Raw genomic sequence first — 69804 nt, 5'->3', positions numbered from 1 at the left:
CCTTAAATTCTGTTAACTAACTATAATATAACAGGAACTACACCCTACTTTATACAGCAGCTGTGTAACTGTCAAGATGTGGTGTGTAATACAGCTAAAAGAGAACAGAACCTCAATTATTCAGTACTCTGCTGGATAATAGAATCTTATACCAGTGGTATACAAAAGGTTACACAAACTCTTGAGTAACAGGTCTATTTATGATGACTATTCAGCTTTAAGAAATAAAATCGGCAAATTACAGAACTAACTCAGCTAATAGCATTATCATAACAAAAAACAACTTTAATACAGAACTTGGCAATACACACAGCTTCTATACATATATAATAAAGCTTAACCCTGCATAAGACTAAATTGTTGGCCAGTTATATGACTTGTGTGCTGCCTGGGTTGCCACCCAGAGCTCTTTTTACGTGCGTTGATAGGTTCAAATTTCATTGAAAACGGTGAATAAAATACTTTTCTTTTGTCTGATTTCATAAATAAACGCAAATAAATAGGACTTTTACAATAAAACTATTTCTAAGCTTAAACTATTTCTTACGGAAGTAAATAAGTATTTACTATTTATATGGTGATGCTACGCCCGGACGGTAAGCCCGAACACCAGGCATCTCGGCAGAGTGAACTTATAAGGAAGTTTTACACGCCCCGACACCACGGGCCTCCTAAATCCTAACCACGAGAATATACCCCGAACAGAACTGTCACTCATTCTTAGCTTAGCTTATAATGCCTGCCTACTCAGGCTGCATTAGGAGACAGGACTCATGAGTTAGGTTATATAAACCACCGAAATGTACCTACTCAAGGCACAATGAATTAACCTACCCTACCTATTTAACTAATACTAAGTAATAAGCTGTGACATCTTTTACAGATGATTGAAGTAGCGTCACTGCGACACTTGCGCTCCTATACTTTCTTCCAGGTCGTGATTCGTGATCACTTTGATGAATGTTCGATCAGAAAAATTTGGTCAGATTTAATTTTCAATAAACTTACGTTTTCGGTTATGAGGTCTCGACTCTCGAGGGATCGAATTTCCGTAGTGCTTGTGCAGGGCGAGGCTACAATAGAAAGATCTCTTAGCTCAGTGTTATGCCTGGACACCGAAGTCCGAAGGAAAAGCGACGGAAATTGTATTTATCTATGCGTCCCAGTTGTGAAACTTCGATGGCGCGGTCCAGGATCTTGGAGTTTTTATATTTGCTCACTAGATGGCGGTAGGTTAGGTATAGCCACAGAATAAGTAATAAGTACTACCGTACAGAAGGGACTCTATCGAACAAAAGTCAAGTTTAGGTATAAATCGTTACCTACTCTTACGACTTGCAAAATGCACGGAGCCGCGGGGAAAAGCTAGTACATATGTATATTAATTATATTTAACTTCATAAGTAATATCATTTATTTATTACATATCACATTACAAATATGGATCGAATCTACATACCATACCACAAACATATTTTAAAATGCTATAAATAATACGTGTCAAGTTACAAAATTAAAATGAAATTAAACTAGATTAAATTAATTAAGTAATAAAATTAAATAATAATAATTAACACAAAAAAAAACAATTATACAATATATTAATTATGTTATATTAATCAATTATCTATCTGCCTGGTACAGTGACCTGCATTACTATCTGTCACAGCGGAGCCTGCAATAATACCTGCCACGTCCTACTGCCCCCAGAAATAGTCGCATCAGATAATTTATGCACAATTTGCTGTGTCAGATATTGGTGCGCGTGACTGTACGTAGGTAGTTACCTGCCTACTCGTATCCATATTTAGTAGTTACTCAAGCTTTGCTCAGTTTGGGACTGAGTCAATTATGTAGTGTTTTTGTCCGCTGATGTTTATATTTCATTTTTTTATTTTCTTATTTGGTAATAATATTCAATGAATTTGCCTATAATATTCAATGAAGTTCCAACTCTGTTCCGTGTTTGCTCTCATATATTATACGCTCCGAGCCGTGCCGAGGAAATCGCTCAAACTGTAAGGCTGTTTGATTCTCGCAATATTTTCCTACAAAGTAGCGGTTGCTTCTGTAAGAAACTGCAAGCATACTTACCTACAAGCATAATAAATACAGTTACTTGAGGAGAGCCTTCTTTACTCGAATATTCATTCACCTACCGACTATAGCGCCTCCGTTTGCGTTAACCATTGTTGAATTAAAATTTCGAAATTTTATTAAGCTCCCGAAAAAAAATTAATTTATAAACCTTTTTGGTTCTAGGCCTAATTGCCTTAGACGAATATTTTACTGTATGAACTAGACTAGAGCATTAATAGTAGATTATACAATGAAATTCAAGATTAGACAAAGAAAGACAATACTAGCATGTGATGTAACACACAAGTAGCGCCATACCTACTTGCTGCATAGAGAAAAGCGTGTAAGAAAGAGACCGATTTACGTTTTCTCTTCGCTATACCCATATTTTCATGACACATGGCAAATTCAGGAATTGTAAAATGTACCGTATTCTCTTGCCTGCTAGGTAAGCGTTAGGTGCTCACACTCTTCTTTAGCAAGTGTATATAAAATGCAATGATTGAGCAATTTTCGCTCAGAAAATGATCCCAATCAGATCAGTAGTCCGTTAATATTATCACAAACTGGACTCGAGAAGTGTCAGTGTGAGATTCAACAACTATCAATCTTTATCACAAGACTCACTTATCATACTCGCTGCAGATTCGAAGGGGTCGGGGTCGGAATTTGCAACGTCAGTAGCGCCTTATTCTCGTAGAATAAGTACTTCAGTATTTCTTCCCTATATACGTTTAGATACATACCCTGTTTGCTTATGTCGGCGGTTAAATATTGAAAACCAGAAAGTGGTTTGCTTAGAATCGAGAGTACAATCGATTACACTGTGTTTCATATATCTAATGTTGTATATTTTGTGCTTTAAGGTACATCCCTCTTTTATTGAACTGTAAAATAAATGTTTACGAATACAAACGCCGATTAAGATTTTTTAGCGAGGTTGCATACAATTTAGATAATTTTACACTGGCAGTTTCGCTTTCAGTTAAGTTTTCTTCTAAAAAAAGTGCTAGAAAAATATTTTCAAGGGTTTTATAGTCGGTTCCATTTTTTGTTACTTTTTATTTTTTTCGGGCCGGTTTTACTTTTTTGTTATTTCTCACTTTTTAGTGATTTGTAGCCAAAGTACATATCACAACGATTCCATGAAGCCCAAACACGGCTTAGTTACGTTGTTTTATAACAGAACAGAGTTCCGTTGCCTACCTTCCGGCTTCAGCATCAGATCAGTTCGAAAGAATCATTAACTTAAAGCTCCTTCTTAGTCGCTTATCTAGGTATATTAATAATGATAGTTTATAGACGAGCGAGCCTTACTTAACTTTGACGAGTTCCATTGGTCATCTACGGTCTTCTTCATCAGGTCCTGTTTACCAAATGACACTTTCTGAATGTAAATGCTTATCTTAATGCTATAAATGCCAAAATCGCTATAGGTGCGCCTATAAAATTTGAGGTTTGCCCTCGTGTTTCCTAGGATCCCATCATCAGATCTTGAATTGGCGGCAATGGGACCACCTCAGAAGAGTACCCTTTCGAATAAAAAAAATTTTTTTGAAAATCGGTCCACAATTGACTGAGTAATCGACGAACATACATAAAAAAAATAAAAAAAAATCAAACATTGGAACATAGAACCTCCTCCTTTTTTTGAAGTCGGTTAAAAACGGCGAACGGCGCGATGCAACTGACAAATTATAAATTACGAGTTTATATTTAGTAAAATTACTGAATTAGCAAAACACACTAATATATTTTGGAAATTTGGAATACCTAATGAAGGTTGTCGCGCTTAGCGGTTAGCGGGTCAGCTAGTAGGAGAGAAAGTAAACAATGAATTATCTGAAGTCGATTTATTCAGTTGCTTAATGTTGCGAATGAATACTCCGCTAGAGGCGCTAGTGTAGCGTGAGGTCTCCGAAATGTCAAATCTCATAGTTTTTGGGTGAGCTACGCGGGTTTATTTATAATTAGAATAATTTTGTGAATATTTTGCATTACCTCAAATTAATTATGGCAATTATGCGTTACGGGGCAATGAATGTCTGTGTTTTGAGACAGTTTTGTCTTTCGGAAACTTTTGTCCTCCCTTTTTTCCGAACAAAACGGGACTAAGCAACACCGTTGTTTGCTGGATATTTTTATGGTACGGTTTTAAGGTGTATTAAATATGATTTTAATCTAAACTTTGTTTTCACGCCCGTAATAACAGACTCTAAAAGCCACACTTAAAAACCTCACGCAACAGTGCGCCATCTAGTGAGACAAAAAACGATAGCCCTCATTAGGCTCTCCTACAGAACGCGGCATGAGATTTCAGGGCGAAGGTTCGTACAAGTGGTTGGTTCAGGAATTACAGGCAGGCACTTCCCCTGGCCCGGGTGTTCAGGTGGTGCAGGTGGAGTAGCGGCTGGACGTGCTGGTCGGAAGCCTCTTGAGCAGCCGGTGCGCTGGCCAGGTGGTTACTGGAGGTGCAGACGTTGAGAGGACCTCGGAGAGTTCTACTCCGTAGGGAGTCGCCTTGAGTTCGGCGATATGAAGATATTAAGTAAATTAAATAGATAATAAATAATTAATCAGCTTAGGGCTTTTTATTACTGGATGCTGCTCTTAGATGTGCTCGAAGAAAGTGAAGCTTTCAGCTGTCCGAATCAGCTGATCGACAACACGCCGTAAGACGGCGAGAGTGTAATTTTTTAATAAGCTATAAATACTCAGGAAATTAGCTGTTTTCATTCAGGCCCCTTTTAGAGTACCTATTTATTTTTAATAATAAAATTAAGCTACCATTCGTGTGAATATTTACGCTTTTAAAACAGCGTCCTCTAACGGTGAGTAGCAGAAGTAAACACAGCTTTCATTAGGCTGTCAGCAAAAGATGTTAGGGCTACCGCGTATACCGCGGTATTCGAAATTAAATCATTTTTTGGGATGTCTGAGGTTTTCAGTTATTTAATTCAAGTAATGGTAGGTACGCGTACAATATACAGCTGAAGCTTCCAGGAAAAATAATGAAACGGTGTAAATTACACCTACCCACTGCATGGTTACTCGGCTTAACAGGCTGTCCTGTACCTACATATCTTGATTGTAATCGATACAACTGAATATGCATTGCCGAATCCACACAATGCATATAAATATAAATAAAGGAAAATATACGCGAGCGCTCGTTTTTTTAAAGTTAATTTTGTTTTTTTGGAGAAGATACATAATTATGTATTTAATAAGATTTTTCTAGCTAATCGTGATTTTAACCCTAGTACCTACAATCTCTAAACTTTCAGTATATGTATAAAGTACTCTGTGCATAGCATAGCTACCTAATGTGTTGCACTTTTTAACTTCAACATGCAGCCCCGGGCGGCACATTTAGGGGGCGGCAAAATACCATTAAAATTTTATCCGAAGTTCCCAATCCGCACTGGGCCCTCGTGGGAACTACGGCCCAAGTATTCTCATGCTGAGAGGAGGCCTGTGCCAAGCAGTGGGACGTGTATAGGCTGGGATGATGACGATAATTCCATAACAAAAAAAAATGTCGCACCTACGATTCGGGCCGATTATAATTAGTACTCTAAATAAGAGAGCAAATTTTTTTCCGCCCCGGGCGGCTGATACGCGCGCTACACCACTGTATCTGACGTTTCTGACAAAGAATTATTGAACCACATTTCCTTCGGTTTGAAGTCCAACACGGCTAACCCCACGCTACAGAGTTATCAAGGAGTTATCTTATCATCGAAATGACTATTAGCGACATCTAACGGATCCTCACTAAACTAATTCGACGCAAGAACTACAACAACATATGTACCATCAGCCAAATAAGTGGTCTATCAATTTTTAAACAAGTTCCTATCAAATGAATATGTCGCTAAAGTCGAACTTTCAAGTTGACAGACACGTCTATTGGCATTGTTTTATGACAAGCAAACCAAGGGCGGATCCAGCTTTGGCACCAGGGGGTCGTAGTCAAGTGAAAAGAAGTTATAATTTAACTTAGTATTATTATCCTACTAATATTATAAATGTGAAAGTTTGTGACTGAGTGAGTATGTTTGTTACTTCTTCACGCTGATATGGCTGGACGAATTTGGATGAAATTTGGCAAAAAAAATTGTAACCTGGATTAAAACATAGAAAAACATTTGTTCCGGCTCTTTTCAAATTTCGACATTTTTCATACTTGAAAATATGGGGATGAAAGTTCGTAAGGAATTCCAAACAAATTGACTATAAGTATATTTATCGGAAATATTTGTAGCTATGCTTAGTAAGAATGCCGTCTTTATTATAATCCTACCCTCCTAACTTACAATAAAGGACGTAAGATGTCAAGACTCAAGAGCTCACCCATATTAGTAATCTGTAGAGCTCACTATGAAGAATTAGTCCTTTTGTGTTGGCAAGGTAGAATACACGTAGTATTGCTAAAATGTGGCTACCCGCAAAATATTTATGTTTTACCAAAGAATGGAAGAAAATACATTAGTTTAGATATAAAGCAATGTATTAAAATAGGTTATATTCAGTAAACCGTACTTATAAGTTTCTATGTGCTATTATTGGCAGAATAGTTACCCTAAATAAATTTAATACTTTCCAAAGTTACTATTCCACGCGGACGAAGTCGCGGGCAAAAGCTAGTATATAATAAAGAGTTGTTGAAACCCCCAAAACTTTAAATTGTACGTTGGCATCTTTAGGAAAAAGTGGGAACTATCCTTTTTCTAGTAGTTGCAACAGCTTTAGAGATATCTGAAGATTACATGCAAAGATGTCATTAATTTGACGTAAACTAATTAAGTCCTTAAAGGTGCAGTCTTCATTTGATATAAAGGGGTGTTCAGAAAAAAATGTACCCGTTTGCCTTAATTATACTTAATTTTCCATACAAAATGTATTAGTCAGTTTGGTGACGGTCCATACAACATGTATGGTTAACTGCGTCACAACACAAAAGTGACAATTAAAAGTGGGACACTTTTTTTATTGCTTAAAAGGATAGTGCTCGTGATTCTGAGTAGAAATAACCCAAAATTTGTTGGGTTTAAAAAAAAGTACAGGGTACTTTTTCTGAAAACGCCCTAGAACGTCACTTAATAAATACGATGATTGATGGAAGATGGCCAGTGCTCGGAAATCGTCGTGAACAGCCAATCGAAGACCGCGATGTGAATGCGAGTTTGTGTGTGTGTGTGTGTGTGTGTGTGTTTGTATATATTTGTTACTCTACGCTAAATCGGCGGGACGGATTTGGATGCAAATTGGTATGTAGATAGCTGGATGTCTGGAACAAAGTATAGGCTACTTTTTATCCCGATATACCCACGGGATAAGGATAAAATCTCGAAATAAAAACCATTTGACAAAAAATAAATTCTATTCTATTCTATTCATTGGTGCATGAAATTTGGCATGGTTGTTTTTAATGCAACGTCAATGAAAACCACAATGTACTTTCATGACAGACACATTTAATACAGGTACTGAACTAAATTGTTTTACCTCCTTCCAGTGGCTGGAATGAATGAAAATTTCAGAAATGTCAGAAGTTGTAAAAATAATTTATTGGTTTCTAAGCTCGTTCGTAGACAGTCAGTAGACGGATATCTAAAACTTAGCTAGCTTTATCCGACTTATTAATAATGTTGCTACAATAAATAAAAGACTAATTGATAACACTAGAGAGAACCTCATTTAATCGTAAAATTAAATACACCATTGTGCCAATGTTATTTTTTTACATACTCTTACATCCTTCAATCTCAGATCATAATAAATCTGTCACTCTCTGTGCACCAGCACATAAATTGCCAGGCACGCCAACACCGCAAACTGGAAAAGAAGAAACATTAAGTTAATGAATTAATAGGGCTCAATCTCAATTAACAATAAATCCAAGACACAACATACTAAAAACCAGATAATGTTCAATGAACTGCAAACATAATTTTTGGTCCTTTAAAAGAAATAAACAGATTGAGTTAGTTAGGTCATTACTTGGATTTCCATACAAAATCTATGGGAGAATCTAAACATGCGGTAGCGACTGTACAAAACTATCCAAGCTAATCCCTTGTGGACACCCTGGTTTCACTCTGCTAACCAACCTAACCAGAAAAGAATAATCTCGGCTTTTAGAATTTATTTCAGATATATCCCTACCAAGGTTTTTATATAATGAAGATTATACTAAAACTGCATATATCTTTTCTAAAGTGGCAATGTTTACTTATTTTTAGGTGGTTCATTCATATTCTTTCACTTACCTTAAACTTAGGATACTCATTCATATAAATTGTGACCATCCCAACATATGGCAAGAATCCTCTAGCACGGCCCACTACATCTTTTTTCGTGAGCCACAACTGCCCTTGAGCATATAAGCCCCGATCATCCACGCTGTTGTTGTCTCCTTTTGTTAAAAACTTAACAGTACCATTGTTCCTGGAATTAGATAAAAGGATTTTTTTTATTGTGGAGAGCCTTGGGGGAGGCCTATGTCCAGCAGTGGACGTCTTTCGGCTGACATGATGACGATGATGATGATTTTTTTTAATCAAGAAAGACAACACATTTTTCTACCAATGAGATGTGGAAATAAATCTAAAATTGACTGTGACAATGTACAGTATCGAAACTACAAAATACATTATTTATAGTCTAATTTAAAGTTTTATACATTTGATTCGCTTATGAATGGCACAATTTAAAAAAAAACTAAAATTTGCAGATCCAATACTGTATGTTGCGGCAGTCGAAATAACCTAACCATAAATTTCATTTTTAATACAAGCTTTTTATGCTCACTGTACTTTTTGTTGACTGTACTTGCATTGTCACCCAAACTGCATTTGCATACCAAATTTCAAGTCGATGCTATTAACCGTTGAAGAGTTCTGTCCTGCGGAAACAATCCTGGCTGGACTACGCAGGATGTCACTACTATATTATTGTATTGTCACGCGATTTACATAAGTATTCCAATTTTCAAGTCAATCTAATTACTGGAAGTTTATCAAATTTAACTTGCAAGATTTGACTACAGACAGACAACGGGAAAGGTGAAACTAAAGAAAAGCTTGTAAAAACCAGCTAAGTGCAATCTTAGTCACCATGGATTTAGTAAAATTTTATAAATTAATGGAAATCAGTAATTTTCTCACCAAATTTCATAATTCTGTCCATAAGTATTTTCCATTGAAATACACACACATGGGGTACTCCGTATAGTGTTTACAATAGACGTAGGCATACATGTATGCATACAGGCTGACAATGAAGTGTTTCCAGTAACGATTCAGTGTTTTTAACTTCCCAGATCTGATAATTTAACCCATTTCCAAGCCCCGCGAATTTAGATATCCTACCACAAAATAGATCACAGTTTTATATAGTTATCCTATGAGGGATTCATTTAAAAACAAATAATATTTTTGACAACTTGAAATGATTTTATATCATATAGTAAATTTAGCAAGGTCGAAGATTTGTGTACATTTATGTGGTCACTATATGCACTATGCCTGGAAAAGGGTTAAAATTACAAATATTTGAGATAACCTTTGTTTGGCTGTGCCAAAAACATCTGCATACACATGTTTATTTATTGACAGGTGTTTTTTTAGTCTTTGCAAGTTTTAAGTTAGTATTTGTTGCGTCAAGTGTTAATGATGAAACAAGAAACTTACTTTTCATGAAGCTTCAACACCCTATGTACAATTGGAATGTCGCGGCCTTCAACCTTGAACACGACAATTTCTCCTACGCGGACCGGCTCTTCAGGGTAGTTAGTGAGGAACAACAGATCGCCTCTGTGGAAAGCAGGCTCCATACTACCGGACAGGACCACCACGATGGGGCTTTCGCTGCCGGTGACTACCATTAAACCTTTCCATATCATCAGCGCAGAAGACACTATCATACCAAAGCTCAACACTTGGTAGATAAACTGAAAATCAATGAGTATTCACATGAATAACAGCAGACGCACCGCTCGCAGCATCTCCCGGGAAATATTCACTGAAAATATACCTGTCGCTTGTTCATGCGCTTCACATCGTCAAATAAACTGTCCAACATGATTGTATTATTTTAAATTATGGGATTATAAACGTATTTTAAAGAGCTATTTGGTTATACGGAATCACTTTCCTACGGCCCTTTTTGTCGACATCGACAGAATCACAGAAAGAAACAACCACGTCAGAATTGTCAAAAATCAGAAAACCACAGAATCCACAGATAAGATAAGTACGCGATCACTCAAACCAAGTCATGAGCGTTTTTATTAGTAATCCGAACAGTTAATCTAAGCCATGTACACATTTTTCAATATTTGTTTCTCATTATCACAGACTTGAAATACTAGAAATACTTGAAATATTATATTTCAAATCTGTGCTCATTATTATTCAAACAAAACAGACTTTGCAAACAGGCCGAACTTTTTTTTTTATTTTTTATTTGACTGGATGGCAAACGAGCAAATGGGTCTCCTGATGGTAAGAGATCACCACCGCCCATAAACATCTGCAACAGACTTAGGGGAGGGATGGGCAACCGGGGCCTCTACAAAAGAGGGGCCCCACAATATACTCCGGATTTTTGTTTTTAAATTCCGACGAGTAATCACTAGTAAACAAACAACTATTCATCTATACTTGTTCACTTCAATCAGGCAATCAGTAAAATATCAAAAACTCAAATCGCCCTCATTTTATTTGGAACATTTATTTCACTCCTTTGTTGCCCCAAAGCCTCCAGACCTCTAAATCCGGTCGTAGGGGCTACTACGAAATTCGAAGTTCGTATCACACCGGGACGCAAATATTATTTCATACGAGAGTGAGGGACGGTACGATACGAACTTCGATTTTCAAATTTCATAGTAGCCCAAAGAGTAAAGTAATTAGTAGCCTTACTGTCTACAAAACTGGAATATACATTAATAAACTAATTAAAACATTATTACTTATGTTGACGGTATTTTTTCGCTAAAATAGAGTCAAGACTTTAAACGTAAGTTTTTCTTCCTAATATAGATGTCGATGACTAAAGAATCTATATTATAGATTGTTTAGTTATTATATAGTAAGTACTGTTATATATTCTGTGCTATACATAGTTTGGGAACTACGGCCCAAGCCCTCTCAATCTGAGAAGAGGCCTGTGCCCAGCAGTGGGACGTACCTATATAAGCTGGCGTGATGATTATGATAGTGAAGGGTAAGCATAATTTTTTAACTAGATAAGCATACTTAGTACGACCCGTGGGTACGACGCAGACATTTTATGTACGCAGTGATTGAAATTACGCATGGGGAAAGCTATACAGCGGGGACAGCAACGAAATTCGAAGTTCGTGTCGTTCCGCCCTTCTCACACTCGTATTAAATAATATAAGCGTCAGCGGGACGGCAAGACACGAATTTCGAATTTTGCACTTCGTAGTAAATCGTAGTAGATCGGCGAGACCTAGTGAGACCACGGGCGAAACGGCAACATCGACTTATTCGGTCTAGAATTGGAATAAATTCCCTTCATCGTTATGCGGGGTAGCTGAACTACGGGGAAAGAAGATTTTTTATGATAAAATTACATTGTTGAAAAGTTATGATTTTTTCTATTTTTCTATAAAAATAAAATGTAGGTACCTATTACGAAAAAATGGGCAATGACAAAGATTAGCCTTTATTTATTTTTTTAAACGAACATTACGAAGGCATATCAACATCCAAATTTTCAATAACATTCAACTTAATCGTAATAGTGTTAGGAGTTGTAACATCAGCCACCAGAATTTCAGCTCCATTGTATAGCCCTAAATCTGTTATTTTCTTCTTTAAATTATCTCTTGTCCTTTCCTCTATGCTTTTGATCGAAGACATGTAGAGTGTTTTATTCCGACCATTGATAATTGTTGTAATACCTGGGAAAAAAAAGTCCAAATTAAACATTGTGCTGTGAGTCATAAAATGTTTCCTGTAGTAATTTGGAGTATTAGTTGCAAAAGTCTGCCAATAAAAAAATACCTAATATGTTTTTCAAGCCAACTCTTAGGATTTCACTGTCATACCTGGACTCTTCATCATAAACAGTTGATCTTCACAAAGCTTGGTATAAATTGTTTGCAATGTCGCGTCAGATTCCAGTGCCATCACCTTTGTTGAGTTACTGCAAGCAACACAGTCAGCACGCCTCTCAGCGCTAAATGTGTATGTGTACACACCATCAGCAATGTTCAGTACCATATAATTATTCATGTTGACGCAGCATGATGATGCCAGTTTAAAAACCTGGAAAGAAATTATAATTCGGGAGTCTGTTTTTTAGCATGGTGCAGCTAGCATTATTATAACAACAACAGTACAACTTGCAAAGCTGAACCAGGCTGAACCCAAATGGTCACATACAGAAGCTATTGGCTCTGTGCACGACATCAGCGCCACCTAGCGTCCGCAACTTTTTTGGCTCTGATGCTCTGACGTTTTGAAATTTCATCGCAACATTGTGACAAAAATCAAACCTATAACATATTAATTTATAATACAAAATTACTGTGATACCGTGATTTGGGTGGAAAAAAGGTTGTGAATTAATTTTTGGTCATTAAAATTAAATGAGGTGAGTAAAATTTATTCAAAAAGTGTGTTTTATTTTCGTTATGACAGGGTTTGTTTACTTCATGTTTAGTTGTACTTTTACTGTAAAACGAAAAGATAAAGCTATCTTATTGGTTTCTTTGAATAATAGTAAAATTATATAATTGTTCTTATATCGCTAGTAATAAATTAAATATTGTTTTCAGATCAAAATGAGTACTTATCATTTTGAAGACTGGTTTTGTGAGTATCACTCAATATAAAATTTTGACCACAAACCGTTTCATAAGGAAAATTATTGCTGGACATGTCCGAGATGAAGAGGAATTAAGAACAAAACAGGGACAGTGTTCAATAATTCAAGCTTGCATCATAACACAAACATCTATTACTAAAATTAGGTAGTTAAAGTTTATATACAAATTGCTTTGTTAATGACAGATTCATATCAGTATGACAGATGACAGAGCCTAGATTATTTCTACTTTTGGCCACTATGAGCGCTGCAATAGATTTCATTACCCCCACCTAGTACTTCGCACCCTTCAAATAACAATAAGAGAAAAATTCTCAAAACTATTTGTATTATTAGCAGTTAATAACTTGGATATAATAACATATCTTGGCCATCCTTAACTGTTGCCCATGATTCCGTCTGCAAGGAATTTGTTTACTGCCATTCGGCAGAAACTATGCAATTTTCCACAGTAGAACTATCCATCCTACCTGGTATTAGTAAGGATATGGATGTTTTGTCTGATGATGATAGCATATGATGTGATAATGATATAACTCTTAACCAACCTCAGTAGCGCAAGCAGCAGCTATAACGGCATTTGTACTGGCAACTGCAGGAATAATGTTCTTCAGAACACCCTGAGTCAACCTGTATGTCACTCCGGAGATGCCATGCTTCATGGCTCGCTCTTGAGCTTTCTCCAGGACCCAAGCCACATGATGTGGATCATCACCATCCAATGGAATGGTGTTGCCCCAAGGGTTTTCCTTAGACCATTGTAAAACTTTCACATATTCAATACAGTGTTCTGGTAACCTGAAATAAAAAAGTATGCAACAATTTACTTTTATTCCATCAATTCAATTCTCTGCTAACATTTATTAATGCAGCTTAGGAGAAAAAAAAAGTAATCCTTGTAGTGGCTCTGAATTTATGAGTAAAACTAGAAAGTTTATCATTATTTGTGATGCAGTACCTATTTTGCAATTAAATCAAAAAATTAAACTCGTTATAATTTTACAAACTAAGACATTTTGCAGTTGATTTAATTTCTGTCATGAGATTAAAAAAAAATGCCTCATTAAACTGAGGATATAAAAATAAAAAAACATATATTTTGCACCATGTAATATTTAGCTACATTTGATGTCTTCACATTCAGAAGCTACGAAATTACTAGTTAATATTGCTTACCTTGGTGTGTTAGCAATAGTGCACAACGGGAATGTAATTTGTGGGGGGTATAAATCCAGGGTACATTCAATGCAGGCGCTCATGCCGGGCAGGATGACCCTGGCATTGCCCTTGAAACCCTCGGTGCCCCCGTCAACCAGGGGAATCACACTGCTCTGATCCAAACTTCCTAAATAAATAGTGTAATTACAACTCATGTTAAATCAAAGATAATATGAAAAAAATAGATGAGAGAATGGTTGTAAAATGCAATTTTCAATAGAAGTGGCAGAGAAAGATGTTTTCTATGTTTGCCATAGTTTTTCATAGAAATTCTTATAACTCTTGCCTTGCCAGAAACTACTTTGTAGTAAGCAACAAGTACTATGATGCACTCTGTATGTAGGTTATAAATTCCAAAAAGAAGTACATCATGGTATATTTGTTATGGGGTTAAAATAATGACAATTCTATTGGGATACTTATCTTGTTTGGAGTATGAAATGCCAAATCACAGAATAATTAAAAAAATATTAACTTTTAAATCCCTTTATGAGGTTATTTATAAAAGTTAACAAGCTTAGCAGAAATTGGGGTAACAAAGTATGTTTTTACTTATACAGTGCTAGACCAAACATTGATTTTATTTACCATCATCATTATATTGCAGCAGTGATGCAAGCATGCCATTAAGCCAGCGCCTTGCCACTATGGAATCTAAGCCGCAGACCACAATGTGGAATTGTCTGTAGAAACCATCATCCATGTCTTGTATAGCGCAATGATGTGCTGTTGCTTCACAGCCAGGTACTCTGAATGTTAAAAAGTTGCTAAACAAAAGCTCCAACAAAAACAATTAAATATAACCTTCCAAAAACAAAATGTTACCTTTTATTTACAAATTCAACAGCACATTTGGCTTTTGATAATCCAATATCATTTTTCCTGAACAAAAACTGCCTGTTCAGATTAGACAATTCTATGGTATCCATATCTATTATGTGGATTTTTTTGAAACCCATCAATGCTAAGTCTTTCAGCAGTTCACAGCCTAGACCACCAGCTCCAACTATCAGTATTTTGCAGGAGTTCATAGTGAAATCCAATATTTCTGCGGACGGTTCAAAATCAGGATGGCAGAAGGGACCAGATCTTTCTAATAATTTTCGTATATTTAGCCATCTTCTTTGCAAATATTCCGCAGTCTGAACCTCGCCAGAAGACATTCTACTGTATAAAATAAAACAATAATAAGTAAGCAAGAGAATTATTTAACACGCTAAAAAACAAAGCAAAACTGTTGGACCGGCAAGTGGGATTCAAGCTCGCAAGCTCAATTTACAAGTTTAGCTGTTAAATTTTGATAATACACCACACCAGCAGTTTTCTCTGAGCTCAGTTTAAGATGAAACCCAAAATAAATTACAAACTATGATGAAAATTTTGCTTCACCTCTTCTTCTCACCAAGTTTATGCAAATCAGAATCAGAATCGAGAGAATCAATTTGATAATCGAGAGAGAGAGGAGACAATAAATTGAGAGGAACGAAACGAAACGAACGATCATTCAGCAAATTCTTGGCAAATTCACAAAACGCAACGCACGCACGTCAAATAAATAAATAAACGTCAAATCAAACTAATGAAAGAAATGCCAAAAAAAATCGGGTGACACTTCCCCGGCCCGGATAATACCGGGATGGAAATACCGACCCTATTTTTCGTGAACACGCCCATAGAAGCTCCTGTCAGTTTCTATGGACGTGTACACAAAAAACAGGGCTGGTATTTCCATGTCGGTGTTATCCGGGCCGGGAAAGAGTGTCACCCAAAAAACCAAATTTAATAAATGTAAGTAAGTGTTGCCCAGTATATTTCCAAGGCAAGGCATTCCCTATGATTTATTATTAAATTAATTTATTGTTAACTTAAATACAAATAATATTAATGATTTACTATAACATAACTTATTGTGTTATAAAGGCTTTAAAGTTAAACCTTTTTGAACAATGTACTCAAAAACAAATGTTACATTCTATAACTGAATAGATGGCATTACGTTCTATTGGCCTGGTATTCATTTGTTGAAAATGGAGGCGTGAAGGAAGACTAGTTGTCGGAAAACCCGAATTTTCATGTTAGCGGATGTGAGGATTTCCATGTGAGTAGAACCATTTGAATACTTGCCTAGTTTTCAGTACCTCATAAAAGGTAAGTCGTCAACGTTAAAATATAATAACTACGTATGTTATCTTTGAAATTTAAGGGAGAGACTTGTGAACATCTTGGTAGGTAAGTACGTGATTAAAACCATGCTGATTCTAAAAAACGGTTATGCCATGGTTTTTAAGTAAACAAATTGCGATGAATTATTTACTACGAAAACATTGTGAAAAGCCCTTCACAACATGTTAGGTAAGTATCTAAAATAACAACATGCGTACCTAGGTAGGTTCGTAGATCACTTCATTGTCATTATTTTGTTGGTCGACATTATTCCTTATAATGCCGATCAAATAATACAATACGAATTTGGCATTTAATTTATTATAGCAGCCTTATCTACAATATGGACCATTTGTATTATTATAAATATGTATTTGTTTTGTTTATAGGGTTCAAAATGGCTGGGGCTAAAATTAATACTAAGTCCAAAGGGAAAGATGACAAGAGCAAAGGAAACAAGAACTTAAGCAGCAACAATGAAGAAAATGAAGAGTATGATTGTTCTTTGCTTAGGAAACCAGTACTTACAAGTATTACAGGGTTTGCTCAGGCAAGAAAAGTATTTGATTTGGCTACTGAGGAAGTGAGTATCAAAAAAACCTTTCATGTAGAAACAACTAAACCTGAATTAAATAAAATTAAATAAACTAAATAAAATTAAATATTACAACAAATTTGATTAACCTATTTATATATTTTTCAGTTGAAAAGTCTGCTGGCTAATGAATGTGACTTACTGTATGAGTGTAAAGTATGTCGAAATATATTTAGAAGCTTGGCGAATTTTATTTCTCACAAGCGTTTTTATTGTAAAGAGAAATTTAGTTCTTCAGTTCACAGTCATTTTGTAAAGAATACCTCAGTAGTAAGTATCTGCCGTTAAATAATTTTGCTACTGCTGATTAAAAAATATTTTACTATCACTTATATCCTTGTTTAACTGCAGGCAAGTGAAATGATAAAAATAAGACAAATGGAAGAAGCATTGAAACTTACAGAAGCAATTCCTACTGAAAGCAATGACCGTATACCCCTAACTAAAGATATAACAGGAATAGTTGAGAAACTGGCCAAAATTAAGGGTCGATACAATTTTGATGAGCAGCAAGTGACTCTACAGAAAATACCAAACAGCTCCATAGCAGTCTTCCAGAGTCATAGTGCAGAGAAAAGAAGTGATAACATGCAGGCTCAGGTATTTAAAGCAATCTTAACCTACAAACCTTTTTGCTATGCATCTTGTGTTACTTCTAACATAAATATCAAAAGCCTTGAGGAAAATAGGTGGCAAGTGCCAGAATAATATTCAACCATTAAGATAACTTACTTTACAGATTTTGATAGATGTTTAAAGATTCATCCAATTTTAAGTAAAAATAAAAAAAATGGTAATGAGACATGTTTTTATGAGGGTTGTATTTATTAATAAAACATAACAAAGTACAAATCAAAATAATGGTAACTAAAACTACCTACATACAAACTAGTTATAAATAAAAAATTTGCCCAAAATCGCTGCCAGGTGGTAAGGTGCCCTGAAAGCTGGCAGCACTACCATGCTGTATGGCAATGCTTATTCTTTGTGCTAAGAAAAAGCCAGCCCTCTGGTCACCCGAAACTGTAATTCATTTGTTTTTATTACTTTGCCCAATAGGGGGATAGACATTATATATACTTAATGCCCGGGAAATGTAATTAATTGAATAGTTTTTATCAAATTGTATCTCATATTGGTAATTTTTCATAATGAAAAATTACCGATTTATCACTTGGTCCACAACATATATACTCTCTGTAAGTAATTTGTAAATTTGTACTACCACTAGTAATTAATTAGTTTATTTTAAAGTCAGTATGGGGGGTCCATATTGGCTCAAATAAAAAAAAAACGATTATTTATAAATAAAAATACCGCGTTGTAATCATAATCATCATTTCTCCGAAAATTGTTTGTTATATATTTTTAAAATAATTATTTTTTACTACATACCTAAATTGTTCATAATGATAAATATTTCGATTTTTTTTTACTCATGATGTCATTGCCGAAATTTTATCTGTACCCATAATGTTATTTGGGATTTTTTTATTTATAAACTTATTTCATATAGTCATCGCAGTTCTAACCTACCCTAACCCACTTTTCTGGCAGGATTTCAGTTCTGTGAGGGTCGCAGTTCTAACCTAACCTAACCCATTTTTTGGCAGCATTTAGGTTTTGTGAAGGTCACAGTTCTAACCTAACTGCCTTTTCTGGCTTTTTTGTTTTTTTTTAGCTTCTTAATTTGAATTTATTTGCATTTGTTTGTATGTAGGATAGATTATGAATAAACAAAGGTATATTGTAAAATATATATAATAGGTTAGGTACCAAATGTCATTGCCTGAAATTGATATGTTGAATAGTGATATACTTATACGTAAATTGTAGTAAAGAGTTATTTATGTTGAATGAAAATATAAGTATAATAAATTCGGAGTTCCAATGATTATTGTCTAAAATAAAATAAAAAATATAATGATCATTAGGATGTAAAATTTTACGAGATACATTTTCTATGTTTCAATAATCGAGTTTGCAATTTTATATGAACTTTGGCGCACCCGTCAGTAAGAACTAAACATTAGCATTTTATGTATTCCATGTTTATAATAAATTTCAGGTGCAGGAATTGGACAGTATACTATCACAAGACAGAGCCGTTCTCCAAAAAGATGGGTCATTCAATGTGCAGAGTTCATTGAATGCTATCAAGAATGGCGACTCTGATAATGATAATGTCATTCAAATTAGTGATGACGACGACAGTGATGACGGCAGAGTACCTAAGTGCAAGATATGTAAGAAATATGATATTCCATTTCTTTAATTTCTGGGTCATGAAAACTTAATATTTTATGAAGACACCTCATACTTGCTCGTTTGCAATATGGATGCCAGTTGGAACAGATTCTCAAACACCGTATTGTCACTAAAGCTACGAAAGCAGTGCTTGCACTGTTGTGTTTCGGCGTGGAGAGCAAGACAGCCGGTGAAATTACTGGCACTTGAGGTATCCCATCTTAGGCCTTTAGGTTGGCAACGCATCTGCAATCCCCCTGGTGTTGCGAGTGTCTATGGGCAGTGGTGATCTCTTACCATCAGGAGACCCACTCGCTCGTTTGCCATCCAGTCGAATAAAAAAAAAAAAAAAAAAAAAACAGAAAATAATTTCGTGTTCCAATCGCCTTCTCACAGCACACTTCGTTACTCTATCTAATTCTATGCCCATTACTTTAGTTGAGAGACTATAAATACTTAGATTGCCAATCAATATTACCAATGGGTGGACATTGCATGCTATTATGCTCTTATTACGCGTTCTAACATGAGCAGAGCACGATTACATAAACTCCATTCCAATAGAATCTGACAATCCTGTAAACACTTCCAGCCAACTAATATGATCACCGGGTTGCCTAGGTCTTGTGACTATTATTCTTTTTTGATTCTTTCCAGACTAAGTATAATCACATCAACAGGGACATACATAATAAGGTGTGGCCACGTTAGGGTTTCTTAAATGTCTAGAAAATTGTCAGATTCTAATATAGTATAATTGCAAACGTGTCTCGCACGACTAGCGGTCATCGAAATTTACTCTATCGTCGCATTCATCGATTGGTGGTTATCTGGAGTCAACTTATGGGTACTTGGCGGCGGGTGTCGCAATTTTGTACGTAACAGGGTACTAACAGATATTTTGTGCTTACATCTGTAATGCATCTGTATTGAATATCGTTTTTCATCACACTTGCTCGTAAACAGTGTCGTAACATGCAGGCTACCTTGGTTGCAACCCCCTAAATAAAACCCTCGACCTTAATGTGCTTGTTACTGCATGGCGCGCTGCTGCTCCGTGCGCGCGCTGCACACGCACGCCATGCACATGCTGCGGGGGGGGAGGGGGGGAGGGCGGCGGAGAGCTGGCGCTGCCAAGAGCGCTATCAGCGGTATCGGCAATTTTTGAAAAAATATTAGTTTTTCTTTTACAAATACACAATTTTACTGGCAAATGTGATGAAAAACATTATTTGTCGCTCGGGCGGTACTAGAATTACGAACATCGACTCATTAAAGTCCTCAGTCTTCGACTTCGGGCTTCTAATGGACTCTCGTTCGTAATTCCTTATTTACCGCTTATTTAATAGTTCGTTTTTATCTTGCTTTCTCAACTAGCTTACTGAAGCTTACTATTTAAACCTAATTGAGATAGCAAGATAAATACGCCCTTATCCGACAACATACGATAGAAAAACACTATTCACTAGATCTGTATATACGTAACGTACCTAAGTGAGTTTAAGTTTGCAGGTGGTAGGACCTTGTGCAAGGTCCGCCCGGATTGCTACCACCATCTTGCTCGCTAATCCTGCCGTGAAGCAGCAGTGCTTGCACTGTTGTGTTTCGGCGTGGAGAGTAAGACAGCCGGTGAAATTACTGGCACTTGAGGTATCCCATCTTAGACCTCTAGGTTGGCAACGCATCTGCATTATCCCTGGTGTTGCAGATGTTTATGGGCGGTGGTGATCTCTTACCATCAGGAGAGCCATGCACTTGCTCGTTTTCCATCCAGTCGAATAAAAAAAAAGTGACCGCAGCAAAAACGCAACGTGCAATGCATAAACATACTCATTTCATGTCCACCCTTCCATTTAGCATTGCCATTGTTGGATAAAATAAAAACCGTTAGCTTGGTGGTTTGACCTATGTTAGGAGAAAGATTTTTTCAGAATTCGTGTGCGAAATTTTGCTTAAATTTAACCATGTGCTTTTCGGTGAAGGAAAACATCGTGAGAAAACCTGCGTACCTACACCTGCGAAGCAATTCAATTGTTTTCGTAAAATTCCCAATCCGCTCTGCGTGGGAACTAAAGTTTAAGTCCTCTCGCTCCCGGAGGAGGCCTGTGAGAATGTCGATGAATAATACTTACCTATTACAGTTTCTAGACTGGTCAAAATATTTATGTACCAAATTGTTGATCATCAGGCGACATGCAGTTCTCCACTCAGAAGACGTTTAAGTTCCACATGAAGTACAAACACCTGGAAAGCCGGCTGGTGTACCCTTGCCCTGATTGTTTTGAGATATTCTCCACTTCCTGGAGCGTGTACCGACATCTATTCAAAGTGCACAGGTACTATATAATATAAACTACCTGACTCGTCGCTTTAAGACAGGTGTTTTTTATGCTCCGGATTTTCTAACGAAAATTTTCACAATACGCCACTGCTGGATAAATTTAGCGTTTTTGCTGCGTTTTTTTTTCATCATTACCGTTTCGTCAAGTATTATTAAAAGAGATGATGCTCAGGGTTATTTTTTATGAAAACTAAACACAATATCGACGCTAAATCTAGCGTTACAAAATTCTTGCGATTTGTTCTTCCGTTGTGCTTTTAGGGATGTTTTGGTAAGCGTAAGTAACTTATTCACGCTCAAACCGCTGAACCGATTAAGATGCATTTTAGTATGGAGATAGTTTGAGACGCTGGAAAGGACAGATAGTTTTATTCCGGAAAAATGCTTAGTTTCCGCGAGATAGCGATAAACGAATTCGCATTTTTACACATGCAGACGCCAACAGGTAAAACTTCACAGCCAGTGATTGAATAACAATATATTTTTACTGACAGAAAATCGGCAGCACAAATAAGAAGGCTGAGAGAAGCTATACAAGCTAAGGCTTTTAAAATGAACAATCCTCCAGCTTTCTATGAGAAGAAGAAAAATATGAAAGCAGCTGCTCCGCAAAAGATCACTGAAGAGGAGAGACTAGATCAAGAGAATCAGGTATACTTTTATACTTTAATATTTATAATTTAAGGATGCAGGACCCTGACCCCACTTGTTTTTTCTGTCTTTACGACTTTTCTTAGGCGCTTCACAGCTTGCAAAAATAAACACCAAAAACGTGGTTCTGTGACTGGTTTCATCCGTCACATTACTATTTCTGGTGAGGGAGTGAGATGCCTCCTCGCTTCATGGGTGCTGGAAAGGTTATAAGTGCATACGCCTTATTTTGCAGACGCAAACGATAGTTAAAGTTAACGCGCTCAAACGAGATTAACCCCCTGTTTCACCATCCATTGATTAAATTTATCTGAGACATAAATGTGATGCCGTCTCTGTTTGTTTTGTTCGAATAGACGGAGGCGGCATCACATTTATCCTTCAAATAAAATTAAACAATGGGTGGTCCCCCTTAGTCTGTACTACTACTGAGGATGTTGCACACTATAAAAAAATAAACTCCTGTCGTCTGCGTCTATAAACGTTTGACGCCCCCTCTGGATCCGGGCTGAATATTACGTTCATCTAACAGAATAATGAATGTATTGTTTTGTATGAACAATACAAATGTTTGTTCTCGGGTCTTGGATGTTTAATATGTATTTTTATTTATATAAGTATGTTTATCCATTGCCTAGTATCCATAGCTTTGCTTTGTTTGGGACTAGGTCAATTGGTGTCAAGTGTCCCATGATATTTATTATTTATTTATTTACTTTATTGTCACAATTTCTTTATGAAAATTAAACAAGAAATTGATTTAAAGATATCAAACCGTAAATTTGAGGTTGCAAAGTCAAAACACAAGTTTTAGTTTTTGTAAATATGCCATCATTCTATTTGATGAGCGATTAGTAGGATTTTAATTGAATTTGAATTCCTAATGCCGCAATCTTGATGTTCAGGCGTGGATGGACAACATGGAGAGTGACGGCGAGCTGCCTCGCTGCGGCGGCTGCGGGCGCACGTTCGAGCGTCGCGCCGCGCTCGCTGCGCACACGCACACGTGCCAGCCGCGCTCGCGCGCCCTCGCCCGCCGCCCGCCCGCCACAGAGAGCAAGAAGATTGAGATACAGATACGGAAGGATTACAAGAAGGGACCGCCCAGCTTGAACCTGATGCCTAAAGCTGACATTGGTAAGTACGGCTTGTTGGATTGGGGCTCCATACCAGAAAGGTGATGTAACTCTGTGAAACACGCAGAACAAGATCGAGACAAAGATACGGAAAATCTGCAATAAGGGACCACCCAACGTGATACCTAAAGCTGAAACTGGTGAGTTCATTTTTTAGGGCTCCGTAACCGAAGGGTATGGAACTCAAATAAGCACACAGAATAAGGTCGAAACACAGATACGGAAAGTCTGCATTTAGGGACCGCCCAGTTTGAATCTGATGCCTAAAGCGGGCATTGGTGAGTTGATTTGTTAGAGCTCCGTAACCGAAGGATATGAAACTCTAATAAGCACACAGAACAAGATCGAGACACAGATACACGGAAGGACTGCAACAAGAGACCGCCTAGCTTGAACTTGACTTGAATCTATGATCTATGACTGGTAAAATACAAAATACAAATCATTTCAACGCATCTGCAATCCCCCTGGTGTTGCAGGTGTCTATGGGCGGTGGTGATCTCTTACCATCAGGCGACCCACTTGCTCGTTTACCATCTAGTCGAATAAAAAAAAAATACTGAAAATAGGCCGCAATGGGCATTTTTACACCTCATTTTTTAAACTACCAGCGCTTTCGGAAAGACCATCATTGCCAAGAAGAATGCGCCACAAGAAACTTGGTAGAAAGTAATTTTTTCATAATAAAATAATTACAAGTAAAATACTTAAAAAGTAAGTAAGTTCGATTGATGGGGGGTACCGTATCTGAAGGGTACTTATAAGTATTTCTGCTGCAAGTTAAAAAATTGTAATCCTAGGTATTAAGGTTAGCCTAGCCACCCCTGACCGTAATTCTTAGAGACTGTTTTTTTCTTTTTGCCCATTTAATATTATTTTTGCTTTTCAGAAAGCAAACCAGTCACCGATGAAGCTCAAACTGCGAGTAAAGCAAAGGCTGAGAAAATCGCTGAAACTGCTGAGAATACAGAGCAGAGCATCCAAACAGATCCGCCTGAGAAAGAAGTTCAACCTGTTAAGAAAACAAATGAATCCGCTGAAAAAGATGAAGAAGTAATGGAGACTAGTCAAGAAGCTGCCGAAAAAGACTCTGAAACAACAGAGAATGTACTCGAAGAAGCCACTATGGATATAATTGACGATAAATCCAGCGACAGTGCCGAATCCCCCCAAAAACATCTGCTAGTCAAACAGCGAGCTGATAAGCATCCAATTTCGAGATTGCCGTTCGCGCTCCAAATTGAGAAAAACAATTTTGCCGCATTCAAAAAAAGAATTCAGCAAGACGTGGACTTGGAGAAGTTGTTATGTAAAAAGTGTGACTCGAATTATACTAGTATACAGGACCTTCACGACCACATGGCCGAGCACTACAAATGGATGCGGTACGCTTGCAAACTGTGCAATTTTAAACACTACGATTTTGTGAAAGTGCCTGAGCATGTTAAAATAGTACACAAGCTGAAAGGCGATTCCGATTTCTACTTCAGTACTGTGAAAGCTATCGATGGTGCTGAAGCGCTAGAATTGGCAGAACCCGTAGAGTTGTGTGATGGAAACGATGAGAGTTCGGAGTCGCGGCGACCGAGCCGCTGCTCCAGCGACTCCAGTCGTTTGTCAGACGACAGCTCCTCTAGCAGTGTCAGAGTCGAAACTGGCGCACGAAAACGAAAGATGTATCACAACAGGAATTCTAATAAACGAAAGAAGGAAACAATCGTAAATGGTATGTTGGCTCTTATATTTAGAAAGTCTCGCCCTATTGTCACTATATTGTAAATTCTTAACAACTTTGCTAACTTTGTTTCAGATGAAACTGATGACGTCAAGGAAGGTGATGCTTCTGTGGATAAAACCATCAACAATGCAGGCGATATTGAATCATCTCCAACTACCAAAATGTTTGAAGAAAATTCATCAGATGTGGAAGAATTAGAAGACAAACTTTCTAAGCGACACATAGCTAAACAAATCCCGTCCGTTGTTTCACGAAGACCAGTTCGAAAGAAGACAAAACCGAAAAATGAGGATTTTGAATATGATCTTTCGAATCTATTAAAAATGGAAGCACAAGGCTACCGAGATTCACAGACAGTAACCACCGCACCTAAGATAACCCAAACTAAGAAACGGATTCAACAAGAGTTTCAAAATAACTATGACAACATTAACAAAGAATATATTGGAGCTTTATTACTTATGTCTAATAAAGCCGTTGATAAAGCTGCAGCTGAATTGAAAACCACTAATTTCAGTGCTCCAATATTTAGCATTCAGAAAGAACAGCGACCCCCAAATGTATTCGCCAAGCCAATGTTGCCCAAACCTTCTAGAGCCGAAAAAATGTCGCCGAAAAAGGATAACCTGGAAGAGGCTAAAGATAGCTCCAGTTCGAGTAAAATTTCGAAAATTCAGGACGCTAGTCCAATTAACGATACACAAATTGACAGGCTTGCCACAGACGAAAATGGAACTAAATTTGACAAAGATAATTTATCTTTAACAAAAGGAGATATAAAGGAAAAAGAATGCGTTGTAAAAGAGCAAAGCACAAATACCGGACCAAGTGAATCAGTTAAACCAAAAGTGAAGATACCATCAATAGTCCCCATAAAATTCCGACGTCAAAGTTTGGAACTGATGAAAAATCCGATTATAAATAAAAACATTACAGACTTTTCTAAAGCAGGAATGAAAACTAAAATTCTTCTTATTAAACCAATAAATAGAAATAAAGATGGTGTATCAAGTAATACTCCTCTGAAATTCCAGACAATAAAGTTAAAGGAAACTAATAAGGGCTTAACAACCAATGAAGACAAACCTAATGACCAAATAGTTGTAGTTAAAGTTCCTAAAGTTAATCGAGCTGTTGCACGAACTGTACCAGATAACAACGCGAATATTAACCGGTTAGTTCCACTGACTAAAACAGAGAATATCAATGAAGCTGTAGAGAACAAAATTGATACAAAAAGCTATCCAATTGTTGTAGATGAAAATAACACTGAAAAATCAGATGAAGATAGCGTCGATATTAGAGGTAATGAGTCTGAACAAAATAGTGTTGATAGTAATAATGTATCTAATGTAAGTCAGTCTGGTACTCCGGACTTAGTTGATAAAACTGGTTGTGGTAATGAAATAAGTAGTATAGCTTCCGAAGCCTCTAACGAAGTTCCTGAACCTATGGACATTGAAGAGTTAGGTACAATAGGTTCAGAAATCCTTGAAACTGTAAGTGACCATAAATCTGTTTCTGCAAAATCGATAGCTACGCTAATGGAATCTACCAATGCTAAATCTGTTCTAAGTATTCCAGAATTAGCAGTTAACTCTATTATACACGAACCGCTTTATCTTGAAACTGTGGATAAAACAGTAAGTACTAATAATGAAGAAACGTGTTGTAATGTTACGAATGCTATTCGTGAATCAACTAAACAGGATTCTGAACCAAATACAGTCACAAATGGTGACATTTCTTCGTCATAACTGTCGTTGTCTATTTTAATAAAGTAATACAGCCACATGGATTTTAATTTCAAGGAAATTTTATTTAGTTTATTTGTACAGTTTGTTAGTTTTACGTTGCTTAGTTGTAATAATATTGCAATATAAGATATGACAGTCTTTTATTTAACAACTCCGTTGTATTAATACCTAAGTAGTAATATTAATAATTATAAAGAGAGAAAATGTATAATTTAATTACTATATTTATTGGGCAGGTGGAGAAACTGGAGATGATGACAAGCCACTACGTGATACATTTAACTATCGCTTACGCTCAGTGCCGCTGAAACGCAGTCATTTAAAAACAACACACCTTTTTTTGTAATTTAATAAAACAAACGCACAGGCATGGGTCTTTAAAACCAACTAAACCGTTGTGAACTCTTGCATTACATTAGTTTCTCATCTTTTTTGACGCCTCCCACCACTAAACCACCATCAAAATGCAACAGAGTGAATCTGACCAACGCATCCATGGATTCTACTAGTTGAACTTGGTACTTAGCACTAAAACTTATGAAACTGCATCCGAATATACGGTCTGACAATAATATTGCAAAAATTGGTGAAAATTTGGAATCAGCCTGCAGCGTCAGTATTTCCGGACCGATACAACTTGGGGATCTTCATAAAACGAGGCTAGGTGGTTATTTCTCAAAGGGCCGTCAAAACATCTGAACCTCTTATTTTATGGATGTCCATAGGCGGCGGTGATTGCGGTCCATCAGGTGACCCGCCTGCTCGTTTTCCCCTTAACATATAATAGTACATTATTGTCGTGGCCTGGAAGTAGGCAATTGCTGGCTGAGTACGAGTAATAAACTAATACAAGCTATGCATTGCTATTACAACCGAGACTAATATAAAGCTTTTCTCAAAAATGGTGAGTAATTCTGAAATAGAATAAAAAAAATCTCAAAATATATTATAACATTTAATTTTATTCCAAGTTTATTCCAATGTTTTTCTTATGCTTTCCCGCCTTTTGTTCATTAAAAATAAACTGCAGGTGTATTTTTCCACCGAAAACACAAGTTGTTTCAGACCCAATAGATAAAGTGGAGTTCCATTCCAACAAAATATCTGATACCGGCCTTACTTGGCTGTACACGACTTGTGCCAACATTTCCAAGGCCTGTTTAACTTTTAAAAAAATTGTCTCGACAATAATAAATTACTTTCGAGCTAGCGCGCCTGCAATCTTTTTAACTTTTTAATTTTTCGCTGACCATGAACTATGCACCACCTTCTGATATGTAAAGAATAATGTCAACTTTTACGGACATTTTTGGGAAAAAAAGATTTCGCTACCCTTAACTTAGAATCAATAGTAAATCAACCCCTAATATACTGACCGGCACAATTTTTTTTGGCCCCACTACATACAAAATGACCTATTATTAGTTACAGTCGAGTGCTTCATTTTTTGCCGCTCAGTATAAATTTTTAAATTTGCTAACTTTCGTTCCAAAATCCAGTGTAGGGTAAGCCTTATCAGAGACTTTTCTTGACTGCCGATTTTTTCGCCCTAGAGGTGATGTGACGAGATAACCCTAGTCAGTAGGATTTTTAGGCTGACCGTGGCGTGGACAAGAGAATTAATCTTACTGGATGGAGGGAATTCCCTACAAATGCAGCTATTCCAAAATTTCACTAATCACCAATACCGTCTATCTACCATCTTTTAGCATGATGGTTAGCTCTACAAAGAGCTGAATAACCCTCCCTACAGCATTTCTTACTCTCCATCATGTAAGAGGAATATCGTCACCAATTACGTAATGAGCAGTTAGATCATTCATAATGTAAAACTGAAATGCGCCCAATAATAATTATACGGACTTTTCGTATTATTAGATAAATTACAACTACTACCACGGAGTAAACTGCTGTGAACGACACAACAATACACGTTGATGATGTGATGATACAGTCTACATCAGATATTTCGGAGCGGCCAAGGTGGTCATAAATATCGGCAAATGCACTATTATTAAGGTATTAGAGTTCATGTATCTATATTTTTGACCACCTTGGCCGCTCCGAAATATTTATCTGATGGCGACTGTGCGTACTCACATCTTAATAATAGTAATAATAGAGGGTTTAATAAAACCAAATAAGTGGTTTTAATAACTATGTTTAATTAGAAATATCATTACAACATCATCCATCCACATAATCAATTGAACAGGTTAAGCGTTCTTAGCGAGCGTCTCGGCCTTGGCTGCAACTTCCTCGATGGGGCCGACCATGTAGAAGGCGACCTCGGGCAGGTGGTCGTACTCGCCGCCCAGGATCTTGGAGAAGCCCTTGATGGTCTCCGCGAGCGGCACCAGCTTGCCAGGGTGGCCCGTGAACACCTCAGCCACCTGGAAGGGCTGCGACAGGAAGCGCTGGATCTTGCGCGCGCGCGACACGGTCAGCTTGTCCTCCTCAGACAGCTCGTCCATGCCCAGGATGGCGATGATGTCTTGCAGCGATTTGTAGTCCTGGAGGATCTTCTGCACGCCGCGCGCCACGTTGTAGTGCTCGGCGCCGATTACGTTGGGGTCCATGATGCGCGAGGTGGAGTCGAGCGGGTCCACGGCCGGGTAGATGCCCAGCTCGGCGATGGCACGCGACAGCACCGTGGTGGCGTCCAAGTGGGCAAAGGTGGTTGCGGGCGCGGGGTCGGTTAAGTCGTCCGCGGGCACGTAGATGGCCTGCACCGACGTGATGGAGCCCTTGCGCGTGGTGGTGATGCGCTCCTGCATGGTACCCATGTCTGTGGCCAGCGTGGGCTGGTACCCTACGGCGGAGGGGATACGGCCCAGCAGCGCAGACACCTCTGAGCCAGCCTGTGTGAAACGGAAGATGTTGTCAATGAACAGCAGCACATCCTGACCCTCCTGGTCACGGAAGTATTCAGCCACGGTGAGCCCAGTCAGCGCCACACGCGCGCGCGCGCCTGGAGGCTCGTTCATCTGGCCGTACACCAGCGACACCTTAGAGGTCTTGTCCTTGAGCGAGATGACGCCTGACTCGATCATCTCCTGGTACAAGTCGTTGCCCTCGCGCGTGCGCTCGCCCACGCCCGCGAACACGGAGTACCCGCCGTGCGCCTTGGCCACATTGTTGATCAGCTCCATGATGAGCACGGTCTTGCCGACGCCGGCTCCGCCGAACAGCCCGATCTTGCCGCCCTTGACGTAAGGCGCCAGCAGGTCCACCACCTTGATGCCGGTCACCAGGATCTCCTGCTCCACGGACATCTCCACGAACTCCGGCGCCTCGGCGTGGATGGCGGCCCTCTTGTCGGTGGGGATGGGGCCGCGCTCGTCGATGGGCTCGCCGATCACGTTGATGATGCGCCCGAGGGTCTCCGCGCCCACGGGGATGCGGATGGGCGAGCCCGAGTCCAGCACGGCCTGGCCGCGCACCAGCCCCTCCGTGCCGTCCATGGCGATCGTGCGCACCGTGTTCTCGCCCAAGTGCTGCGCCACTTCCAGCACCAGCCGCGGCTGACGGTTCTGCACCTCCAGCGCGTTCAGGATGGACGGCAGGTTGTCATCGAACTGGACGTCCACCACGGCACCGATTACGGCCACAACCTTACCTTGCCCCTTGCCTGCTGCGGCTTTTGCTGCATAATCCCTCTTGTTGACGGCAGAAACGGCTACGACTTTTCCACATTCTGTGACGGCTTTCTCAGCCACGGACTTCGCAGCTAAAAAGCCGCTTCCAACCCTACTTACTGCCCCCAACATTTTTCGAATAGAAGGAGCACTTGGATGAAGAAAAATCGGCGGCCGGAATTATGTAACGTGAACACGACCGATGGCAGACAATTTCGGTCATAGACAAAATTGAATATCGTTATCTAACCTAACATCACCCACTTCCGCCAATCAATGTAAAAGTGTTTTCGAACAGCCAGCCAAAAGTTATAAATATTACAAGTTCAATTTCAAAGTAATCTAAAAAACTAGTATGAAAATTCTAATGGGTAGTAAGTTCTAAAAAAAGAATACTTTTGATATTTGGGAGCCGAAATCATGATTTTGTTTGATCTAGAATTCAACAATATGCCATTGTCTTTATATCTATGGTTAGTTGTGTGATCTTTTTATACTGTATTTGTCAGCTGTGTTTATTGTCAGGACCTGTCAGTGTCATTCTGTCTGTCAATATGTCAATTTACTTCACGCTCAGTCGCATTCGCATTGGTATATTTTTGGATGTAGAAAATGAGGATTTATAATTTACTCTAAACGCCATTACATTTCCGCGATCGTACAAAACATGTACAGAAGTCGTATGATAACTCGGGTAACTTTTAAAATTCTCAAACGATACGACAGTTAAGTGATAGAATATCAATTTAATATCTTATTTATTATTTTAACTTTAGGTCCTGTGGCGGCAGAGAAATCACATTAAACTTGATTATGCAAGGCACATCATATATACTCCAATCAGAATCCCGCCAATACGAGAGCAAAACACACTGACGGTGAATGATAGCTATGTGAAGAAATTTATGAAAGCTGTTGGTTGGATGGACCAATCTAGAGCAGTAGGTTTTTTATACGTACGATAAGTAGAAATAACCAAAAGAAATATTATGTTACCATATTTTGAACATGAAACTAGCGTGAAGCTCACTCATATGTTACCATGTTTTTTGTGTGAAAGCTTTTTTATATTTAACTACATTTAAAATAAGTTTTATGACACAATTGTTTGCTTTAAACTTTACTTAGAATTATTTTTTTTCTAGCGCCTTAAACTCACTGGATACTTCCTTTATGAAAGTGTACCAGACAGAGTGGAGTACATGGAATGGGTTAATGAATTAAATTTGCCAGACACATTTGCTTCGTGGTTCACAATAACGGAGCTGCATGTCTGGCTGCTTCTAGTTCGATACATGGCTGAAGACATCATACCTAGTGTTGAAGATAAAAATAAATATGTAAAGGGTGATGGACATTTTGTCAGAAACTGTATTATAGAGGCCCTGTGGGCAGATGTGGGGAATAGAATAAAGTTGTTAGAGGTAATTTATTTATTCAACATATTTAATTGTTTGGAACACAAACAGACATACATAGCTTATGAACAAATAATAATATAGGGTTAAACATTGATAAAACAGTGTGGGTTATATTATAATTTAGATTAACCGTTTGTTTTGAAAGGAAATAAATAATACTTATTTTTAATGATTGAAATTGGGCTTAAATTATTGTACGGAGCGATGGCAAGCGCCCTGACGGAATGTCGTTGATACCCTGGAAGACTGGCCGTGCGCTGGTGTGGGACGCTACCTGTACAGATACCCTGGCGGCATCCTACCTACCAGCAACTACCAAATGTGCGGGGGCGGCGGCAGACGCCCGGGAACGCCTTAAGGTCACAAAATATAGCTGTCTCGGCGCCCAATATCATTTCTTTGCTTTCGGCGTCGACTCTAGGTCCTTGGGGTAAGGGTGCGCTGGAGCTACACAGGGAGCTCAGCAATAGGTTAAGGGAGGCAACAGGCAACCCTCGCGCCGGCAGCTTTCTCGCGCAAAGAATTTCAATCGCAGTTCAACGCGGGAATGCTGCCTGCGTGATGGGCACCATGCCAAGAGGCCCACCTCTCTTTTTTAATTAAAGTTTTAGTTTTAGTTATTTTAATTTAATAGTTGTTTTAGTCCTATGGATATTTTGTATTTTCATGATTACTATTATAATTATATATTTTTTATTTTACCCATGCTTATTCACTCTAAAATTCTCCTTTCTGTTATAGTCTAATTTAAATAATTTGTTTTTTTAGGATGACATGGACTTCAAATTATTCACATTGTTAACTTATTTATATTTCCATATTCCAGGGAGCAAATCCAGCTATTGCTAGAAAACAGGTGTCGGAGTTGTCGGAACAATTCCAAGCAGCTCTAGTGGGGTATGATGAAGGAATTTCTGATGATCGTATCTTGGCAGCAGCAGTGTGGAGACGATTCTACTCCATGTCTGAAAATGCTAATATTGAACATGTTGAGAGGATTGTTCATTTTATTAGACATCAAGTAAAGTATTTTTCTTAATTAGTACCAGGGCTTGTTAATGTTACCAAATTCACATTATAAGTAATGTTACATAACGGTAAAATCGTAAAAATACCTTGTACTGGTATTTAGTACATTGTGTCTTAGGGTGGTAAACAAGGAATTACGAACGAGAGTCTTAGAAGCCCGAAGTCGAAGACTGAGGGCTTTAATGACTCGATGTTCGTAATTCTAGTACCGCCCGTGCGACATACAATGTTTTTCATCACATTTGCGAGTAAAATTGTATATTTGTAAAAGAAAAACTAAGATTTTTCCAAAAATTGCCGATACCGCTGACTACGCTTTTGGCAGCGCCAGCCTCCGCGCCACCCCACCCCACGTAGCATGCGCCCGACTTGCGCGCGCCGCGCTGCAGCACACCATGCAGTATCACACTCATTTACCGACCTTGGGCTTCATGACATGAAAATTAGTACGGGCAATGACTCATTTACCGACCACGGGCTTCATGACAAGCACATTAAGGTCGAGGGTTTTATTTGGGGGGTTGCAACCAAGGTAGCCTGCATGTTACAACACTGTTTACGAGCAAGTGTGATGAAAAAATTATAACGTTACTTGATAACGGTAAATTTTCTTTACGTAGTAGCTAATAGTAGGGCTTGTTAACGTTACCCAATTCACATTATTATAATGTTAAAAAAGTAACATTACTTCAATCGGTAATTTTTCTTTTTAGTTTTTCCGTGACCATGAGACTTGAAATGGACTCAAAACGTCGTGATCAAAATTATAATAGTGAATGCATAATATAATCCGTAAAAAATAGCAACTTAATTATTTTTTGATACGAATTATGTGTTTGTTTGTGCATGCAAAATTAATGGAGTTTAAGAATATGTTTACATAAATTCTTATTTCCTGAGGCATTCTTTTACACACGTAATTAGTTATTTATTATGTTACCTCACTCATCAATTAACTCTAAATTGTGTTGTATGAAGCATATTTATGAAAATACTAGTATAGGTAGTGCCACAAGTTGTAGTGAATGATTACCTACACACACAGCTAAATACACGAATAACTGACAGCATAAAAGGAGAATGAATGTAAATGTCAAAATCCTGCTGTCATTACGTGACATGTTCTTGTGTGTATGGCTTCAATTCTGGTGGCACTACCTATACCCTTAATATTCCATAATATAGAATAATATTTTCTTTATTTTTATGAGAAAAGTAATTTTCTTCACTGTAAGAATAACTGATGACTATCTTTCATAAATAATATGTAACAAGTTCAAACAGTATGTTTTCAAATCTGTATTTTTCTTTTCAGATCAAAGTGCTAGACAAAATACCAAGTGAAGATTTAAAGTGGAAACCTGAAATAAACTGGTTAAGTATACTTAAACATTAATGACAAATTGAAAGTTTGTTAATCATTTGTAAAATAAATATGTAGTTATGTAAAAATTAAAAATTAGTTAATTGTTAATAAAATCACATATATTTATTAAAGCTTTTATATAGGTACTTAATTTACTGAAAAAGGCATTAATATTACTTTGTGAGGGTGGATCCATATCAAAGAATTAAAATCAATCACCTTGTCAAAAATATTTCGCATACTTAAAAGTGGAAGTATGAGGTGGTAGAGGAACATATTTATTGCTATAAATAAATATCATAAATATCATGGGACACTTGACACCAATTGACCTAGTCCCAAACTAAGCAAAGCTTGTATTATGCACACTAGGCAACGGATAAACATACTTATATAGATAAATACATATTAAACATCCAAGACCCGAGAACAAACATTCGTATTATTCATACAAATATCTGCAGCGGCCGGGATTCGAACCCGGAACCTCAAGCTTCGTAGTCAGGTTCTCTAACCACTTAGCCATCCGGTCGTCAAAATGTATTGCTATTTTCACCTACTAGCTTACACACTTACCACAAACGGTGGATAAATATATTTCTTGTGTGCATGATACTGTGTAAAACATCCCATTCTAAAACTGTTTATTTATTTCAGCTCTGCAGGGTTATTTGTAATTCGCCGGAACCCTTCTCAACCTATCACATAGAGACAGTTTTTTATTGTACGTTTTTTTTAATTAACCATAAATTTTCCCATACAAATAAACGTGCACAATAATAATAATAATATTTATAAACGCACACATGTGTGTATGTCTGTAACTCCTCCACGCTAAAACGGCTGGACGGATTTTGATAAAATTTGGTGTGTACCTAGTCGAACACTTGGAATAACACGTAGGCTACGCTCACAACGTTAATGAAATTGTAATTTTTGGAAATTCCCGTAGGAATATACTTAGTAAAGTTTCGGAATTTCAATTCAACTGCTGTACGTTTGTTTAAGTGATAGGAATTCAGGGTTAAAAGGATGCCGATGAATTACAAATAACCTTATACATATACTCGTATCTAGTCAGAAATGTCTTCGATTGTTGCTAGGTACAATTTCCTCAACTCGTCGCATTTTTGCCTTTGCCATAAGACTGTAATGACTGTTTTACATAAATGATCCATTTTGCATTCGATATCGCAATTTTGCCAGTTGACGTGACTTTTTTTCGAAAAATATTCCACGTATAAGTCTAAGAGTTCCGGGTTAGTTGTCGCCATGCTAGTGACAAGGTTATCCATAGATGCAGGCGATAAGTCGGGAAGTTTGAACTTCTGCTTAAAATCGTAGAGTTTAAACCAATGAGGTCTCTTGTTAGGCGTGAGGTTCGCTTTAGTTAGGTTGTAAACGTAGTTATTGATATTTATCGGTTCCTGAAAGGAATACATTTTAAAACTCTGAGCGTTAACACACTGGTAATTTGTGGGCGAAAGTGAAGCGAGCGCGCAACGATTTCGCTGCGAGTGCACAATGGGTATTATGGGGCGTCCTAAATGTAATACGCATTGCAGCTAACTCACTGCGCGCTCGCTTCGCTTTCAAACTAGCCCACAAATCGCCAGTGTGATAATAATAACGCTCTCTTTATCAATCTTTAAATCCGTTTAGCCAGTTTCAATAGGCATAGGATAGGAACTCACGTATGTGGCAGCGTCCAAAGTAACTATTTTATAGTTCAAGTTGTTATTTGCGTAAGGGGTAATGCCACCGGCGCCCCACGCGACGCAGACCGGAGTCCCGTCTGGGCTGTAGAAAATTTTAAACTCGTCCGAGTGCGTGTGCCCGTTGAATTCACCGGATATAGTTGAAGCAAATCTAAAACTCAATTAGGAATGCTACAGGGGAGTTTGTATCCTATCCTATCTAAAAGTTCCGGAATCAAACACAGAAATCAGCATATCAGACATTGACTGATACGCGCAAAAATATATGATATATGGTATAAAGCACACATTGACTGGTAGAGATCGATACACAGGTTGCTTTAAGTCCTGAGGCCTTATAGTCTAACGCACTTGGAATCACGGTAGTTTTTAACCCCGACGCAAAAAAGAGGGGTGTTATAAGTTTGACCGCTATGTGTGTCTGTGTGTCTGTCTGTGGCTCCGTAGCTCTTAAACGGGTGGACCGATTCGAATACGGTTTTTTTTTCATTTGAAATAAGGTTTTCTAACGATGGTTCTTAGACATGTTTCATCAAAATCGGTTTAGCCCTTTTTGAGATAATTAACTTTGAAGTGACAAAGTCGGGGGTTTTCCAACTTATTTTACCACTTGTTTCTGTCACACGGTGTGAGATGAGGGCAGAAATAGATGGTGAATGCGACGCAAAATTACTGGTTAAAACCTACCTACCTACTTGATAGCGTGTTACACCCAAAGAAGCAGGACTTAAAAGTTGTTGCTTGATAAGATATTTGCGCTGCTCGTTTACATTTTACAATGCAATTATTACCTGTTTATGATTCTGTTGTATTCTCTAGTCCATGTTAGTGTGAGATCGGACAAGCCTGACGGTATATGCGTCACAATATGGACCTTTTCTCCCGCCAATTCGGCTTGGTGCAATTCCTCCACCAACCATTGTAAATGCTTCTTGGCGTCAAGGGGATCGTAGACAAGCCACCTAAAAAAAATTACAATCCCTTTCTATCGAGCACCGCACTGTAAGTAGAAAGTAGTAACATTTATATGAACTTACCAATTAAACCTAAAAACAACATTGTTGTTTAACGTAATGACCCTCAATCCTGGCTTGGCCAGCACAGAGTATTCCCCGCGCTCTAGCACGCTGGTCATCGCTGCGTCAGGAAGATAGAAATCCCACTTATCAGCCCACGCTTTGTAGAGCCAGGTGGAATTTAGATTTTCTCCTGTCACATTTGCCGGTGCAAACCTGTGGATAAAATATCCTGAAATGGGCCGAGTTTTGTAGTTTTGAGAAATATTTTCTGAAGAAGATAAGAGTTAACACTGTATTTTGAAGTGTTCAGTTTTCGGAATCATACCTACATAGGTAACAACATTTTTAGGGTTCCGGAGCCAAAATGGCAAAAACGAAACCCTTATAGTTTCACCATGTCTGTCTGTCCGTCCACGGCTTTGCTCAGGGGCTATCAATGCTAGAAATCTGTAATTTTGCATTTTTTTTTTTTTTTATTTTTGTTTTTTTTTTATATATATATATCTATATAATTATATATATAAACTATGCCGACAAAATGGTAATAAAAAATTTTAAAAAAAATTTTTAGGGTTCCTCTCATAGTCGTAAAGTGGGGGTGTTTTTTTTTTCTACCTTATAGTGTGGTTTATCGTTGGATAGGTATTTTAAAACGATTAGGGGTTTGCTAAGACGATTTTTCAATTCAGTGATTTGTTTGCGAAATATTCAACTTTAAAGTGCAAATTTTCATTAAAATCGGGCGGGCATCTAAACCGGTGGGTGGAAAAATTTGAACTCTATTTTCTTCGGCGTGTCCGACACGCTCTTTGCCGGTTTTTAGGTAAAATTTGTAACGATAAAACATGCTATTCCTTTCACAATATAGCATACCCACTTTGATTGACAAGGACGAAATGCTTTGTGTTAGCCACAAAACCTAATTTCATTATTTCAATAAAATATGCTTACATATTCGTAGGTTGAGAGTCGTGGTTACCAATTACAGGTATTACTAAAACTTCGTCGCCGAAACTATTTTTCAATTTATCAACCACGTGACGAGTCATGTTGTTTACCAGTTCGTGTGTTGTCTCCCAAACAAAGTGATCGATGGTGTCGCCAATGTAGTAGACTATATCAATGTTCTGAAATGTATCAACCAACCAGTCATTTAGAAAGATCTTTCTTCTTAATATGTGGATGATGCTCGACCTCCGCTCAGTATGGGCTTCAGTCAATAGGTTTTTGTTCCGCAAGACATTATTTTTACTTTTAGCTCAGCTGTAAGATTACGTTCTACGTTGGCTACTTGTTTTTTGAAACTTTATTGCAGTTTCAGTTAGTTAGTAAGAAAGGTACTAAAGGTTAAGGGGGGCAACTGTTACTCGCGTCCGCAGGATTTACCTACCACAGCCCTGCACGTGTCCCCTGGGTGGTGCTAAAGAGTGACAAAACTTAAGGCGAATTGAACGTTCTTATAAATAGAGAAACGCATAATTATGAGCGGTATCCACATGAAAGGAAATGTTTGTTCTGGGAATCCTGTTCGGGAACCCTTGACTAGAGATGTTGGACCATCAGTTCGCATCCTGCAAATCAATATTGAAGGCATTAGCTCAGCCAAAAGTGACTACCTGCAAAGGCTCCTGCATGAGATGAACATTGACGTAGTCCACATTCAGGAAACCCACACGAAGGATGACTCTGATCTCGAAAGGAGAGGACAAATACCCGGGTACACCTTAGTTAAAGCTGTGCACCACCCTAAGTATGGTATAGCCACTTACGCGAGGTCAAGCCTGAACGACATCCAGTTGATAGACTCCAGCGATGTTGATCTCATTTTCACAGTCACGATCCAAGTTAATAATCTCACAGTAACTAACGTGTACAAGCCGCCGAAAGTGAAATGGCCTCCAAGTGTTTTACCTAACTTTCAACATCCTTGCACTTACATGGGAGATTTCAACAGCCATCACACAATCTGGCGCTATCGAGACATAGACGAGAATGGAGAAGCGCTTGCTCTTTGGGCGGACCTCTGTGATCTCCACCTGTTGTTTGATGCCAAAGACAAGGGTAGCTTTCACTCTGCAAGATGGAACAGGGACTATAATCCCGACTTGACCTTTGTCTCCAGAGACCACCTTGACCAGCCTCTACCTGCAACCTGTACAGTGCTCGGCAATTTTCCAAATAGCCAACATAGACCGATCGTCACAGATATAGGCCTCAAAATACCTCTAGCTAATTCGATGCCTGTGCCTAGGTGGAATTTTGGTCGCGCGGACTGGGATGGTTTCCGGGTGAGCTTGGACACAGAACTTGCAGCAGCAAACTTAGAACCTATCGCCTCGAACTACAGTAAATTTGTTGAACTAGTCATCAAAGCAGCTAAAGTTAACATACCAAGGGGCTATAGGAAAGAATATGTACCTGGCTGGAATTCAGATAGCGAAAAGTTATACCACGAATACCAGGAATCGGAGGATCAGAGTGCTGGAGCAGCATTGCTTCATTCTTTGGACCGAAGCAGGAAGGAAAAGTGGGAATCTGCGGTTGGCAACATGGATTTCAAGAGGTCAAGCAGAAAGGCCTGGAAAGTCTTGCACCGCCTGTCAGGGAAACAACACCCGCAAAAACTTAGCCTGAAAGTCAACCCTGATGCTATTGCCAACCGAATGGTAGACGTAACCAGAGCAAAGAGGGATAAGATGTTTACTAAACGAGTAAAACAAGCGCTGAGAACTGACAGAAGGAGTGCTCCGACTGGGCAGCACCTCTCAAGACCCTTTAGTATTGGTGAAGTCGTGGATGGCATTAAGCTTTTAAAATACGGCAAAGCAGCGGGGCCAGACAACATCTTTAATGAATTCATTCGAGCCATGGGCCCGGTGAGCGTAGGCTGGCTTGCTGCGCTTTTTGACTACATTTTACTTAACAACCGGTTGCCTAAGGAATTCAAGCTGGCAAAGGTCATAGCGGTACTGAAGCCTGGCAAAACAGACGACCGACCTGAAAATTTCCGCCCCATCTCCCTCCTCAGCTGTATCTATAAGCTTCTGGAACGCCTTATCCTTGCTAGAATAACTCCATACGTGGAGGCTGTCATACCACTCGAGCAGGCTGGTTTCAGGGGTGGCAGAAGTTGTACGGATCAGGTCCTAGCCCTAACCACACATATCGAAGCTGGGTTTCAGAGGCAACTAAAATCCACTGCAGTCTTCGTGGACTTAACTGCTGCTTATGATACGGTATGGAAACAAGGGCTGCTATTTAAAATTATTAAAACGATTCCAAGCAGGGAAATAGCAGATATCATCATGAGCATGCTTAGTGAGAGGGAGTTTGAGGTCTACCTGGGTAACGCCAAAAGCCGCAAGAGAAAACTCAATAATGGCCTGCCACAGGGCTCTGTACTTGCCCCGACTCTTTTCAATCTATATATCCACGACTTACCACCGACTGAGGCCACCAAATTCATTTATGCTGATGATATAGCACTTGTATTTCAAGGTAGAGACTTCAAGTCTGGCGAGGAAGTTTTATCATCCGACTTATCACGGCTCAATGAATATTTTAGTTCCTGGCGTCTGATACCAAGCCCAAGCAAGACAGAAGTGGCGTGCTTCCACCTGAATAACCGTATGGCAAACTACCAACCAGCTGTCTCTTTCAAAGGGGAATTACTTAAGTACAATCCCTGCCCAAAATACCTTGGAGTGACACTGGATAGGACTCTGACGTACAAGGAGCACCTCCAAAAGGTATCCTTGAAGGTTGCCTCACGGAACAACATCCTCCATAAACTCTGTGGCACTACCTGGGGTGCCTCCGCTGATTGCCTGCGTACGTCAGCTGCAGCGCTCGTCTTTTCGGCAGCCGAATACTGTGCTCCGGTATGGCTTGAGAGTGCGCACGTACATAAAGTGGACACTAAATTGAATGAGGCCATGCGATGTGTCTCGGGCACAATCAAGTCTACTCCCCTCCACTGGCTCCCAGTTCTCAGCCATATTGCTCCGCCACATCTCCGCAGGATGCAAGCGCTAAAAAGAGAAGCGGAAAAAATACAGGCGGACCAGTCTCTGCCTGTTCACCAGCCTTTCTGTCACCCTCCACCCCAACGGCTTAAATCTCGGCACCCTGCTTGTGTAACAGCCCAAAACGTGGATTTATAGCTAGTTTGTAATTTGCTTTCTTTAGTGTAATTGTTTAATGTTTTACGCCATACGATTAAATAATAAGTAAGAAAGGTACCTTATGTGTTTGAGAAATCCTATCAACGACGTCATCGAACGCCCATAACGGCGTATCACAATTCCTGTAGTCTCCCCAATACCCGGCTGGTTCCGGATCCTTTGCTCGCTTGAACCTCCTTTGGGCTAAACGCCTCATCTCCCTAAGCTTCGGAGCCACACTCAAATCTATCTTAATTCCGTCGTCGGTTCTCACAATAGTTTCTTCGTAAACTAACTCGTCGATGTTGGCACGAAATCTATATTTCGGCGTGTCAAGGGTAAGATTTTGGCCTCTACGGCAGCATACATGCTGATCACATTCGGCTGCGCCGTACGGCTCGTATAAGGGATCTATGTGTGCATCGGAGATTAAGGCGATAGTGAGGGGCTTGTCATTGGTGGGTGGCATCTGGAACATCAAGACATTTTCTGTAATTAAATACCTAATTAAGTACCTAGATACGGATGTAGATATATATATATATATATATATATATATATTATATATATATATATATAATCTACATCCGTATATATATATATATATATATATTATATATATATATATATATATAGGTATGTGGGATTCGGTCGGAGTCTCTATATTTGCTCACTAGATGGTGCTGGTAGTCGCTATACTATTGACTTCTTTAGGTTGTAAGAGGGAGTATCCCACACTCGAAAGCCCAATCCCTTAAAAAACGTTTATATGTATATTATATTCCCACTATATGTTTTTCCTTCTACCCTAAATCTTTCCCATTGTATACGCTCTAAGCTTGACATAAGATTTATACCAACCGTTTGAATTCTAGTTTTCTCTGGTAAGTCGACTTGCCACTCGAATCTGGGGTCCTCGACCGCACAAGCGTTAGGGCCGGGCTCATCCTGCAAAATCAGGCCGCAGATCGTTCGCGAGGTCACCTCGGGCGTGGTTTTGACAATGTGGGTCAAAATAGGCTGAAACATTTACTAATATAATAGGTAGATAGGAAAGACCATCGTTAATTTGTGAGAATACAACTCTTCAAAGGTCAAGGTGGTGTTCCCAGCCATGCGCTTAAAGTGGAATTTGGCTGATTTCACTTCCGATTCCCAAATCCCGCCGAAATGTGTGTACACAGGTGAAAACTAAAGAGCAGTGCTTCATCATTTCAAATAAAAGAGTACCACCACATACCTATGTATTTATTTCAGTGACTATCGATCAACGCTATTAAAGTTAGATACCCACTGTGCGCAATCTTTTAAACTGAATGGTAACTAAGAGCGCTAACTAAGGCTGACGTAGTTTCTATTATCTTTAGCAGTGGACGGATACTCATCTACTGCTAACGCCGTCGGCGGTAAGCGAGCTGGCAGATGAATATAGCGGTCGTAAAATGAGAATAGCGAATTTGCTACGTAGTTAATAACTATTAACTATTGAATAAATAATTTGTATCAAGTGCAATGCAGGCGTTTTTCATTATTAGCATCTTTTTTGGTAACGCACTTGATTGTAATATTGAAGCCCAGGACTCAGTCGAACTACGCACGGTTCATAAACTTTTTCGTTACCATATTCAAGTCCACAGCTCCTTGACAAACAGTGTTACTCTCAAAACCCAAGTACGCGCAAAGGTATGTCATTGGTCGCTTCAGCATATTATGAGTAAGGCCACTTCTCACTCCTTTAATAAACGCAGCAAAGGCACTCCGACATAACCAGCAATCTAGGGTCTAAAAAGTAAGTAAGCATGTGAGAGGATTCGATAAACGACTATTAGATGCAAAAAATCTTATCAAGTTATTCATCATCAGTCATTTCATGACGACGCCAGCAAAAGTGGATGTGCGATTGCAGTGCTCAAAATGATCTATACACGACTCTACAGCCAAGGTAATAAGAGAAGGTTTAGATTAATTTGAGCACCACAGTGCCTAAAGGTTTAGATAGATGAGGAAATTAGTCATTTAGGTTTCCCCTTAAAACAAGTGCAGCGTGACTGCGTCGTGTATACCTACACTACGCCTTTGTACATCTTATTATCCTGTGTTATGTTATTTTCATGTGTTTTATGTACAATAAAGAGTTTTACAATACAATACTATGTCTTATGGCGTCTTTCTCGTCCCTTCAAGAAACACAGATTACACCCCCAATTTCAGAACTATAATAAACAGGTTTTCGCCTGGTGTAGGTATGTTATTTAAATGTATAGGTGTACTAACCGCCCTCGTACTATTCACAAGCGCACTGCGAGTGTAACTAGGTCTACGGAGTATTTCAAATAAGTCCTGTAACCTTTTATCTTCTTTCTTCGACAATGCATTTTTCACGAACTTTTTGAATAAATCTTCAACTACATCTTAAAAGGAATAATATTAGGTAAATAAATTAAAATGATCTACTTAGGGTAGGTAGGTATGTTAAATATAATTCCAAACCTCACCATATGAAAGAAGGTTCGCGTCAGTCGTAGCGACTATAACTAATGTCACAAAAAACACATGTAACTTCACCATAATCCCCTATATTTAATGATGAACAGTCTGCTACTTTATAAAATTTCCATAAAACATTAATACTTCCAAACTACGTAGCATGCGTGATCAGTTAGTTGTAGAGTTTTAGACTTTCAGATTTTGTGTGTACTGGCTTATCATTCTGCGATGTCGATGTGTTAGTAAGTTTAATTAACGCACACGTAAACAAACTCTTATAAAATGCAGTATTGTACGCACAGTAGGTACACGAGAAGATAATAAATTAAATGGCAGTCGTGCTGTGAGTCTTTACAAATAGGTAAAATAAAAAACCAGATAGTTACTAAAAATTTTAATGCTTTCAACGCTGATAGAACAAGTTTCTTAACTCTTCACATTTCTGCCGCTGCCACAAGACGGTAATGACTGTTCTACACAAATAATCCAGTTTGCAGTCAATGTTGCACCAAGGCCAGCGTGTGTCACTTAGTTTTGAGAAGAAGGCAGCATACAAATCTAAGAGCTGAGGATTAGTGGTGACCATTCTAGTCACTAAGTCGTCCATAGAAGCAGGGGAGAGGTCGCGAAGATTGTACCTCTGTTTGATGTCGTAGAGTTGGAACCAATGAGGTCTCCTGTTCGGTGTGAGATTTGCTTCGGTGAGGTTGTACACGTAGTTAACAATGTTTATCGGTTCCTGAAATCAGAGGCATTGTTAAATATCTGGGGGTTATTTGCAAGTAATATGCGATAAAGACAGCCTCGCACTGTTTTGTACGCCAGGATTTAAAGAATGAATAATAGATAGTACCTATACCATACCTACGCTAAAATTTACGACTAATGTGTGAGCTACTTAGATAGCTTTTTTTTGTTATGTAACAGGGGGAAAACAAGCATACGGGTCACCTGATGGGAAGCAATCACTGCCGCCCATGGACACCCGCAATACGAGGGGTATCACAGGAGCACTGCCGGTCCTTTGAGAGATTGATGAATAACAAAAAGTACCCCTATTTTAGAAGGCACAGAGTTAAAAAAAATAGAGATTTAACACCGATAGTGAAAAAAAAAACATGAAACATTTCATCAACTCCACCTGCATTGAACATTTACATGCCAAAAACAATTTCTACGGTTTTCTAAGCTTCTTTCTTTAGTTGTAGGTTGAGCGCTATTTGTCAAGTTTTTACTCACATATGTGGCAGCATCAAATGTAGCTATTTTGTAGTTTAAGTTGTAGTTTGTGTAGGAAGTGGCACTGCCAGCGCCCCACGCCACGCGTATCGGAGTTCCTTCTGGGCTGTAGAAAATTTTGAACTCGTCCGAGTGCGTGTGCCCGTTGAATTCACCGGTTATGGTTGAAGCGAATCTAAAAATCAAGAAACTTATTAAGAATGTTTTTTTTTATCACTAAAGCACTTACGTTTTAGTCAGTTAACAAGGCTCAATGTGGGCGATAACCATTGTAGGGGTTGAGTGTTTTAAGGGAGGCATTTAGAATAAGAACGCTCAGAGAAAAATTGGTATTATTTTGTAATGCAAGTAAAAGAAGAGTTTAGAAAAAGAAAGGAGAAGCTTGAGAACCTGTGCTGTAATCTACTGATGTGCCAAAGGACTCTTTCCAATATTGCGAAATTTTTGATTGGAAAATTTGGGAAACTTTTCACAATTTTGTACGGGAATTGAAACTTTCCATTTCTTAAATTTGAATTTCCTATATTTCTTGTGAAAATTTCCAGAAATTTCCGAGAACTTTCCCAACTTTTTGGAAACTTTCTGCAACTTGCACATCTGTACTCTAATCTAAATGTTTAGGAGAACTATAATATGCTGCAGAAAAAGAAACAATCAAGATCGGACGTTTTTATTCACCTGTTAATTATTCTATTGTATTCTCTAGTCCAAGTTAGTACGAGGTCGGAAACGCCGGGCGGTATGTGTGTCACAATGTGGACCCTTTCACCCGCCAACTCTGCTTTATACAGCTCCTCCACCAACCAATTCAAATGCTTCTTCGCGTCGAGAGGATCGTAGACTAACCACCTGAAATAAGAAAGCAATAATTTTTTACATAGGTAAGTGTGGGCAAACGTAGTCTGCCGTAGAAACCTCGAGAAAGGGGAGAAAGTTGTGTGTGTTTGCTCTAGAGTTGTTCGTACCTACAATTCTCATCATAGGCGCTTTTAAGTAATTAGGTAATTACAACTTGACAAGTTCGTATATACCACTCGGTAGAATCCTGGACCTAGACCTAGACTACGAAGTGCAAAATTCGTACTTCGTATCTTGCCGTCCCGCTGAAACTTATTATTTAACACGAGAGTGAGAGGGACGGCACGATACAAACTTTTCGAATGTCGTAGTCTTTCGTAGTCCTATCCAAGCGAGCCTCTGCCGCCCTTATCAAGTTTTTTTTTAATTGTAAGTGCGGCAAATGCTGACCGTAACAGGGTACTTATACTACCGTGTCACGCACAAACTTTTCAACTATTCGCAAAGTAAACAATCTTACTAATCTTCTTACCTTACTAATGTTATCTTACTATAATATTATAAACGCGAAAGTTTGTATGAATGGATGTTTGTTTGGATGTATGTTCGTTACTCTTTCACGCAAAAACTACTGACGGATTTCAATGAAATTTGGCATACAGGTAATATATACCCTGGATTAACATATAGGCTACTTATTATCCCCATTTTCCCACGGGATAGGGATAAAATCTTGAAATTTCAACCGCTGGGTTTAGAGTATTGAAATTTTGGATAGTTGTTCTTGACACAACCTCAATGAAGACCACGATCTAAATTTTGGGAATTTATTCAACTCTAGTACATAATAAAAAACTTACCAGTTATATTTGTAAGCAACATTGTTGTTGACTGTGATGACTCTCAATCCTGGTCTGGCCAACACGGAGTATTCTCCCCGCTCCAACAGCGTGGCCCTCGCGCCCTCGGGAAGATAGAAGTCCCACTTATCGGCCAAGGCCTCGTAAAGCCAGGTAGTGTTTAATTCATCGCCTGTCACATATGCTGGTGCGAACCTGTAATTTTTATTTTGACATACAAAGTAACAAAAGTAAAAGTAGACAAATAAATGTACCTATAAGCAGTGCAGTCTCTTGAGCCTACTCTTTATATTTTCATTTTTATGTATTGTTTTTGCTCTGAACTATTGATTACCTATGTGATGTACAGTAAAAAGTTACTTTATTGTATTTTCAGATGTGCAAGTTGCAGAAAGTTTCCAAAAAGTTGGGATATATAAGAAATTTAAATTTAAGAAACGGAATGTTTCAATCCCCATTCAAAATTGTGAGAAGTTTCCGAAATTTTCCTATATGAAAAATTCCGCAATTTTAGAATGTTTCCTTTGGCACATCAGTAATTACTGTATGGCATGCGACACAAAAAATAGTTCCTCGGGAAGACAAAACATTGTTTAAATTTGTATTTAATATTATCTAGTAGCAATATAAGAGCCTCTCAGGTAAACTAATTATTGTAGACGAACCAACAGGTCTTTATTTATTTACTAGCTGTTGCCTGCGACTCCGTCCTCGTGGAAGTATGAAAAATAGTTTACGTCCTATTCTCAGTATTTCTCAGATCTACCGAATATACACAAAAACATATATGAAAATCGGTCAAGCCGTTTCCGAAGAGTTTGGTCACAAACATTGTGACACGAGAATTTTTTATATTAGACAGATTTATGGAACAGTTATTCTTAAAGATATTGTTATGCTTACTGGTTGGTAGGCTGAGATTCGTGGTTGCCAATCACAGGCACTACTAGTACGTCGTCGCCGAAACTTTTTCTTATTTTATCAACCACGTAGCGATTCATGTCGTTAATGAGCTCGTATGTTGTCTCCCAAACAAAGTGGTCGATGGTGTCGCCGATGTAGTACACTATGTCCACGTTCTGAAATTATTATGAACAAGGTTTTATTTACAACTAGGTACCATTATACTAAGAGTTAATAAAAAAATTAGAGGACACCACCGTATTTTATGGGCGTATTTATAATGATAATATCACCATTGACTATTTTTTTTCGAAGGTACTAAAAATCTAATTTTACAGTAAGTTGAAAATTAATTTGGTGTTTGTGGTTAAATTTTATGGTTTTTCTTAGAGCAGGCTCTTCTTGGAGTTATTGGTTGATGATGTCAAATCCCTGATTATGATATGATAACATATGAGTTATTTTGTTATTGCTCTTAAAAAGTAAGTGTTATGATCGTACCGTATGCGTTTCAGCAATTCTATCGACGACGTCGTCAAACGCCCAAATCGGCGAATCACAATTCCTGTAGTCCCCCCAATACCCGGCTGGGGCCACATTCCTCGCTGGCATAAACCTCGTTTGAGAGGAACTCCTCATCTCCCTTATTTTGGGAGCCACACCCAAATCTATCAAGACTTCATCGTTAGTTTTAAGAACGGTTTGTTCGTAAATTGACTCGTCGATGTTCGGACGAGTTGTGAAGGCTAGCGAAACGGTTTGTCCTTTACGGCAGCATGTTGGTTCTCCACATTCTGCGGCGCCGAACGGCTCGTATAAAGGGTCTAAGTGTGCGTCGGTTACTAAGGCAACTGTGAGAGGCGCAGCGCTGCTGGGCGGGATCTGGAATTTTAAATATAATACATGGCATCATTCATGCCGATATCTTCAGTGGAGAATTTTTCTACGTCCAAATTAGTGAAGCTCTGATAACATTCTCTAATGTCGCCAATTTTGGCTAAGAACATACAGGCAAAATCACACACACGATAGAGTGCCATCCATACAGTAGGTAAGTATATTAGCGGGTCGTTTGCTTTTGATTAGTTCACGTTTTGTATCCAGTCCAGTTCTTCCCTTTTGTCACCTCCAAACTTACCTACCTACTATCTATCAAGATTAAATATATAAGCTTTATAATAAGCTTTAGCAGAAGGTGGTTTTAATTCGTTTAATCAATTGATCAATAACACTTAATACCGGTTGGTAGGGAGTAAAGTCCCGTACTAACACTTGAGAGAGAATGGTACCTATAGTAGGAAGATCTAGAATCACCCATACCTAATACTATTTGTAGGGTTAGCCGCTATCTTGACAGAAGACCAGCCCAACCAGAGGCCATATTGACTGACGCACGGGCACCCGTAATCTAATTCCACTTAACAGAAAGAAGTGGTGATTGTGATAGCGGGCGCCCGTACGTTACAGAGAGTCAACCTACAGACCAGACAGAGTACTTACTGTTTCGACGGTAGTTGGCTCTGGTAAATCAACTTGCCACTCGAACCTCGGGTCGTGGATCACGCAGATGTTAGGGTCACCGGCTGCTTGCAACACTAGTCCGCAGAAGGTTCTCGGATTAGCTTCGGGGGTGGTTTTGACAATGTGGGTTAATATAGGCTGACAAAAGAAGCGTAATTATGCAAACAATTTATCAAATGCTATAAGATAAGTAAAGACAACTTGTAAGCCTGCACAGGACCGTCTTAAGCCATATGGGGACCCTGGGGCACACAACTTGAGGAACGGAGAAACGGAACTTGAGGACATTTCGGAAATTAAGAAAGTGAATATTAAATGTTTTCCTCTTTTTTTTAGTAAATCCGCCTTTTGGGGGCCCAACGGGCTTGGAGGCCTGGAGGGCCTTGAGCACGGGCCCCGTGTGCCTTTATGGTAAAGAGTACTGAGCCTGCATTAATATGCATATACATAAGTACCTAACATATTGTAAACGCAACCTAAGGATCCTCCGCAGAACGTCCTTTGGTAAAATCCGGTCAGATAACGTGAGGCAACATAAAATATAAAAATATATGTACATACTATCGACATCTACATAAGGTACCTACCTACTTTAATTTTGTTCCTTGAGCCTAGTCTGCAACAAAAATCATGCAAGTTGCATTACATTGCGGCGCTCAATCGACCGCTTCAAACTGGTTCGCTTTACCACCTCACAACGTACTGCAACTTGTAGGTACGATTTTTCTTGCTAACCTTGCTAAACCGGGCTTAATAGGTTGAAAAATTATCTGAATGTTGCAAAGACATTTCGTAAACGCATGCCACGGTATTTTAGGTTGATCTATGTGTAGATAATTTGCCATTGCTAAATAACACACATGTTTAATTAATATGGGTAATCTGTGATAACAATCATGATTATATGTAGGTATCGTATGTTATACAAAAAAAAATCTTTTTGTAATTGTACCTAACTACCTACCAACTTCATAAGAATGGAACGTCTGAAGTTATTTTCGAGGACTGATCTAGCTTAGTTGCCTAGTTAAAAAGATTTTTGGGACGTACCTATTGCTTAAACAATAGATCGTTCTATAGGTTCGATACATATGTATATGTATGATACAAAGTAAGTACTTCTTATCAGGTAGATACGTAGTTGTAGGTTCTTTACATATTTACCATGTTCAATTCCACAGCTCCTCTACAAACGGCAGGACTTTCAATATTTAAAGACACACAGAGGACTGTTATAGATTCTGTTAACTGTTCATTTGACTGTCCGTTTGCCACGCCGTCGAAGAGCGCAGCAAATGCGCTTCGGCATACTAAGCAATCCAAGGTCTGAAAAGTAATTATTTACTCAGATAAATTTAATTTAAGATACGAAGAACGTGGCCCCAGCATTTGAAAACCGAAGGTTTCAAGACTTTCAAGCATGCAACATGATGGTGATGATGTTGATGTCAATCACGCGCCCCGGGACCTGCAATCTGTGCCTGGACTTCACTGTCGGTTTCCTAGATACGGCACTGATCCTACTGAGGTTATTCCTGAGTATCTATAAATTGACAAAAATAACAACAGCCTATTGATCAATTACAAATTTAACGCAACATTATCACTAGTATTAACAGATATCTTAAGCAGCGATTTAGCTAGGGATTATCACTCCCAATGAATCAAGTTTCTCGTTGAGGGCTACGGCATAGATGTCGCTAGCGTCACTGCTTAAGTGACTAAGTAAGAAACAAACAAGCTGAGATATGAGGTGCATAGGGGAAATTCGTGTCGGTACCGTTGACCATCAGTGGTGTAGCGGTATAGCACGCGGTACGGATTACCGAGGACCTGGGTTCGATTCCCAGTGATGGTCTTATTTTTCTGTTTTTTCTGTGCATCTTTATTTCAGTTTGTATTTTCGATTATCACTCCCATTTTATGCTTAATATAGTAGTTAATATAGGAGAATAATATTAAGGTATTATATTCAAGTTTGTAAAAATATTTTGAAAATATACTGAGCGACACAAAATTTGGCCCACTCTCTATACAAAATTACCTCATAAATTTGAGGACCAGCTGTTTGCCGCTCAGCATATATTATAGGATGTAACATTAAAAATGTATAGTCGACCAAGAAATTGATTTGCCACCCTAAGGTTTAATGTCATTTAATATTTTAGCGCTTATTACATCAAAGCCTACTTTAACTCACAAGTCAATATGACAATCAGCCTTATTGTTTGTTTTATTTCTGAAGTAGGAACTGGCATTAAAATTGGTAAAGCACTTTCTTTGTCGACCATACCTGCACAATACTGCACAATTACTTAGGTAACTACAGTCAAGGGCACTAGGGCACAAATAAATGTACGTTACCAGAACATCAAAAGTATCTACTTATACATCTTTATGCCACTAGCCATATGGTCGAATTATACCTACATATATTTGACGCTGTGGCTGTTTAGATGTTTATGCCCTCGACTGTACCTACCACTTGCAACTTTCGAAGGAATAAAAGTAGGTAACAATTCAGTGTGTTACTCTTACTCGTATGTTTATGTGATACTAACCATTCTACTCTGAGGAGAATCTTCGAGAGACCTAGCGGACGCGTAGGCAGGCAAGCGAAGTATCTCGAACACATCTTGCAGTGACTCTGATTCTTTCTCCGTCAACTCGTTTCTCACGAACTTTTTGAACAAATCTTCGACTTCATCTTGAAATTAGGGTAAAAATGCATCTTACGCACCCTCAGATTGAATTGCGTAGGTACCTACAGTCGAGTTCGTAAACTTCTGAGCAAAAATTTTATCAAAAATATCTGAACGCTTCTGCGCCTTTTGATCAAATGTTTGCTCAGAAATTTAAGAACTCGACTGTACCACACTGTCTAACATTTGCGCATAATATGCGATAGCGAAAGCCAAGACAATTTTTTTTATGAGCGGCAAAAAATCTGGCCCATAAATGTATGCAAAAATATGTAATTTTGTATGTAGAGTGGGCCAAACTGAACTGATTGAACTTGAACTGATTTAGATGAAATTAGGTATGGAGATAGTTGGGAGACCCTGGGAAGGACATAGGTAGGGTAATTAGGTGTATCAAGGGTTTTAGGGTAACTATAATTACTAGAGTCCTCAGACCTGATGTGAAAGAATAAAAATATAACAGCTTAAAACTATGCATATTAGATCCAGTAAAGGATGTTTTTTAATCGTATCAAGATCAAAAAGATTTTTTTTTTAATTCTTCGCGGACTATGTCGCGGGCAAAAGCTAGTCATAACATAACATACATTTATATATTATGAAACAGTTCCATGAACAGTGGTACGCGAACAAATAAAAAATTTAAGCAGCAATCAGCACCGTTTCTCTTCCATTTTGACCATCATATTCTTGCTGTATTTGATGGTAGTTACTACACAGTTTTTACTGTTACACAAGATATGAGCGTTTTCAATTTCAAATAAAATCTTACCATATGACACAAGTCTTGCAGCTGCCGTAGCAACTATCATAAATATCACAACAAGCACTTTCATTCTCTCCATAATAATAAATAATCAATTTAAAAATACTATCCCACTTATATAGGATTCCCAATCATTGAACTATTGAAAACTTTCGAGCTATGTAGCGTGGTTGAGCCATACATGCGGGCGTTTACACTGATTATACAAATATGTACTTTTCGTGATTATTTGGCTTATCACTCAGTGATGGCTTAACAGGCAGGTAAGTAGGTAAGATTAATAATTAATAATTCTTATTAGGACAGTGGATTCCGTCCAGGGGGGCTAATTTCTAGTAGACATTGAAACAGTTCCAATAACGAGACGAGAATTGTGAACTTTTAAAAAGAGAAAACCGGTCAAGAGCGAATCGGCTCGCGCACCGAGGGTTACATACAAGTTTGTATGTCAAAATATATGTTTATTTTATATTGGTTGGTTGTGGCACCCCTTTTTTATATTATTGTAGCGACGTAGGAAAGTACTATAGAGTAAAGCAAGAAAATTGGGGAGTTTTCTGATTATAAATGGTTACCACAACGCTAAACTGCTAAAAATACCATATCACCTTACAGGAACATAAGCTATGGGACCCTAAAAAATGTGACATTAGTCAACTCTACTTTTAATTAGAGTCCGTTTGAGTGATATTTTCATTAATTTTATTTATGCTTGAACTAGTTGTGAGCAAGTACTCACAGAACTAATATCATTCAACGTACTAATAGATTAACCCATCATCAATATTGATATTTGAACTGTCATTCACCGGGAATTTGATAAAGATCATATAATTATGTTGTTGTTTAATTAGCGTGATAATCATTCAAGTAATAGCGTTTCGTTAAAAAGCATTATGTACTGGTAGAGTTTTATTGAAAATAAACATTTATATTCCTTATGAATTACTAGTCAACAGTAAGTTTTATAAATACTATTAACAGTTTTTTTTTCTTTTAAAATGTTCCATTTTTTGCAAGCCGCGTAAGAATGGATAGCAAGCCTGGTAGATGATACATAGGCTGCTTTTAATAAAGATATTCGTTAGGTAAGTTTACTTTCACCCAGTGCCTCACGCATACAAGAGTTTATACATTTAGAGAACTTCGGCCAGTGCATTGAACGTTACTATGAGTCCATATAACGTTGCTGGTTCTCTAATTTTTCGCCGAAAATATGTTTTCCAAAATTAAATGATTCATTTCCAACTGTTTCATATGGACGAACGATTTTCGTTTTAAATTTTAATACTTTAAAATTGTTATAACACTAACCTAACCTATTGGGTTTGACAGGCAGGATAGTCCTGAAATATATCCTGAATAGTTTACAGTTTCAGAAAAAAAATCGTTCATCCATATGAAACAGTTGGGAAATGATATCTTTTGCGAAAAATATTTTTCTGTGAAGAGCCAGGATTCCAACTTTGCAGTGTTACTTTCAATGCTTATATGCGTTTGGCACTGTGTGAAAGTCATGCGAACGCCTAAACGCGGCACCCGCCGTAAGTTAAAAAAAAAACCGGGCAGTAAATGCGTCAGTATGGCAATCTGGTATTAAACTTCGCTCATTTCCACGTCTTCTATGTTCAAGTCGTCAAGCATCTCAGCAAGTGTGATGCGAGGCAGCGTGGGGTCGATCTCATCAGTGTCCACAGGGACAACATCCTCTTTCTTGAAGATGTTTATGTTCTGCCTGAAGGCTGGGTCTTCTTCTAAGTCGTCCAGGAACTCATTATAGTCACTGTAAGGAAAACATAGTGAGCATATCTATTTTGTGAGATATAAAACAAGTTTCGAATTTATGAACAGTACTAGAGTTTACCCGCGGCTTCGCACGCGTAAAATATTCGATCTGGTAGTTACAATTGAAATTCCGGAATTTTACAAAATTCCCGTGGGAAATCCCAAAATTTATATCGTCGTCTTTATTGAGGTGTTGTGTTAATAACAACTATCCCGTGGGAATATTGGAATAAAAGTAGCCTATGTGTTATTTCAGACATCCAGCGTAATCTGGCGCGCGGCAATGAATGGGTTACAGGCTTTACAGGCTGCAATGTAGGATAATGAATAGATTTCTTTTTCCCTGAATAGCAACACTGGCACAGATAATAGATCGCTCGTTTTTGGCTCGAAATTAGAACTTGTGATTTTATTTTGCTTAATATACAAAATGTTCACACCCAATATCATATTTTCTCAAGTTTTTCGCGATTCCCAAGGTCAAAAAATAAAATTGCTTTAAAAGTCCAGAGAAATAATGCGTTGTTTGGGAGACAACGCTCTTTTTTGTCCCGTTCTGGCGGTTCACTTTTATATTATAGATACGAAAAAATATGGTATGATAACGAGTGGCCTTAAAACCATGACTAGCTTTACGGTAAAGGGATATTTAGGGAGGATCGAGCCACCAGTATTATGGCCTGTCAAGCAGAGCAGAGGATCGTGAATTCAAACCCGGACTCGCATCTCAAGTTTTTCGGAATTCATATGGGAAATATTTGATATTAACTACGAGCTTTGCGATGAAAGAACACATCCTGAGGAAACCTGCACATACCTTCGAAACAAATGATGTGTGCAAAATTCCTAATCCACGCTGAGCCCGCGTGGGAACTGCAGCACATTCCCCTCTCATGCTGTCCAATAATGGCTCGTACAATCGCGAACCAGAAGTGGTGAGCCACTCGCCAAATATTCTTAATTTAGCCGAGTTATACATACTTTGTTTAAATATTTTCATTAATAAAGCAGAATAGCATTACCTGGCCAAATTACGAACATCAGCAAGTGGCTCAACAATCCCTGTTAGCGAGACTGTATGTAGGTTGGGGATAATGGTGATGACTGCTGTAAAGCATGGAAAATATTTTAAGTATACTTACTCATTAGTAGAGCTCAGCCCTTCATGGAGTTCCTCGGCCATGTGTTTGAGCTTCCAGTTGCGCGCGCGGCGGCGCGCCGACCGCTCGCCGAAGTATTTCTTAACGAGGAACACGTCGGGGACCACGCTGCGATCTAATTTGTCCAGGTTTGTGTCGTTGACGTTGGAATCCCCGAGATTGTAGCTGAGGAGGAATGGCTTGTATTAAAGCTTTTTGTCGTACCCAATGGGAATGAGGTCAAGCCTAAACAATTCAGCTTTATAGCCAGGGGGCGGAGGGGTCACATGGTCAAATTTTGTTATTTTTTCGCAAATTAAAACATTAAAAATATCAAATCTCTTTTTTCGTGAGATATTAATTTTATTAAAATCAATGAGTTTACAAAAAAATATCTACTGTTGTCCTAGACCCAGTCCAGGGCCCAGGGGGTCATGATCCACATGAGTCCCCCCCCCCCTCTCCCTTGATTCGCTTAAGAGACCAAACATACATATTCTCGACTCCGAGAAGTGATCCAATTCACTAAATCCAGCTCCGATATCGGAACTCACTCTGCTTGTTGACTCCAACTCCTTTATTGAATCTGGTTACTTACAGCGATCATTATCATTTTCTGTGGCGAAAGCTTAGCGATTTCGTTCCGGCCGATCCGACTCAGTTCGGTACTCTCTGATGTAATGTCTATTGAATCTGCGAATAACTCAGTTTTACTACCTACGTACCGGCTTAGCGCCCAACCGACATGTCCGATCCAAGCGGATGTGATTGAACTATACTGAAGTAAATGCTGAATCGCCTATCCGCGAGCTGCTCGATTCGATAAGTTGGTCGGAGTTAGTAACTCCTTGGAGTCAGAGTCAATATGATTTGAAAGGAGCCTATAAGGGATTCGGAATAATTCGGATTCGCTTGAGGATTCCTTTTGAATCTTCATATCCAGATCTACTCATCTCTAGTCGAAACACTTACTCTGTTGTAGAGTTTGAACTAGACTTTGCCCCCAACTTTTTTCGTGTAGTTATAGTAAAGTACAAATAAATAATACTGAGAAACAAATTCATCAAGAAACATTGACAAAGTTAAGTTACATAAGCAGATATTCTAAGGATGCTTTAGCATCATTATAACATTTAGTCAATGATCAGGTTATGCATAATTTGTTTATCAATTGTTAACCATTAAGATCGACAAAGGGCGTGCTTATTATATCTTACCCCAGAGCAGTATCGCCAGGCTTAAGTATATGTCCAAGATGCGTTTTGGTGTGTATTGGACTCACATCGAGACCTAGCTCGCTTTCTTTCACCACCCATACATCTGCAAGTACATGTTTGTTGGACACCATTCCTTGACCCGGGAATGACTTTTTCTCCTAAAAAATTATAAAAAGTCAGTCAAGTCTTTTTTTTTCAAATTATTTTATTACTGCATTTTTCTTTTTAGATCAATATTTATTTTTATTTTATTTAAACTAAGGGCCTTTACACACCGCGGTTTTTAAACGCGCCGTCGACGCACGTTTGTTTCGATACAAACGCGATACGCACGTGAGTTGTATGGCTGCTCTATGGTAAGAAAAACGGGGTATGCAAAGGTTTTAACATAACTAACTAGCAAGTCAGGTAAATAGTAAATAAAGAGCTCTATTTTTTTTAGAAATTCTACAAATTTGTGCTTAGACTACTAGCCCAGCTAAGTTTATAATTAATGCACACTTATACTTACATGTTCTTTCAATATGTCAATATCCATAATGATGTATTTCACCAGCTGTTTCGGATTACAAATCGTATTAAATGGGTTCCTCCAATAAACCGTAGAAGAGATGTCACACACTGAAAAATTACTAATGTTATCAATTTTCTTCAAATTCTCATATTACGCATCCAGGCTGTCCACCTGTTGTGTGAAGAAATTGATGAATAAAGATTATTTCTAAGTGTTTTTAAATTTAAATTTTACATACAAGTTAATAAAAAAAATATTCTAAAGTAAGTAAATGAGATACAATTTCATATATATATTTTTTATCATGAGATGTTATTACTTTTTCTTTGTTTCAACTATTAGCAAATCAGCCTAGTTTCAATGTACCTTGTCCAGTATTTGCATCAATCAAGTGAATAGTACTGGTCACCCTATGTACCAGGCATATAGGCGATATGCCTCCAAGTTGCTGTGTCAATTTCTTCGGAAGACAGACAACACTGTCCTTAGACACTGGCACAATCTCTATACTGTATGTGAACTTGTAGTTGTAAACGTTGCTGTGTATATCATGTGATATTAGCTTCTTGGAATGCTGAGATTTAACTGGTAGCACAGATTGTATAAAATCTACCATTTTACGAGCATGGCTTTCAGTTGTATAGAAGAAATCCAATCCATCTGAAAGGTAATAATTGATTTTAATTCCTTTCGACAGTCTAGCATCCAAATTGTGTGCAACTGAAATTTGTATCATATGTCATGTAGATACGTTCCACCGCAAAACACGTGCAGTCCTCTTCTTAGAATAAGAGGGCTTGGTCTGTAGTTCAACCACAACTACAGTCGAGTTCATAAACTTGTAAGACTCTATTGTAAATGGCGTAGAAGCGTGTTCAGATATTTTTGATCAAATTTTTGGTCGCAAGATTGACTGTACAGTGCGATTTGGAAACGACATATGCATGATGCAGGTTTCTTAATAATGTTTTCCTTCACTGTAAAACTTGCTTTAAAATGTGTCAGTTTATTTAAATAAACAATGTACTTTCTAAATAGGTAATGTTATTATTTTAATTTCTATCACCAATACAATTCGAATCAGGTAGATTGACAATCAACAAATTCAAATTGTCTTGTTTGGAACAAAATTAGAGTAGTTATATTGGTAATTGAATAGTATTAGGTAAACCAATCTTGGCCATAAAAATCCATAAACACTAACCATGCTTAGGCTTGATGCCAAGGGTATTTTCATGGGCCTTATGCTTCAAAATCAACTGCTCCAAATAATAGAAAGTCTTCCTGTTGTTGGCACGTTGCCTCACTTGGACCAGTGCGCGCCAGTAGTCCTGTGCTTCGGTACGGTGGCAAGTGTCACACATCTGATGCTGGATGTTAAACTCCACTATGAATGTTTGCTGGAGAACAGCTCCTCCCATTACTTCACCTTGTACGGTCAGTTTTACCTGTACACACACAATCACAATAACTAAAAATAACACATCTACAATTACGCCAAACCTACATAGGCCTTAATCCTGATAAGAGATAACTAAAGACTGTTGCCTAGGTTTTAACCCCGAACGTCACTGGCGCGTAACTAACAACTTGTGATTTGTCAATTTTTGTTGGTAGGACCCCCTTTTCACATCAGGTACTATATCCAAAATTAAATTACCCAAAAGTTGATGGTCATGCGACTGGTAATCATTTAATGTTTTAACCATACAACATTGAAACTTAACAATATCAGCTGATGTTTATACTACAACATGCTTTAAAAAAAATACTGCATAACATTTTGTCTACAATAACTGAAAGTGCAAGACTTCCTGAACAGATACATTACACCTAATAGTAAGTCTCAACCATACTACTTGCCAACTAAGTTGCAATGTTATAAATAATTTTAATTTGAATGACATCATATTTTTCATGCAATAAAATCTAAATCTTATATTTGTGTGTTTTATATTATCTTTTTCCTTGCATATTATTGTGAAATATGGAAACTGTGATAGTGTAAACATACTTTTATTCTCTTGGAGTGAGGTTCGGTCCAGGCAAACCCAGCATCAATTAACTTCACCCTGTTGAGTCCCTTCAACCGCTTCAAGCAGAGAGCCAGCAGTTCACGAGACTCAATCGCTGCAACCACCCATTCTGCTGGTGGTTGAAGATACCTGAAGTGGAAAAATAAAAATATAGAATTTATAAACTACAGAAAAACCAGCAAAAAGTAAAAAAATAAAGACATTTTTACAACAGATGTTTTGTCTGTTAATGGGAGCTTAGATAATTGATTATCACAATATAACTAACCATTGAGAAACAAAGTCTACTTTATATCAAAGTATTTTGTATCTTCTGCCCTTTTAAGATACTGGTGAGACCGTGGAAGACACAGATTTATGGAATAACTGCATACATATGCAAAAATGTAACTAAGATTTAATATGTATTATCAGTCTAACCTTTCACATCCTCTGCAGAAAAATAGAGTTGCTTGTTTAGGGACACCTTCCGAGATGTCCACATGAGCCCTTAGGCATGCTACACACATGTTTGAAGGATTCGCCTCGATAGGCACCGCACATTGACAACATAATCTGAAAACATATAATGTAATTAATTTAGTTTCTATCACAATAGAAATACAATAGTTGGTTGCAACACTACATATTATAGCTTTTAGAATTATTCCGCTTTTTAACCTACAAATAAACAAAACCCACTTACATTCGCGTGCTGTTTAAAGGTATATTTTCCGGGGATATGTACTCCATTATAGTAAGTCTGCCTAAATAGTTAGATAACAATATTATTTGTATGATTTGAACGGTAAAAACTTAATTAAACTACGAATTCAATCACGCCGAGACTAATAGAGTACGTGTGCATGCATGTATGCGAAGCGAACACGAAACCACACGTATATAAAAAGTACTCTGTGAACCACACGAAACTAACGAATGAATGACAGTGACTGACAGTGTCAATACTGAACTGACGTTGACATGCAGGTGCGGCCACATGCAGTCGCTCGACGCTCGTTTCAAGCGTCAAATCTGGTCTGCAAATGTTGAGCTTTATAGCTGGAAAAAAAAAGAGTACAAAATTGATGATGATGATGATCCGACCGATTTTGGCCATGGCGACCACCTCGACTCCTAATTAGTTATTTGGCGCTCATGCGCTCTAAGATGGCTTACATAGCCTATCTTAGCTGTGAATGTACGTCCGCGTTGTTGGCACGTAAGCACACCGTCCACGTAATTATAATATATGGCAGCAGGTGGCCGAGACTTACGCTCGTCGCATATAGTATTGCCTTGCCTCTGCACGCCGCAAGCCGCTGTGTGCCAAATCTCCCATCGCGATGGCTCGATGCGACACCTTTTCATATGTCGCATCTGCACATCTTTGAACCGAAGGAGCTGACTGCCGTGACTTCGTTTACCCTTTCCAGTTCCGAATAATGCGCTTCCACCCTTTCCTCCGCCATGTGAGATACGTGACCGCACCACCAAAGCTGATGACGCATTAAATAAGCTTCAATGCCACCAACATTGGCTCATCGCAAAACTTCGATATTACGCACTCGGTCGGACTATCTTATATATAGGGCGCAACCGATCCACGTAAGATAATACAATGGCAGCAAGTGGCCGAGACTTCGCATTTCTGCAAGCAGCTATCTTAACGCTGCTGTTCAGCGCGGAGACTTCACGCTGCTTTTTTGTCGCGGAAAATTCAAAATAGGGTCACGTGACCAGATTTATCGCTGGAAAAGAGCGTCGAGCGACTTGTATGCATGTGGCCGCATATGTCATTGCACACACCATAGACTTAAGGTGGGGACATGCAGTCGCTCGACGCTGGTTTCAAACGTCAAATCTAGTCACGCGACATTTAGCGATGCGCTTAGTTGACCCTTTATCCGGCCATGTGAATACGTGACCGCACCACAACTGTTATTTATGAACTCACGCCATTTAAATAGAGACCATCTAGCAATAGAAGATTGTCAACATTGTTACGCTCTTTTTTTCGTTCGCAAACTTCGATACATTACCCCTACACTTCGAGTCCAGATGAAGACCAGTCTGCATCTTCACGATGGGGTCAGAGATCAACTTCACGAGATTAGATACGCAGCACAACGAACGACTGCTCGTATTTGACGTCGATTTTCGTACACCTTCAGCATCTAAAAATAATAATGTAAGATATAGAATAAACTCGATTTCTATCGGCAGCACAAAATAAAGTCAAACTTCTTCAAGCTTAACCAAGAATTCCTATTTCTCAATTTCTAACTTCGCGCAGCTGGTCTGATAACGCTGCTAGTGCCAGCGCGGTCACGCTGCAACTTTTTTTGTCAAGAAATTCAAATAGGGCCGTGACCAGATTTATCGCTGGAAAAGAGCGTCGAGCGACTTGTATGCATGTGGCCGCACCTATGTCATTGACAGCACACCATAGACTTAAGGTGGGGCCACATGCAGTCGCTCGACGCTGGTTTCAAACGTCAAATCTAGTCACGCGACATTTAGCGATAAAGCTGAAAATGTTGAGCTTTATCGCTGGAAAAAAAACCACTTCAATGTCGGCAAAAACAGTGTTATTTATTTTTTTCATTCACGCCAATTTATTTTATTTGTACCACTGCCACGACTGCTACTAAATTAAATTAAGAAATCAGCTTCCAAGACCAAGACCATTCCTGCAAGAAGCTATCTTGTCAGTCTTGTCATTGCTTGCTGCTCGACGCGGCGACTTGACGCTACTATTTTTTTTTTTTTTTTTTTTTTTAATTTCAAACGGGCAACGTACCAATTTGTCACATTAGCCCGCATAGGGGGCACATTAACTAACCACGAAAAAAAACATCTCACAATTGATAATAACTAATTCGGCCAGATGACATCAGCCAACCTGAAAAGCATTAACGCCACTGTCTGAGGCCGGCTGAGCTAAAATACCGTACAAAGGCATACCCGTGTGGGCATACTTGCTCAGGTTGGCTGCTGCAACCAACGCCTCCCTCGCAGCACGATTCCGAACACATTCCACCAATAAATGTTGGACATCTTCTGTCGTACCGCATAATTCACAATTTGGTTAATCACTTTTTTTCATCAGATGTAAAACTTATTAAGGGCAACATGTCCGGTTCGCAGTCTGTGTACTGTTACTGTCACTCCTACTTAAACTAATATTTTGTCAAACCAAGGTACGCGTGGAGGTTCACTCTGAATGCACTTAAACCAAATACCCTTTTCTCGTGAACGTTCATCATTAAATACTCTTTCCAAATTTCATGGCATTTAATTTTGAATTTGTGTCGCCTCTTTTTAAAATTATTATATAAATGTTCGGTGACCTTCCACGATAATCTAATTTAGCCAAACGGTCTGCTTCCTCGTTACCTCGCAATCCAACCTTTTTGCAGGCACCCATTGAAATTTCCAAATTCAATTTCATTCAAATTGTAAACGGATAACTATATCGAAAATTTCATACGCCAAGGCCTCTGTGCCCCTCACTACGAGCAAATGTGTAAGGCACCCATTACTCGCTGTGCATATTAAACATAACTTTATCTATACCTACAGGTCTTGAATATAAGATATTGTAACGGAAATTGCAATCTGTGCTCCAGCCTTCATAACACCTAACATTCCCTACGAACGCACTGGAGATGCAATAATCATTCTGATTATCAAGGGAGCCAATTGGATCTGAGAAAGCGGCTCCGCGTCCCATAGAGGCAGATTTGGAACCATCCAGTATATAACACGTGCCAACCTTTATACTTTTGTTTTAATTCCGAAATTACATTTGCTTTAAGATTATTAATTTCATATGATCTTTTAGATGTAATAACACAATCCAAATCACATGAAATTAAAATATCTACGTCAATATTCGACATCCACGTAGATAAGGAAAACATCTGAAGAGGGTTGGATGCAAATATACGTTCTTCTACAGTATCTTTGCTTGCGACAACCAGAAGAGGAAGTTTTTTATTATTCCAATACCTATTTTGGCACAACGAACTTAAGTTATCCAGAAGGGGTATAATTTCATTATTTGCTACAGAACGGATCTTTAAACTATACTTGATAGCAAGATATCGTCTTCTTACAAATAATGGTGGAATACAAGTTTCACTTTCCATAGCGTGGACAGGCGTACTTCGTAAAAAGCCACCAATAATCCTCAAGCCCTGGTTTTGCACTTTATCTAATTTATAGATATTGCTTTTAGCACTATTATCATACAGAAAACTGGCATAATCTATTCTACTTCTAATCAGAGCGATGTAAATTCTACGCAAGTGTTTTGGATGCAGGCCCCAAGACCTAGCAGCCAATAATTTAAATAAGTTTAACCTTTTTTGTACATTGGCCACCACTTCATTGATGTGTTTGCCCCAACGTAACGACTTATCAAGCCAAAGACCCAGATATTTGTAACAATCTACAGACATTAGTCCTACATTATTAACTTTTAAATTTACTAATTTTTGTTTGTGTCCTCTACTAAATATACAATATTTCGATTTAGATTCAGATAATTGTAAACCTAAAGAGTTAAGTATAGTAACAAAACTATCTAAAGCACTTTGAATATCTTCCACACTTTGAGAGAGGTTCGAATTACTTTTATACAGAATAAAGTCGTCTGCGTATTGGCATATTTGTACTTGTTTAATATCCCTGCAGAGTTTCCTAGTGGCAATATTAAAAAAAAGTGGCGAAATAGGGTCACCTTGTGCTAAACCTTTACTAGTATGCCTCACCAGAGAACTTTCACCACCAGCACAATCTTTAACTATGAGAATTCTGTCACTAAGAAAATTCCAAAAATAATCACAAATTCTTTTGCCCGCTCCTAATTCGTCTAAGATACAGATTAACTTATCAACTAAAACATTGTTGTAAGCACCTTCAATGTCTAAAAAGCATACCAGCGTACTCACATTTGTAGTAAAGCCTGTTTGGATATGTGAAACAACATGAGTCAAACAGTCTAAAGAAGATTGACCTCTCCTAAAACCCGAAGTAAGTGGGCTTAACATATTATTCTTCTCTACATACCATTCAAGTCTTTTCAGCAACATAATATGTAAAGTCTTACACAGACAGGAGATAAGTGAAATAGGTCTTATTTTGGAAGTAGAATTAGTATTGCTGCCTGGTTTAGGAACAGAAACAACTTTAATTTCTCTCCACTGGGAAGGTACATACCCAGTTTCAAGAATAAGATTGTATAAGTTCAAGAGGAACTTCAACCCGCATTCGGGTAAATGAAACAACATAGAGTACGTGATTCCATCATCCCCTGGAGCAGTATCCTTCTTTTTAAGGCAATTTTTTAATTCGTGCATTGAAAACCTAGATTCTAACAGAGGATTGCTAGATTTACACCTGGGTGCTTGTGGCAGTACAAAATCAGGAGCAATACTGTGGAGCATATTCGATTTATCTAACACTGAAAAATTGTGACTTTTCTTTTTAAAACCTTTAAGCCAACGCATTTTCTGCCACATGTCTGAGGCCGACATCGATTCATCTATACTACTACAATAATTATGCCAGCAATCTGTTTTAGCACGTAATATAGCCTTTTTTGCATCAGCAATCTTTTGGTCTAATATGTTTAAATTTTGAGGGATCGGATTTTTTCTAAATTTTTTTAACGCAAGTCTACGAGCAGCAACTAATTCAGAAAGAGAACTGTTCCAGTACGGTTTCGGTTTAAATTTAATGTTCGGATACGGACATACTCCAACAAAAGGAATACTTTTGTTCGCTGCTATGTAGATATGGTCCACAAAAAAATTATATAGTTCTTGAACATCAGAAGTATTCCCTGGATAACTTAGTATTTGACCAACACTTTCCTTATACAAACTCCAATTAGCTAGCTTAAAATTTCGTTTCTTAATTTCAACAACTGGCTCCCTATAATTAATCTTCATTTTAATAATCAAATGATCACTACCTAAATTTTCGCTAATGACATTCCAAGTGAAGTTTATTGCCACATCTGTAGAGATAAAAGAGATATCAGGTGATGTTTCTCGAAGTATACCGTTCACAGACTTGACTCTGGTTGCTTGTCCATCATTCAGAGATATATATCCGGAATCCAGTGCAGCATCAAAAACCTGAGAGCCCCTTGCATCAGTCTTGCAAGACCAATTAGAATGATGAGCGTTAAAATCTCCTGCTATTAATGTTTTAGCCGAAAATTTAGAAAATAAAAAATCCCAATCTGCTTGTGAAGTTCTGACAGTCTGTGGACAGTATACAAAATAATATTTTGCAGAATGCTACAATTCAAAAGAGTAACACATATACATTCTATTCCAGTATTCGAAATGTTCAATATATGTGTTTGACTTTTAATTGACTTGTGAATGATCAAACAAACACCACCATAAGAATCATCCCTGTCCTTTCTAAAAATATTATACTCGCTTATGTTCAAGTCTGAGTTCGGTTCCAACCAAGTCTCAGAGACTAGTGCGATGTGTACTTTTTCTTGTGACAGTAATGAATCAAATTCCACCAACTTTGGTCTAAGACTTTGCGAGTTCCATTGTAAAATACTAAGCATAGATATTCTTTGCGAACTCACGGCCATAGTAAACCAGATAACAAGTTCTTAAGCATATCTCCATCTCTCAACATCTTAAAAACATAAACACATAATTCCTCAACGACAATTTTGCATAACATTTTTACCTTATCTTCCAAATTCCCCTCCGAGTTTAAAATATCCCTAACCTTCCTGAAAAAACCTTTAAATGAAAACTTTTTATCACGTGTGTCCTGCTCTTTCTCCGCATCAAAATCAAAATCAATGGAATCCTTTACATTCTTCGAAGATTTCACGTTTGGCTGTCTTCTCTTCGCTTGCTTCTTACGCCTTTTTCTAAGCTGGCTTTGTCTTGCGATTGAAATTGAGGAGTCAGATGCAACTTGCTCAAATTGATTTTCTGTTTCATTTATAAAGGAAGGATTTACCTGTCCTAGGGGATTGGAGACTCAGTTACTGGAGACTTATTAGTGCTTTTTAATGCATCGCTGTAAGAGTATACACCTGTTCCTAATCTTATGCGGTTGGAACGTTCAGGTTTGGCGTAAGAGTGGTCATTTTTAACGAAATTCTGCTCATTCTTCTTTTCACTGTGTAAAGAAACAGCCTTCTTATAAGTGCAGTTCGTTCTTGACATTATTTGTCTTACTTCCTTCTCTTTAACAAATACAGGACAAGATTTATCTAGGGCCATATGGGCCCCCTTGCAATTTACACATTTAAACGACAAATTTTCGCAATTTCCATGTCCCAGCCCACATTTGGGGCAAATAATTTTCTTTGTGGGGCAGAATTTAATTAAATGACCAAATTTCCAGCAGCCCGAACACTGCGATACTGGAAATGTATAGGGTTCAACTTTGAACCTGCATCCATAGCCGTAAACATATGAAGGCAGAGAAGAGCTTTTAAAACAAAGACGAATTGTCTCGCAATCCACCCATTTTCCATCTTCGGACAACCGTCGTAAACGTAATCGCCGATATAATGTCAACATCTGCCGTCAAAATAGATGGGATGTCTTTGACATCAACATCTAAATCAATCTGTTTGAGGATGCCAAAGCACTTCTCTCCTATGGCAAATTCACTACTGTATCCTAGTTCAGCCATTTTTTTACAATCAATCAGCTTTTGAGCATTCTCTTTGCAATCAAAGACTAACAAAACTTTGAGAGAACCTTTATATTTCATCTTAAGAATACCGCCAATGGCCTCTGCTCTCAACAGTTTTGCTAACGCTAGTTGCTTCGGTAACGCTGCTTGGGCCGTTAAATATACCTCAACGCCTTCTACGACTTCCATCATAGACATTTTGCTGTTGGGTGTTCGAGGTCTCTTGCGCGCAACAGTCGTGAACCCCTCATCCTCATCGTTGTCATGATTCACTAGTCCACTAGAAATTTTCGGCTGACTCTCGAATACTCCAGAAGTATGGCTTAGAATCTCATCATCATCGAAGTTATGTTGAGATGCCTCAACCTCAACCACGCTACTTACGCTCATGGATGGTGACAGCGAAGAAAAACTTCGCTCACTCATCCCGTAGATCGCATAAATTTACAATGGAAGATATAATTAGTCGAAATAAAAATTTCAAGAATTTTAAATATAACTGACACCGTTGACGTACTTGACAGGAATTGTCTACTTTTTGAGTCGCGGCAAATTCAAAATCACCTTCAAAATGGGGTCACGTGACCAGATTTATCGCTACAAACGAGCGACTAGCGACCGCATGTGGGGGCACCCTTATAATACACCACGCAGCACACACACGACACACGTGAGAATTTTTTTATTCGGCCAGATGAAGATTCTGGGACCATACTCCCTGCATCCAGCAGGGCTACTACGAAACTCGAAACTCGAAGTTCGTGTCGTGCGGTCCCTCTAGTGGTGTAGCTAGGCGTGGGCGGAGTGGGCACTCGCCCACGACCTCGCACTTAAAAGGGCCTCACGAGGCCTCTTTAAATACGATGCGACCATGGAAAAGGGGCCTCGCTGATCAGCGTAGTCGTATCAATCAATACGAACGACTACGCCCACGTCTACATTAGTCCACGGTACGCCACTGGGTCCCTCTAACACTAATACTATACTATGTGATACGAGAGCGAGAGGGACGGTACGATACGAACTTCGAGTTTCTAGTTTCGTAGTATCCCTGCAGCATTAATAATAATAATGTGACTCCGTTTTTCGAAATCTATATAGCACTGTAGCAGCATGGCTACTACGAAACTCGAAACTCAAAGTTCGTGTCGTGCGGTCCCTCTCGCTCTCGTATTAAATAGTATTAGTGTCAGAGGGACCGCACGACACGAACTTTGAGTTTCGGGTTTCGAAATTCGAAAAAAGAAGTTCTTATCGTATCGTCCCGCCGACACTTATAATTATTTACCTAAGACGAGAGTGAGAGGGACGGTACGATACGAACTTCAATTTTCGAATGTCGTAGTAGCCCAGCTGATTTTTGATCACAAGATCTACTTTAAAACTACCGGTACCGTTTGCAATATGTTTGGTTGGTGTTTGAACGCATTTTAATCTAATCTGTGCTCGGCACGGCAGTCCCCCCTCCCCCGCCGCCCATCCCTCCCACCCTTCGCTCACCTCTTTTCTTCGCACTTGCCGCTTACGTAAATTGGGCAAATTCGGGCGAAGCGAGTGTGACCCTTTAATATTTTGTACTTTTTCGATCGATTAATATACGAAAATGTTCTCTACCGCCTGTAGAGCTGGTCGTTTGGCCGCTAGGTCGGTAGTAGACAAATCAGTAGCCGATAAGGCACCCTTAGTCGCTGGAGCAGTAGTGAACAAACGTGATTATGCAGCCAAGGCCGCGGCAGGCAAGGGGCAAGGTAAGGTTGTGGCCGTAATCGGTGCCGTGGTGGACGTCCAGTTCGATGACAACCTGCCGTCCATCCTGAACGCGCTGGAGGTGCAGAACCGTCAGCCGCGGCTGGTGCTGGAAGTGGCGCAGCACTTGGGCGAGAACACGGTGCGCACGATCGCCATGGACGGCACGGAGGGGCTGGTGCGCGGCCAGGCCGTGCTGGACTCGGGCTCGCCCATCCGCATCCCCGTGGGCGCGGAGACCCTCGGGCGCATCATCAACGTGATCGGCGAGCCCATCGACGAGCGCGGCCCCATCCCCACCGACAAGAGGGCCGCCATCCACGCCGAGGCGCCGGAGTTCGTGGAGATGTCCGTGGAGCAGGAGATTCTGGTGACCGGCATCAAGGTGGTGGACCTACTGGCGCCGTACGTCAAGGGCGGCAAGATCGGGCTGTTCGGCGGAGCCGGCGTCGGCAAGACCGTGCTCATCATGGAGCTGATCAACAATGTGGCCAAGGCGCACGGCGGGTACTCCGTGTTCGCGGGCGTGGGCGAGCGCACGCGCGAGGGCAACGACTTGTACCAGGAGATGATCGAGTCAGGCGTCATCTCGCTCAAGGACAAGACCTCTAAGGTGTCGCTGGTGTACGGCCAGATGAACGAGCCTCCAGGCGCGCGCGCGCGTGTGGCGCTGACTGGGCTCACCGTGGCTGAATACTTCCGTGACCAGGAGGGTCAGGATGTGCTGCTGTTCATTGACAACATCTTCCGTTTCACACAGGCTGGCTCAGAGGTGTCTGCGCTGCTGGGCCGTATCCCCTCCGCCGTAGGGTACCAGCCCACGCTGGCCACAGACATGGGTACCATGCAGGAGCGCATCACCACCACGCGCAAGGGCTCCATCACGTCGGTGCAGGCCATCTACGTGCCCGCGGACGACTTGACCGACCCCGCGCCCGCAACCACCTTTGCCCACTTGGACGCCACCACGGTGCTTTCGCGTGCCATCGCCGAGCTGGGCATCTACCCGGCCGTGGACCCGCTCGACTCCACCTCGCGCATCATGGACCCCAACGTAATCGGCGCCGAGCACTACAACGTGGCGCGCGGCGTGCAGAAGATCCTCCAGGACTACAAATCGCTGCAAGACATCATCGCCATCCTGGGCATGGACGAGCTGTCTGAGGAGGACAAGCTGACCGTGTCGCGCGCGCGCAAGATCCAGCGCTTCCTGTCGCAGCCCTTCCAGGTGGCTGAGGTGTTCACGGGCCACCCTGGCAAGCTGGTGCC

The 69804-nt window shown here is 39.0% G+C and overlaps 9 protein-coding genes across 15 annotated transcripts in view; 3 read left to right on the top strand and 6 right to left on the bottom strand.

Annotated features, from left to right (window-relative positions):
• Positions 1-7757: 7757 nt before the first annotated feature.
• Positions 7758-10297, bottom strand: twr (signal peptidase complex catalytic subunit SEC11 homolog C twr). The gene is made up of 4 exons (XM_074086295.1): positions 10120-10297; positions 9777-10036; positions 8355-8532; positions 7758-7920 (listed from the first exon to the last, which is right to left on the bottom strand). Exons 1-4 carry the CDS (start codon positions 10165-10167, stop codon positions 7870-7872), a joined length of 537 nt encoding a protein of 178 aa, XP_073942396.1. The 5' UTR covers positions 10168-10297; the 3' UTR covers positions 7758-7869.
• Positions 10298-11762: 1465 nt separating this feature from the next.
• On the bottom strand, positions 11763-15737 carry Uba3 (Ubiquitin-like activating enzyme 3). Of its 6 annotated transcripts, none has more exons than XM_074087017.1 (7): positions 15553-15737; positions 14989-15330; positions 14752-14912; positions 14122-14290; positions 13494-13743; positions 12164-12383; positions 11763-12016 (listed from the first exon to the last, which is right to left on the bottom strand). In XM_074087017.1, exons 2-7 carry the CDS (start codon positions 15324-15326, stop codon positions 11802-11804), a joined length of 1353 nt encoding a protein of 450 aa, XP_073943118.1. In that variant the 5' UTR covers positions 15327-15330; positions 15553-15737; the 3' UTR covers positions 11763-11801. The 6 variants fall into 6 exon arrangements, with proteins under 6 accessions (XP_073943118.1, XP_073943119.1, XP_073943121.1 ...); XM_074087018.1 differs by having other exon boundaries at positions 14989-15327; XM_074087020.1 differs by having other exon boundaries at positions 15566-15737.
• A 239-nt stretch (positions 15738-15976) lies between these two features.
• Positions 15977-26838, top strand: LOC141427506 (uncharacterized). 2 transcript variants are annotated; one of them, XM_074087015.1, is made up of 11 exons: positions 15977-16261; positions 16367-16515; positions 16716-16909; positions 17030-17191; positions 17273-17521; positions 18990-19167; positions 21357-21504; positions 22004-22160; positions 23066-23297; positions 24186-25022; positions 25107-26838. In XM_074087015.1, the coding sequence occupies exons 2-11, from the start codon at positions 16509-16511 to the stop codon at positions 26789-26791; spliced, it is 3849 nt and encodes a 1282-aa protein (XP_073943116.1). In that variant the 5' UTR covers positions 15977-16261; positions 16367-16508; the 3' UTR covers positions 26792-26838. The 2 variants fall into 2 exon arrangements, with proteins under 2 accessions (XP_073943116.1, XP_073943117.1); XM_074087016.1 differs by lacking the exon at positions 16367-16515.
• A 2098-nt stretch (positions 26839-28936) lies between these two features.
• LOC141427504 (ATP synthase subunit beta, mitochondrial-like) lies at positions 28937-30672 on the bottom strand. Its single transcript, XM_074087013.1, has one exon. It carries the CDS (start codon positions 30559-30561, stop codon positions 29008-29010), a length of 1554 nt encoding a protein of 517 aa, XP_073943114.1. The 5' UTR covers positions 30562-30672; the 3' UTR covers positions 28937-29007.
• A 295-nt stretch (positions 30673-30967) lies between these two features.
• Positions 30968-34358, top strand: Uqcc1 (Ubiquinol-cytochrome c reductase complex assembly factor 1). The gene is made up of 5 exons (XM_074087014.1): positions 30968-31123; positions 31206-31370; positions 31575-31853; positions 32677-32871; positions 34195-34358. The coding sequence occupies exons 1-5, from the start codon at positions 31097-31099 to the stop codon at positions 34273-34275; spliced, it is 747 nt and encodes a 248-aa protein (XP_073943115.1). The 5' UTR covers positions 30968-31096; the 3' UTR covers positions 34276-34358.
• Positions 34359-35304: 946 nt separating this feature from the next.
• LOC141427502 (sphingomyelin phosphodiesterase 1-like) lies at positions 35305-43928 on the bottom strand. Its single transcript, XM_074087011.1, has 10 exons — positions 43641-43928; positions 43420-43556; positions 42766-42927; positions 42007-42165; positions 41225-41614; positions 37934-38109; positions 37001-37195; positions 36755-36925; positions 35940-36114; positions 35305-35672 (listed from the first exon to the last, which is right to left on the bottom strand). The coding sequence occupies exons 1-10, from the start codon at positions 43711-43713 to the stop codon at positions 35319-35321; spliced, it is 1992 nt and encodes a 663-aa protein (XP_073943112.1). The 5' UTR covers positions 43714-43928; the 3' UTR covers positions 35305-35318.
• An 86-nt stretch (positions 43929-44014) lies between these two features.
• On the bottom strand, positions 44015-52646 carry LOC141427503 (sphingomyelin phosphodiesterase-like). Its single transcript, XM_074087012.1, has 10 exons — positions 52428-52646; positions 51515-51660; positions 50118-50279; positions 48933-49091; positions 47934-48314; positions 47433-47608; positions 46530-46724; positions 45550-45720; positions 44872-45046; positions 44015-44371 (listed from the first exon to the last, which is right to left on the bottom strand). Exons 1-10 carry the CDS (start codon positions 52498-52500, stop codon positions 44036-44038), a joined length of 1974 nt encoding a protein of 657 aa, XP_073943113.1. The 5' UTR covers positions 52501-52646; the 3' UTR covers positions 44015-44035.
• Positions 52647-53320: 674 nt separating this feature from the next.
• On the bottom strand, positions 53321-60036 carry Nmd3 (60S ribosomal export protein NMD3). Its single transcript, XM_074087009.1, has 9 exons — positions 59798-60036; positions 59533-59667; positions 59091-59241; positions 58281-58524; positions 57443-57736; positions 57074-57183; positions 56563-56720; positions 55349-55531; positions 53321-54204 (listed from the first exon to the last, which is right to left on the bottom strand). Exons 1-9 carry the CDS (start codon positions 59842-59844, stop codon positions 54018-54020), a joined length of 1509 nt encoding a protein of 502 aa, XP_073943110.1. The 5' UTR covers positions 59845-60036; the 3' UTR covers positions 53321-54017.
• An 8233-nt stretch (positions 60037-68269) lies between these two features.
• The window catches only part of LOC141427500 (ATP synthase subunit beta, mitochondrial), a 1929-nt gene continuing 394 nt past the window's right edge, over positions 68270-69804 (top strand). Inside the window, exon 1 of the mRNA XM_074087008.1 lies at positions 68270-69804. This exon is cut by the window's right edge and continues 394 nt beyond it. Coding sequence (XP_073943109.1) covers positions 68393-69804 — 1412 coding nt within the window. The 5' untranslated portion in view covers positions 68270-68392.

The sequence above is a fragment of the Choristoneura fumiferana genome, chromosome 4, assembly GCF_025370935.1.
Source record: "Choristoneura fumiferana chromosome 4, NRCan_CFum_1, whole genome shotgun sequence".
NCBI classification, from domain to species: Eukaryota; Metazoa; Arthropoda; class Insecta; order Lepidoptera; family Tortricidae; genus Choristoneura; species Choristoneura fumiferana.
The sequence above is the reverse complement of the archived record's forward strand: the minus strand, read 5'-3'. Positions and strand labels throughout refer to the sequence as shown.

Excerpts from the sequence above, each read along its gene's own strand:
- twr (XM_074086295.1), bottom strand. The coding sequence starts at position 10,167 with ATGTTGGACAGTTTATTTGACGATGTGAAGCGCATGAACAAGCGACAG. Across the intron at positions 8,533-9,776 it reads GTGTTGAAGCTTCATGAAAA|GAACAATGGTACTGTTAAGT; the intron begins GTAAGTTTCTTG and ends ATCTAATTCCAG. Across the intron at positions 7,921-8,354 it reads ATGAGTATCCTAAGTTTAAG|TTTGCGGTGTTGGCGTGCCT; the intron begins GTAAGTGAAAGA and ends CTTCTTTTCCAG.
- Nmd3 (XM_074087009.1), bottom strand. The coding sequence starts at position 59,844 with ATGGAGTACATATCCCCGGAAAATATACCTTTAAACAGCACGCGAAT. Across the intron at positions 56,721-57,073 it reads TTGACATATTGAAAGAACAT|GAGAAAAAGTCATTCCCGGG; the intron begins GTAAGTATAAGT and ends ATAATTTTTTAG. Across the intron at positions 55,532-56,562 it reads CCTGGCGATACTGCTCTGGG|CTACAATCTCGGGGATTCCA; the intron begins GTAAGATATAAT and ends ATTCCTCCTCAG.
- LOC141427502 (XM_074087011.1), bottom strand. The coding sequence starts at position 43,713 with ATGGTGAAGTTACATGTGTTTTTTGTGACATTAGTTATAGTCGCTACG. Across the intron at positions 42,166-42,765 it reads GAGCTGTGGACTTGAATATG|CCTATTTTGACCCACATTGT; the intron begins GTAACGAAAAAG and ends TAAATGTTTCAG. Across the intron at positions 37,196-37,933 it reads GACTCTCAACCTACGAATAT|GTTTGCACCGGCAAATGTGA; the intron begins GTAAGCATATTT and ends TTTTATCCACAG.
- LOC141427506 (XM_074087015.1), top strand. Across the intron at positions 17,192-17,272 it reads TTGTAAAGAATACCTCAGTA|GCAAGTGAAATGATAAAAAT; the intron begins GTAAGTATCTGC and ends GTTTAACTGCAG. Across the intron at positions 17,522-18,989 it reads GTGATAACATGCAGGCTCAG|GTGCAGGAATTGGACAGTAT; the intron begins GTATTTAAAGCA and ends AATAAATTTCAG.
- LOC141427504 (XM_074087013.1), bottom strand. The coding sequence starts at position 30,561 with ATGTTGGGGGCAGTAAGTAGGGTTGGAAGCGGCTTTTTAGCTGCGAAG.
- Uba3 (XM_074087017.1), bottom strand. The coding sequence starts at position 15,326 with ATGTCTTCTGGCGAGGTTCAGACTGCGGAATATTTGCAAAGAAGATGG. Across the intron at positions 14,913-14,988 it reads GTTGAATTTGTAAATAAAAG|AGTACCTGGCTGTGAAGCAA; the intron begins GTAACATTTTGT and ends TTTAACATTCAG. Across the intron at positions 14,291-14,751 it reads GCTGCAATATAATGATGATG|GAAGTTTGGATCAGAGCAGT; the intron begins GTAAATAAAATC and ends CTATTTATTTAG.
- LOC141427503 (XM_074087012.1), bottom strand. The coding sequence starts at position 52,500 with ATGGAGAGAATGAAAGTGCTTGTTGTGATATTTATGATAGTTGCTACG. Across the intron at positions 49,092-50,117 it reads GAGCTGTGGAATTGAACATG|CCTATATTAACCCACATTGT; the intron begins GTAAATATGTAA and ends TTCTTTTGTCAG. Across the intron at positions 46,725-47,432 it reads GAATCTCAGCCTACCAACCA|GTTCGCACCAGCATATGTGA; the intron begins GTAAGCATAACA and ends TAAAAATTACAG.
- Uqcc1 (XM_074087014.1), top strand. The coding sequence starts at position 31,097 with ATGTACAGAAGTCGTATGATAACTCGG. Across the intron at positions 31,371-31,574 it reads GGATGGACCAATCTAGAGCA|CGCCTTAAACTCACTGGATA; the intron begins GTAGGTTTTTTA and ends TTTTTTTTCTAG. Across the intron at positions 31,854-32,676 it reads ATAGAATAAAGTTGTTAGAG|GGAGCAAATCCAGCTATTGC; the intron begins GTAATTTATTTA and ends TCCATATTCCAG.